The following is a 72,089-nucleotide window of genomic DNA, read 5'->3' as shown; positions in this document are numbered from 1 at the left end:
CACTTGTCATTTTGGAAAGATGCTCTTTTTCCAAAAAGACACCATCTCAATTTTCTAGTCTTGTGATCGAAATAACCCGGCGTCTAACGCCATAGATCAAAATAAGTTCTATGGTAAGCAGAACATAATAAAACGAGAATTAGTTCCATTACAAAACAAAAGCCAAATATTGCGCCTACAAACATGGCAGAAGGACCATCTTCATCGTCCATGGTATCTAATACCTATGAGTAACTTATACACAAGTGTTAATGAAGATACCTGAGGTAGATGGAACATTCTTCTTTTCCTCATCTTCTCGAAAGATCTTGCATTCTCTCTTGTAGTGGCCTTGCCCACCAAAATAGAAGCATTGCAACTTCCCTTTGTTCTTGAACTCCTTCATCTTCACTCTCAAGGGAATCTTGGTTTCTCCATAGGAGTTGGCCTTGCGAAGCACTTGAACCACCACTTTTTAATGAGTGTGACTCCTTCCTGGCAGCTATATACATCCTAAGTGAATCATAGCCTGAGTGGAGTGATGCAAGCAAGATATGACCCGCCATCTCATCCTCAAATGGGATTCCAAGAAGATCCATATGCTTAAAGAGCCCAGTCATTCTAAGCACATGAGGTTTGAGGGGCATACCAGGTCTCAATTTGGTATTGTATGTTGGGTTTTTAGGAATCTGACACTGCGCGGAAACAAAATCTGATAACCGGATCGAATGCATATTAATTACTACATAAATAAAAGCATGCAAATAAACACAAACATAAGAGAAGAGAGAGAAAGAATACTCACCCTAGAAGGGTGCTTAACTTAACTGATAAGCTCAGACTTGAAAGATTCAAGTTCCGCAAGTGCGAGAACCTCCAACGGCTCACACCCTTGCTACCGAACCGTAACCAGTCTCTACCCCGTAGTTTAGACGGGTCTAGACCAAAAAAAACTTAGAGTTTATGAACAAAAGTTTTCTCGCTTTTGGAGATCCCTTAGAGTTCACTAACTCAAGTGAAATTCCCAATACCCAATGATGGGTATATATATGGAAATGTCCCCAAGATTTCCCATCATATTTCAATGTGGGATAGTTGGTAAAATGCCAAAAGAAAGAATTAATTTAATTCTAAATTAAACTAAAATGGAAAGGCAATCAAAAACAAGTGCCATAAGGTGAGCAAGGGGTTAGGTGAGGACCACAAGGACAACCCACCAATCACAATATGGCAAGACAAGTCAATATCCTTAGGCCACAAGGAATGGCCGGCCAAAGCCTTTGTGGCTTCGACTGGATCGGCCTGCACACACTGCAAGCCCACCGCTAGCTAGCTGGGTTGCTATGCGCTCCTGGCTGGCTTGCCGCAAGCCCAACGACTTTGCCTGCAAGCACCAGCAAGCCTCGTTAGCTAGTGGGCCCTGCATGCTGCTAGCACGCTATGCAGGTGCGAGCTTGCGATAACATTAGGCTACCTAGCACGCAGTGCCTTGTATGGCTGCTAGTGGCCTAGTGTTAGTGCCACGCACTCGGCCAGCAATCCTAGATTGTGCGCGCGCGCACCAAACTCGACTTGCTGCCAGTGCTAGCCTTGCGAAATGAACCTCGGCTAGCCATGCTAGCCTACCTAGCTCTCGTATGGCTAGACCATTGCAAGGTTAGAATTTTCGTGCACGTTGACTTGTTGTTTGACTGATTTTTCCGTTTAGTCGATTCCTAAATTCGACTCGACGTTCGGCTTCAACGATTTAAGCTCGGAATCCGACGTCTTAGTTCATAAAACCTCTATCAAATCATTTAATCTTCAGATAGGGTGTGACCCAAAGGAATTCATCGCTTTAGTTCAGTTACACAATTGGGAGTGACCCGAAGGGTTCAGTCAAGATTAAGCTGTAATATTAATTATACAATAATATTACTGATTAGAAGCGGCCTCCAGCTAGGCATTCCGATCATTCACTTCACTGAATAATTAGCCTTCCTAATTATTTCTAAACCCTCTATCGGAATAATACACTTGTTTGAAGGACACCATTCCTTTCAATCTCCCGCTTGTCCTTTCGAACAAGTGTGCTGTTTGTGTATAGCCTGTTTCTTATATCACTTAATGTCTCTTCATGAACTACAAGGTAAGATTTTTCGTCATCCTTATTACGTCCAAAAGTGTTTCTTGATTTCCGAGTTCGATTCTCATTAAGAAGATGGTTTCTATAATCCATTAGAGCACGACCATGTATTTTCATAGTCTCGCTTTTCGAGAGGCCTTGTAAACAACAAAGACAAGTTCCCTATTGTTAATAGGGGGACATTCCTAGTCTTGCATTATTAGCTTCCCTTACTAAGAGGCCCTAGCTGCTCGAGTGTTGCCTTTATAATCTCCTTGTACGATAGACGTTTGACAACATCAAAGCAAACTAGTACTCAAACAAGAGAACTTACAATAGTCATGTTTGAGGAAAGAGGTTCCGATAGCTATAATGTGTAATATACTTATGACGATTGTTAAATCTCTTAAAGTATTCTCATAGGTCGCTCTAGTATAATTCCAAACCAATACCTGTGCAAATGATTTATGACATTATTGTCCTTGTAGAACAAGAAACAGTGCTATAAATCATACTACACACTAATCTCACGCCGTCACTAGTCGTCCAACTTTCAAATGACCTCAATTAGGTATAAATTTCGATATGACATTCAATGTTCAGTTAATAGGTGTTTCTTCATCCAATACTTGTCTTGATACCTTATTTTGAATGTCGTCAAATCGAATGGACTCATTATTTAATTCTAAACCACTCTTAAATAATTTGTGGAATAATTAGTAAAATTTTACTCCACTCTGAAACTTTTAAATGTATCATCTTATGATAAATCGTTTTCCCAAATGTTTTAAGAGTAATACTCTTAACAAAACATTTATAGGAATCACACCCATATCTAAAATGCTTGATTTCTTTCATGCAATTGTGAATGTTTTGATTCACTTATTGCATAGGTTTAGTTACGATTACTTCGCAAATCTTAGCATTTGCACTATCGAACACTTTCATAATAAGTTGATAAAATTCGATTGGGTTATGGATTATATGTGGTTTAGGATTTATTGTCCAAGTGATGGCTCCCACTCATTTTTCATGATTTTAGAACTTCAACTTGACAACCTACAATCATCAAAGTTCAACAACTAACGAACTATCCATTTAACAACTTCCTTATTATTGCCTTTAAGGCATCAATGTTCTCAATATATAATTTAGTAATTTCCTAATGATGCTTTGTTTGGATTTTACTCCAACTGGCTCACAATGATTTAGATACCCTAATCATTTATGATTATGGAAATTTACCTTCAATTTTCGCACAATATACATGGACATAAGTTTATGTTACCTTTTTTAAGCCATGACATGTCTTAACCTCGTGCTTATAATGGCTTCCTAATCAAGGATCTAATCCTTGCTGAGGTTGTGCTTGCAACATCAATACTCAAATTATATTTGTTTCCATGCATCAAGAACTCATCCTTTTACTTAACCAAGTACTTTGGACGTTCTTTATCATAATCTAAAGATCCATTGCTTAGATTCAAGTCGATTGGTATTTTATACTTGTCATGCTCTAAGCATGCAGGTCATGTGACGATTCCATATCATAGCATACATGATGGATCTAAATTGCAAAATTATTGTAATTTGATCCCATTCATTTGGCTTTTAGCTCATCCAGTTTCACTGAGTCTTGCTAAACTATTTACTATATGATATGGTTGAAAGTCTCTACTAGAGTCTTTCTTGTTTGACTTAGTATTTGCCTAGCTTGTACTTAGTTCAAAACATTTTCTTAGTTTTATACATATGGGTTGAAAGCCTTTTCAGGTCCTTCATGTTTAACACAGTAAATTCCTTTACTCGTTCAAACACTTTATTAAGTCTATCCAATAAATCTTAATTTCCACTATATACTAAGTATCGCATTTAGCTTGGTCCATCATTGAAAAATTCTTTCAAATATAAGCACTTAGCATTTGATAGTTATTTTACAATATAGTTCGTAAACTTCTTTTTGGACCTTAAAAAATTGACTTTTGCTCCTACTAAAGTATATCCATGTTTCTCAACAAGCCAAGCCTTATATTAACTTTATGAGAAATCCCATTCCAATTCCTACATGCTTCCCTCAATCCACCAAAGGATTTCTTGAACTTGCTTTCAAATCTTGCATTATTTAGATTTAAAAAATCCTTAGACTATATCCATAGTCTCTTCCGAAATCCCATTTTTAGGAAGGCGGTTTCGATATCTATTTTGCCATATTTCATATGCGCAATTTTGCTAGAATAATCACGAAAAAACTTAAGCATTCCGATTAGTGAAAAGGTTTCATTAAATCAACGTCGTGAATTTAATTGTAACATTTTCAACCAATCTAGCTATGTATGCATATACATTTCCATATTTCTTAGTTTTCTCCTTGAAAACTTATTTGCAATTAATGAGTCCTTTACCCTTCATGCAAATTAATCAAGTTTCAAACATGAATTTCAAACATGGAGTCTGTTTTGGATTTTTATGGCCTAACCAGTATTTGGAATTTGGATTTGTCGTAGCTAATTTATACACTATTCCCTTACCATCCAATAGTAAATAGTATGCTTGTAAGTCTTAGGTTTATTTCTAACTTAATAGAAATTTATAGGATTCAATACAAGCCTTTGGTGAATTCTATACCTATATGGGGTAATTGCCTCAAACACTAAGTCTCAAGGCGCTTTTAAAGCCCTTTGATTATATTGATGTCACTCCCACACTTCTAAAGTTTTTGTGAGTAATGAATTCTCTTATAAGTCACTTGTAAAGTCCTTTGAGTATTCTTGATCAATCATTCTCATGAAGAGCTTCTAAAGTCTTCCGAGATTCTCATTTCTAGTTTGTTGCAAACCTCGATGGTCATCGAGTTCATTTTCCTCCCACTTGCCGTTTTGCAAATGTGTTATTTTCCTGAACGACACCACTTAGAACAACAAATACTGTGTTCTCAATTAGGTTGTGGAAGTAATGCCTGTAGTCTCACATGAATGCTTACAAAGAGACATGTATATTGTGTTTAGGTAAAAGTTTGTTGTGAAAAAAACAGTTAGCTCCCACTCGAGCTACCTTAGCCCTTATTGATCCACTTAGCTCCCACTAAGCTAAGACCCCTAGACATATACTTGAAAAGATGCTAGAAACTATTTCTATCCATAACTTAATATGGTGTCCTTTCCTAGCTTTGACATTTTATTTAGTGTAACATTAGTCATTTGTGCAAATTTTTAAGAACTTTATAGGAAGGGATGTGATCCATCATGGTTCGAGTTATTTCCAAATGGCATCGAGGTCTCCGTGAAGACATACTATATTCTTTGTGGAGCTATTTATGAAATTTTAATTTCATAACTTTGAGATGATCACTTTTGGCTCAAGCAAACATCGCTCGATCTGATCTAGATGTTTTGATATCTTGCCAAGTCGATTATATAGTTCACTGAACTTTTTAGCTACTTAAGATCCAGTTTGTTCACTTTTGATGAATAAAGTAGTATTCTTTTAAATTTTTGTGAAAATGTTTAAGTAATGGAATCCTCTTTAGATTTTAGAGTCAATTGTCCATACCAAACACAATAGCTCTTGTCTTTGTCGATTTCAACAAGTAAGACTTGCTTGTCTTAGAATGATTTTGAATCGATCAACTTTCAAGAGTCTATCTGATAGAGCCTGAAGTATGTTCTTGTTGATGTGACATTGCTAAAGATGTTTGGAACACAAATAATGTCCATGACTTGAACTTTGTGAGTTTTCATGTTAGAGAAATGTTTCTTTAGAATCAAGCATCCCTTACTCATGGCTTAAAAAACCATGTCATTTTTAAATAAAACAAACAACTATTGCTCTTTTACTTTGAATATGAGTCTTTCCGTGTGTAAACGGATCATTTGCTGATTATGGAACACAATAACTATTTATTTGTTCCAGCCTTAGCTTTTAAGTCTTTAAACAAAGCAGATGACCTTACAACTGATGTAGCACTACTTGCTTCATTCCAAGCTTGTAAGTCAATAACTTAGCTAAACTACAATAGTTTGAGGTCATTTTAAAAGTGGAACACTCAAGCAGTATTCGATACTTGTTGGGTTTTACGGTATTCGACACTGCGCGGAAAAGAAACTTGATAATCGGATCGCATGCGTACTAATTACAACATAAATAAAAGCATGCAAAATAAACATAAACATAAAAGAAGAGAGAGAATACTCACCCTTGTAGCGTGCTTTGCTCAACCTCGAGCTCTTACATGAAAGCTTCAAGTTCCGCAAGTGCGAGAACCTCCGACGGCTCACACCTACGCTACCGAACTGCACCTATCCCTAACCCGAAGCTTAATTGGGGGTAGACCAAAAATAACTTAGAGTTATTAGAATGAAGGTTTTCTCTTCTTGGAGATCCCTTAAAGTTCACCAACTCAAAAGCCTTTCCTAAATGCCAATGATTGGTATTTATAGGGAAAGTGCCCTTAAAATCCTAACATCGTTCAAAGTGGGATAGTTGGTAAAAAGGCAAAATAGAATTTAATTTAATTCCAAATTAAAATTAAAAGCCATGAAACAATAACCAAATGACAAGTGTCATCACACAAAGAGGGAGTAGGTGGGAATACCACCTTGGCCTTGGAGAGCAAGGCAAGGCTTGTCCCCACCTACTCGGTCAGCCCACGCAGCTGCCTAGCCTTGGGCAGCAAGGCAAGCCTTGCTGGTTGCCTTACGCAACAAGGCTAGGCATGCTAGCCTATGGCCGCAAGCCCACGCACACACGCAGACCATGTAGCGGCACCCACAAGCGAACAGCAGCAGCAGCCTAGGCCAGCACAACACGCCACGGCCAGTCTAGCTGGGCCTTATGAGGGTTGCGGTGGCTCGGTGCCTTGATGCTTGCGGCCCCTAGCCACTTGCCTCCGATCCGAGGCTTGGCTAGGGATCGTGTTATCCTTGTAATTTTAGCACGATATATTATTTGATTATTTTTCTCGTCTTTGTCGATTCCTAAAATCGACTCAACGCACGACTCTCGGATTCGACGCTCTAAGCTCGTAATCCGATGTTTTTGTTCGTAAAACTCAATTGACTCATTTAATCCTTCGGATTAAGTAATCGCTTTGGTTCGGTTACACAATTGGGTGTGACCCGAAGGGTTCAGTCAAGATTAAGCTATAACATTAATTATGCATTAATATTACTTATCGGAAGTGGCCTCTAGCTAGGCATTCTGAACACTTGACCTCACTGAATAATTAGCTTTCTAATTAATTCTAAACCCTCTATCGGAATAATACACTTGTTCGAAGGACATCATTCCTTTCAATCTCCCACTTGCCCTTCCAAACAAGTTTGCTAATTATGTATATCCTATTTACAGTGTCCCTTAATGTCTCTTCATGAACTATAAGGTAAGATTTTTCGTCATCCTTGTTACATCCAGAAGTGTTTCTTGATTTTCGAGTCTGCTGCGTTGTGTGGTGTTGTGTCGTGTTGTTGTGTTGTTGTGTTGTTGTGCGTTGTGTGTTGCTGTGTGTTCGTGTTGTTGTGCTTTATTTAATTTCCCCAATTGGTGGTGTTATTGTTGTGTTGTTGTTGGTGTTGTGGCTTAAGCATAACTTGTTTTAGCTTTTGTTTGGCTTATATGCATTATATTATTTGTTACTTGTCCCTAATGTTGATTTATATACATTACTTGTCCTAATATATTATTATTATTATTATTATTATTATTATTATTATTATTATTATTATTATTATTATTTTACATGTAGGTGCTTGATGACGATGAGCTACTCCGGGATGAATGAATTACGGACTAATGTTGATTTTATGTATCTATTGCAAGTACTAATTTTATTTCAAATGATTGTTAATTAATTAGTGAACTTTCATTTATTATTAGTTAGTATCGGCACTTCGTTTATTTTGTAATGCAGCGAATATATTATATGCACTTCGTTTATTTTTAATTATAAATATACTAATATAATTTATATTTATTATATATTATACCTTTCAGATTTAAACTAATTAATTATATATAATATATAGCTTAGGTATAATATTTAATTATTTATTCCAAAAAAAATTAAAAAAAATTACCTAATACAACAATTTTCAATAAAAAAAAAAGGGTCTAATACAACGGTATCTGAAGGAAAAAAAAAAGGACTTAATCCAACGGATTGGGCGAGCAATCCGTTGGATTAGGTATTACATACCTAATTCAATGGATTCCTAAATCCGTTGGATTAGGTCCAATTATTCCCAAAAACAAAACAAGGGAACCTAATCCAACGGATTGCTCACTCCGTTGGATTAGGTCAGTTTTTCCGTTGTATTATACCTAATCCAACCCTAACAAATGTGACAGTTGCTAGCCGTTGTATGATACAACGGTTTTTGAGACCTAATACAACAGAAAAAGCCGTTGTATTAGCTCTTAAATGTAGTAGTGAGATGATTTCTAAAATCCATTTGATTACGGCCATGCCTTTTCACAATCTCGCTCTTCGAGAGGCCATGTTAACAACAAAGATATGTTCCCTACTGTTAATAGGGGGACATTCCCCGTCTTGCATTGTTAGCTTCCCTTACTAAGAGGCCCTAGCTACCCAACTGTTGCCTTTGTAATCCCCTTGTATGGCAAACGCTTGACAACATCAAAGTGCACTAGTAATCAAACAAGAGAACTAATTATACTTATGGTCGAGGAAAGAGATCTGATAGCCATAATGAGTAATATACTAATGACGATTATTAAATCTCTTAAAGTATTCCGGTATAGTTCCAAACTGATAACTGTGCAAATGATTTATGCCAATTTTGTCCTTGTAGCACAAGAAACGGTGCTATAAATCATACTACACACTAATCTCACGCAGTCATTAGTCGTCCAACTTTCAAATGACCTCGATTAGGTGTAATTTTGATATGCTATTCAATGTTCACTCAATAGGTGTTTCTTTATCCAAGACATGGTCTTAATACCCTATTTTGAATTTTCTAATCGAGTGGACACATTATTTAATTCTAAACCACAATTAAATAGAAATGTAATAATAATCTACAGAAAAATTAAATTACTCCATTAAGATCTCCACAAGTTAATTATAAAACAAAAATAGGGAAATCAAAGCCAATCTCTAATATGTTTGATTCCCATTGCCTTAACGTGCTTGTTGTGCTTCACTTGAGACAAAGGTTTAGTGAGTGGATCGGCTACATTGTTTTCCATTCCAATCTTGCAAATTTTGATTTCACCCTCGGACTTCCATTCCCTTATCATGTGAAATCGCCTCATGACATGTTTGACTTTTTGATTCTCCCTTGGCTCTCTAGATTGAGCAATAGCGCCACTATTATCATAGTAGAGGTCTATTGGTCCCTTTATTGAGGGGGAAACACCAAGTTCACCAATGAACTTATGAATCCAAACTGCCTCCTTAACTGCTTCCAAAGCTGCCAAGTATTTGGCTTCAGTTGTAGAATTTGCAGTCGTGCTTTGCGTAGCACTCTTCCAATTGAACGCTCCTCCATTAAGACAGAACACGTATCCTGATTGTGACTTGAAGTAGTCTCTGTTAGTCTAGAAGCTTGCGTCAGCATAACCTTCAACAACCAAATCCTTACTCCCACCATAGGCTAGAAATTTATCCTTGTTCCTTTTCAGGTACTTTAGGATGTTCTTGGCCGCAATCCAAAGCACCTTTCCTAGGTCTGATTGGTATCGGCTAGTAGCACTCAAGGAACATAATATATCCGGCGTAGTACATATCATGGCATACATGATCGATTCAATAAGCGAAGCATATGGAATCTGAATCATCCTCTCTCGCTCATCAGGTCACTTCGGACACTGTTTCTTGCTAGGAGTTATGCCCTGTGACATGGGTAGTTAGCCTCTTTTGGCTTCCTCCATATTAAATCGTGCTAGTACCTTATCGATATAAGTACTTTGGCTCAATCCAATCATCCTTTTAGATCTATCCCGATAGATCTTGATGCCTAATAAGTAATGTGCCTCTCCCATGTCCTTCGTTGAGAAACACTTTCCAAGCCAAGCCTTTACTGACTCCACCATTGGAATGTTGTTTCCAAGGAGCAATATATCATCAACATATAAGACAAGGAATGCGATGTCACTTCCACTGACCTTCTTGTAAACACAAAACTCATCTGGATTCTTGATAAAACCAAACTCACTAATGGCTTCATCGAATCGCAGATTCTAACTTCTGCTTGCCTGCTTCAATCCATAAATGGACTTCTTAAGCTTGCATACCTCCTAGCATTGTTTGGATATACAAAACCTTCAAGCTGTGTCATTTACACATTCTCTTCCTAAATCCTATTAAGGAAGGCGGTTTTGACGTCCATTTGCCATATCACATAATCATAATATGCGGAAATTTGCTAGGATAATCTAGACGGACTTAACCATGGCGACTGGCGAAAAGGTTTCTTCATAATCAACGCCGTGAATTTTTCCTGTAACCTTTTGCCACCAATCTAGCTTTTTATACATATACGCTTCCATCTATGTCGGTTTGCAACTTGAAAATCCATTTGCAACCGATAGGTGTGTAACCTTCGGGCAAATTAACTAAGTCCATCTCAGATTTCATGGCTTCTCTCCATTTTGCAGAGTCAAGGCTTGTCATAGCTTGTTTGTATGTCACAAGCTCATCTTCATCCATAAATAGGATGTCTTGATTCTCGGTTAAGACAACACCAAGGTATCTGTCTGGTTGTGATCTTGGCCTTTGCAACCTACATAGGGTGATAGGTTGAGCATTTGCTTTGTCATTTTGACTTTTAACATTTTCAACAATTGCTTCCAAGCACATTGATTGTCAGTTTGACTTTGTTGTTCACCTTCTCGAACTTCATCCAGTTTGATTTTTCTCCCACTTGTCATTTGAAAAGGTACTCCTTTTCCAAAAAGACACCATCTCGAGCAACAAATATTGTGTTCTTAGATTGGTTGTAGAAGTAATACCCCTTGGTTTCTCTTGGATATCCAACAAAGAAACACTTATCAGATTTTCGTGCAAGCTTGTCAGATATGAGTCTTTTGACATATGGTTCGCAACCCCAAATCTTAAGAAAAGATAACCGTGGAGGTTTCTTCGTCCATAATTCATATGGAGTCTTTTCGACAGCTTTTGACGGAGCGCGGTTTAGTGTAAGTGCCACGGTTAGAAGTGCGTGTCTCCAGAGAGAGATAGGAAGATCGCTAAGACCCATCATTGATCGAACCACGTCTAACAGAGTTTGATTTCTCCTCTCGGACACTCCATTCCATTGTGGAGTTCTATAAGATGTGAACTCCGAGAGAATTCCATGTTCTTTCAGATGATCTTTGAATTCGTAGCTTAAATACTCACCACCTTGATCCGATCGGAGTGCTTTGATTTTCTTGCCAAGCTCATTTTCCACTTCACTCTGAAATTCTTTTAATTTCTCAAAAGATTCAGATTTGTGCGACATAAGGTAGATATAGCCATATCTACTAAAGTCGTCCGTGAAATTGATAAAATAACGATAACCATTTCTTGCAGTTCTGCTCATTGGTCTACATATATCCGTGTGTACAAGACCCAATAAGTCACTAGCCCTTTCTCCCAACTTGGAGAATGGTTTCTTTATCATCTTGCCTAGTAAGCATCCTTCGCAGTTTTCAAACAATTCTAAGTCGAATGAATCAAGAATCCCTTCATGAAAAAGTTTCTTGATGCGTTTAATGTTAATATGGCCAAGACAACAATGCCACAAGTAGGTTTGATTCGACTCAATGGTCTTAGTACTTTTGGTGGTATCATTAACATTATAACACTGTTTGTCAAGTGAAAGCACATAAAAACCATTCTCTGAATGTACCGTACCATATAAAACATTATAAAATGAACAACTATTGTTTTTTTTATCCGAATTCCAAATCCCTTGGTGTCCAACGCCGAAATTGAAATAATGTTTTTGGTAATGTTTGGAACATGATAACAATGTTCAAGTTCTAAAACAAGCCCAAAGGGCAAATACAAACTAAGTGTCCCAACGGATACGGCCGTAATCCTTGATCCATTGCCAACCCGGAGTTCCACATCTCCCTTCACTAGCCTTCTACTTTTCCTTAGTCCCTGAGCATTGGAACAAAGGTGTGAGCCACATCCGGTATCTAATGCCCATGAAGCTTTGCTAGTAAAGTTAAGGTCTATAACATATATACCAGATCTAGAAGTACTGGTGTCGTTCTTCTTATCCTCCTTAAATTTGAGGCACTCCCGTTTCCAATGTCCCTTATTCTTGCAGTAGAAACATTCGGAATCAGATTGAGAAAAGGATACCTTCTTTTCCTTGGTAGCTTTTGACTTAGGCAGAAAGGTCTTCTTACCCTTCCCCTTAAAGCCTTTTTCTTGCCCGAGTGCTTGAATGGCTTGCCCTTCGTGACCATAAGCATATCATGCTTCCCCTCATCCTTGAGCATTTTCTCGGCTTGCTTCAACATTCCATGAAGCTCGGTGAGGGTTTTCTCAATGTTGTGCATATTATAGTTCATCTTGAACTGGTCATAGCCATTGTGCAGCGAGTGGAGAATAATGTCAACTGCCATCTCGATTCAATTCCCAGTGTCAATCCTTTCCATGTTCTCAAATAATTTGATCATTTTCAGTACATGTGGGCTGATCGGCTCTCCTTTCTTGACCTTGCTCTCAAGGATCTGCCTATGGGTCTCAAACCGCTTAGTTCAGGCCTGTTCTTAGAACATACTGAAGATTAGAAATGATCTTAAAAGCCTTCTCCTTTCCAATGAAGGTCTTTTGGAGATCCGGAGATATTGGGGCCAACATGATGCATTTGACATCCCAATTGGCAGCGTGCTCTTGCATGAGAACTATACGCAAGTTCCTTTGCAATTCAAGGAAGTTTGTCCCATTCAAATTCTCTTTATCGAGAATAGAACGGAGTGAATTGGTTGTCGTTGCTATTAGTTGCAGACATGTTTCTACAATTGAAAGAATTTGCAACGAAAAACGATTCATAAAATCAATAAGTTTGAAATTTAAGGCATACACGCAAATTTTCAATCTTATTAAGTGTTTTATCCACACGTTTAAAATTTGTCCCAATTAGGCAAGAATAAAATGATTCCAAGATCCCAAAATCAAAAAGTGATTAAGCATGCTTTGGCTTGTCTTAACACTTAATATTTTAAGGTAAGCAATCCAATTGCTAATAGCTCTAAACTACTCTTGGTAAGATAAAACGTCGCATCTAATGCTTTTTGACGTTTATCTCCATTGCCACGACATCTAAGGACTCCTTACGAATATCATTGAGTTTAACCAAAACTAACGTGTATATGATGCCTTGCTTTGGCAAGCGCACCAACATACCTTACTTTCCTAGGAAAGTACTAATGTCTTGCTTTGGCATAGCTCATTACTATTCTCATTAGTTTCATAATTTAACTCAATTTTATTTGAGACTTAGGGTTTCTACGTTGGTTGATTTAAGTGAACTAAACTAATCATTCAACATTTGAAATCCTAAACATCCATCTAACATCGCAATTATTTTTAGAACCAATATTGAGCAATATGAAAGTAAAACAAGTCCAACTTAATTAAATTCAATTTTAGTGCACAAACCAAAATTAATTCAAGAACCATTCTTTAAAACATTTTTGGCTCAACATGATGCTACAAAATTGGGGGTTGTTCTCATAATTAATTTAACCAGCATAAATTAACAATGAGATTTGACAAAAGAAGTTGGAAAAATAAACACAATCATCCAATGAAAAATTTCTCCAACACTAACTTGTGCAAAGTTGAAAAATTCCATTCTTCCAATATGAAGAGTAGTCAAATATTAATCACAAGTTTGAACATTTAAGACTTTAATCAACTTAAAATTGATTAAAACAAAAATTTAGTTCATTATGGAATTTATAAAGTTAAGATCCAACCAAATAAACAATTAAAGATTTAATCTTTAAAATTTTGGGGCTTCAAAAATACATTTTCACCATAAACATTCACACTCCAAGAAATTAATTTGCAAAATGTGAAATTGCAAGTTTATGTGAAAATAAGAGCTAACCAAATTAAGCACCGATTATGACATCATAAACATGCTTAATATGGGTTAATACTGCAGAAGATTAATGGTATAATCAAACACAAATCCAACAACTGCATTCCATAATTAATAAAGGTTTAAAGATTTAAAAAATTTCGTCAAAAATGAAAAACCCTTCGAAAAACCACTTTCTGGGTAGATTTTGGCTTTTGGAATGCCATTTCTAACACAAAGTGGGTAAAGTCGGATTTAGAACGTCGATTCCACCCAAAATTCACTATTTTAAGTCAAAATCGGAGTTCGTAATCCAAAATCAGCATAAATACGATTTTAATTCAATTAAAAACAAGCTCCTAATCTAATTAGGATGCTAAACCAGAAATTTAATCCATTTTAAATTGCCTTAATTAATTTTTAGTTGTAAAAGTTAAATGCAAGAGGCTTATATACCGCTGTTGGGTTTTGCGGTGTCCGACACCGCGCGGAAACAAAACCCGATAACCAGATTGCATGCATAATAATTACAACATTCATAAAAGCATGCAAAATAAACATAAATATAAGAGAAGAGAGAGAATGCTCACCCTTGTAGCGTGCTTCGCTCAACCTCGAGCTCGGACTTGAAAGCTTCAAGTCCGCAAGTGCGAAAACCTCCAACAGCTCACACCCTCGCTACTGAACCGCATCGGTCCCTACCCTGAAGCTTAGTCGGGGTTAGACCAAAAATAACTTAGAAATATTAGATCAATGGTTTTATTTTCTTGGAGATCCCTCAAAATTAACCAACTCAAGTGCCTTTATAAAATGCCAAATGATTGGTATTAATAGGGATTAGTGCCCTTGAAATCCCATCATCTTTCAATGTGAGATAGTTGGTAAAAAGGCAAAATAGAATTTAATTTAATCCAAATTAAATTAAATAGCCATGAAACAATAATCAAATGACAAGTGTCACCACACAAAGAGGGAGTAGGTTGGAGGATCACCTTGGCCTTGTAAAGCAAGGCAAGGTTTGCCCCCACCTACTCGGTCAGCCCGGGCAGCTGCCCGGCCTTGTCAGCAAGGCCACCCTTGTCGGAAGCCTTGCGCCACAAATCTAAGCACGCTGGCCTATGGCCAATAGCCCACAGATGCCACCGCAATCCGACGCACACACCAAAGCCCAGCAGCGGCACCCGCTAGCGAGCAGCAGCAGCGCAAGACCACCAGCAGCCTCGTGTTGGGTTTCGTAGCGTCCAATGCTACGCGGAAGTGAAACCCGCCCAAGACCCGCCCCAATAATTAAAGCAATAAAGCATGCGTAAACATAATTAAACAATAATTAAGAAAAGGGAGAAAGAAGTAATACCCTTGAAGCGTGCTTCACTCGTAAACCGAGCTCTTACTTCGAAGCTAAAAGCCTCACAAGCGTGACGGCCTCCAACGGCTCGTACCCACGACCCGACCCGAACGATCTTCGCCTCGTACCCACTCAAGTTGTTTTCCAAAAGCCCAATAATGGGGTATTTATAGGGAAATGCAACTTACACTCCCATTCATGATCAACGTGGGATAGTTGCATTTTCTACTAATTTATTTAAATCAAAAATAAATTATAAAACAATGCAATCAATAATCAACAAGTGACATGAGGAGAGGAGAAGTTAGATGAGGACCATAACCATGGGGGGACCATTGCCTTGCTCCCCAAGGCATGGCTCTAAGCCTTGGTCCCCACTCCCCTTAAACAGGCATCAAGGACAAGGTAAGTTGGCTGCTATGCCTTGCTGGCCAGCTAGCACAGCCAGCCAGCCCCTGCCAGCACGCCCCAGCACATGCGTGCTGCTAGTGAGCCACGCATGCTGCTCGGTGCATAGTAGTGCGTGGCGCTGGGCTGCTAGTGCTGGACGAGGCCACAGCTCGCTACTGCTGCTTGGTGCTGCCATGCGAAGGTACGCACACAAGCAAGCAAGCACATTGCGATGGTGTTGTGCCATGCGAAGGCACGCACACACGCAAGCACGCATGGTGCTGCGATGGTGCTGCCATGCGAAGGCACGCACACACGCAAGCAAGCATGGTGCTGCGATGGCACTGTGCTTGCTCGAGCTAGCCTAGCAGCCACATGGCTAGGCCAATATGATGCTACAACTTTGCTCGAACTTGTTGCTTTTTGATTTTGTGACGCTCGGTCTCAACGCCCTAGGCTCGATATCTGACGCATGTGTTCGTAGTAATCTAGTTACTCATCAAATCCTTCGGATTGATTCGTCGGTTCGAATCGGCAGTTTGTTTGGGTTCGACCCAAAGGGTTCAGTCAAGGCAAAGCTGTAATATTAATTGTTCACTAATATTATAGATCGGAAGCGGCCTCCACCCAAGCATTCCGATCACTTAATCTCATTGAAGAATTAGCTTCCTGATAATTCTGAGCCCTCTATCAGAATAATACACTTATTGGAAGGACACCATTCCTTTCAATCTCCCACTTGTCCTTCCGGACAAGTGTGCATACAGTGTATAGCCCATTTCCTATGCCGCTTAATGTCTCTTCATGAACTATAAGGTAAGAATCTTCGTCATCCTTACTACGTCTAGAAGTGTTTCTTGATCTCCGAGTTCGACTGTCTATAAGCAAATGATTTCTAAAATCCATCTGAGCACGACCAACCATTTTCACAGTCTCGCTCTTCGAGCGGCCTTATAAACAACAAAGAAATATTCCCTATTGTTAATAGGGGGACATTCCCAGTCTTGTATTGTAAGCCTCTCTTACTAAGAGGACCTAATCTCCGGAGTGTTCCCGTTATAATCCACAGTTACGGAGGACGTTTAACAACATCAAATAGACTAGTACTCAAACAAGAGAACTCACAATACTCATGGTTGAGGAAACATGTTCCGATAGCTATAATGAGAAATGTACTTATGATGTTTTTAAATCTCTTTAAGTACTCTCATAGGTCGATCCAGTGCAGTTCCAAACTAGCACCTGTGCAAATGATTTATGACTACTATGTCCTTGCAGCATAAGAAACGGTCCTGTAAATCATACCACAATTAAATAGCAATGGAGTGGATAGTAATTTTTGCATAAAGTTGATTACTCCATAAATGAATGGTTTCAACATAGTGTTTTACATTAAGACATCTAGTTTAATTTAAACACATGTACAGGGAATTTCAAAGCCAATCTCCAACGTGCTTGATTCACATTGCCTCGACGTGCTTGTTGTGCTTCACTTGAGGCAGAGGTTTAGTCAAAGGATCGGCCACATTGTCATCCGTTCTGATCTTACAAATTCTAATTTCACCTTTGGATTTCTATTCCCTTATCATCTGGAATCCCCTTTGGACATGTTTGACCTTTTGGTGTTCTCTTGACTCTCTGGCCTGAGCAATAGCTCCATTGTTGTCACAATAGAGATCTATTGGACCCTTGATGGAGGGTACAACACCAAGTTCACCAACGAACTTACGAATCCAAACTGCTTCCTTAGCTGCTTCCAAAGCTGCCAAGTATTCGGCTTCAGTTGTAGAATCTGCAGTGGTGCTTTGCTTGGCACTCTTCCAACTAAACGCTCCTCCGTTTAGGCAAAATATGTACCCTGACTGCGACGTGAAGTCGTCTCTGTCAGTCTGGAAGCTAGCGTCGGTGTAAACTTCAATAATCAAATCTTCGTGGCCACTATAGACCAGGAAATTATCCTTATTCCTTTTCAGGTACTTTAGGATATTCTTGGCCACAGTCCAATGCGCCACTCCTGGGTCTGATTGGTATCGGCTCGTAGCACTTAAGGCGTATGATACATTAGGCCTAGTACATATCATGGCATACATGATCGATCCAATTAGGGAAGCATATGGAATCTGATTAATTCTCTCCCGCTCAACAGGTGTCTATGGACACTGTTTCTTGCTGAGAGTTACGCCATGGGACATAGGTAGGTGCCCCCTCATGGCATTCTCCATGCTGAATCGTTCCAGTACTTTATCAATGTAAGTACTCTGGCTCAATCCAATCATCCTCTTAGATCTATCCCTATAGATCTTATTGCCCAATATGTACTGTGCCTCTCCTAAGTCCTTCATTGAATAGCATTTTCCCAGCTAGCCCTTTACGGACTCTAATAATTTTGTGTTGTTTCCAATGAGCAATATGTCATCGACATATAGGACTAGGAATGCGATGTCACTCCCACTGACCTTCTTGTAAACACAAGATTCATCTGGATTCTTGGTAAAACCAAACTTACTGATGGCTTCATCAAATCGCAGATTCCAACTTCTGCTTGCCTACTTCAGTCCATAAATGGAATTCTAAAGCTTGCATACTTTTCCAGCATTGCTTGGATAAACAAAACCTTCCAGCTATGTCATATACACAGTTTCTTCCAAAATTCCATTAAGGAAGGCGGTTTTGACGTCCGTTTGCCATATTTTGTAATCGTAATATGCAGCAATCGCAAGGATGATCCGGACGGACTTAAGCATTGCCACTGGTGAAAAGGTTTCATCATAATCAATCCCGTGGATTTGCCTGTAACCTTTTGCCACTAGCCTAGTTTTGTATATTGATACATTTCCATCTTTGTCTGTTTTCAATTTGAAAATCCATTTGCAATCGATGGGTGTGTAACCTTCGGGTAAATTTACCATGTCCCGGACTTGATTTTCAGACATGGAGTCCATCTCAGATTTCATGGCCTCTTGCCATTTAGTAGAGTCGGTGCTCGTCATAGCTTGTTTGTATGTCGCTGGCTCATCTCCATCCATGACTAGGATTTCCTGATCTTCGGTTAAGACAATACCAAGGTATTTGTCTGGTTGAGATCCTGGCCATTGCGACCTACGAAGGGTAATAGGTTGAGCATTTACATTGTCTGTTTGATTCTAACCAATCTTATCAACTGCTTCTAAAGCATTTTGATTGTCCGTTTTATTAGGTTGACATTGTTGCTCGTCCTCTCGAACATCGTTGAGTTCGATTTTCCTCCCACTTGTCATTTTGGAAAGGTATTCCTTCTCCAAAAAGAAACCATCACGAGCAACAAACACTTTGTTCTCGGATTTATTGTAGAAGTAATACCCCTTGGTTTCTTTTGGGTAGCCCACAAAGAAACACTTATCTAATTTCGGGTGAAGCTTGTTCGAAATTAATCGCTTGACATATGCTTCGCAACCCCAAATCTTAAGAAAAGACAACCTTGGAGGTTTCTTAGTCTATAATTCATATGGAGTCTTTTCGACAGATTTTGACGGAGCACGGTTCAGTGTTAGTGCCGCAGTTAGTAACGCATGTCCCCAGAAAGAGATAGGAAGTTCACTAAGACCCATCATTGATCGAACCATGTTTAAAAAGGTTCAATTTCTCCTTTCGGATACTCTGTTCCACTGAGGAGTTCCAGGAGGAGTCAGCTCTGAAAGAATACCATTTTCTTTCAAGTGGTCGTCGAATTCATGGCTCAAATATTCGTCACCTCGATTCGATCGAAGTGCCTTTATTTTCTTGCTAAGTTGATTCTCAACTTCACTCTGAAATTCTTTGAATATCTCAAAGGATTCTGATGTATTCGACATAAGGTAGACATAACCATATCTACTATAGTCGTCGGTGAAGGTAAAGATATATCGATAACCTTGCCTTGCGGGTGTACTCACTGGTCCACATACGTCCCTATGTATTAGACCCAATAAGTCACTTGCCCTTTCTCCCAACTTGGAGAAAGGCTGCTTTTTCATCTTATCTAATAGACATCCTTCGCAATTTTCAAACGACTCCAAGTCGAGTGAGTCAAGAACACCTTCTTGTAGAAGTTTCTTGATGCGTTTGACGTTAATATGGCCAAGACGACAATGCCACAAGTAGGTTTGATTCGACTCGATGGTCTTAGCCCTTTAGGCGGTATCATTAATGTTATAAACTTGTTTGTCTAGAGAAAGCACATAAAGACCATTTTCTGAATATGCCTTACCATATAAAACGTTATCGAAATAAAATGAACAACTATTGTTCTTGATTCAAAATTCAAAACCCTTGGCGTCCAACGCCGAAATTGAAATAATATTTTCGGTAACTCTAGGAACGTGATAGCAATTGTCAAGTTCTAAAATAAGCCCAGAGGGCAAAGACAAACTGAGAGTTCCAACGGAAACGGCAAACATCTTGGCTCCATTGCCGACCCGAAGCTCGACCTCTCCCTTCTCTAGCCTCCTATTTATCCTTAGTCCGTGAGCATTGGAACAAAGGTGTGAGCCACATCCGGTATCTAATACCCATGATGTTTTGCTAGACAAGTTTAAGTCTATAACAAAACTACCTGATGAAGAAGCTACGGTGTCGTTCTTCTTATCTTCCTTGAATTTGAGGCAGTCCCGTTTCCAATGTCCCTTCTTCTTGCAGTAGAAACATTCGGAGTCGGATTTGGAAGAGGCTACCTTTTTGTCCTTGCTGCTCTAGGCAGTGTTTGACTTAGGCGGAAAATTCCTCTTTTCCCTTTAAAGCTCTTCTTCTTGCCCGAGCGCTTAAATGGCTTGCCCTTTCTCACCATGAGCATATCATGCTTTCCCTCATCTTTGAGGGTTTGCTCGGCCTGCTTCAACATACCATGAAGCTTAGTGAGAGTTTCTCCATGTTGTGCATATTATAGTTCATTTAGAACTGATCATAGCCTTTGTGCAGCGAGTGGAGAATGATGTCAATTGCCATCTCAGTTGAATACCCAGCATCGAGCTATTACATGTTCTCAAACAATCCAATCATTTTAAGAACATGCGGGCTTACCGGCTCTCCTTTCTTGGGCTTGCTCTCAAGGATCTGCCTGTGGGTTTCGAACCTTTCAGTTCGGGCCTGTTCTTGAAACATATTCTGAAGCTCAGAAATGATCTCAAAAGTCGTCTCCTTTTCAAAGAAAGTCTTTTGAAGTTCCGGAGACATAGTGGCCAACATGATGCATTTGACATCCCGATTGGCACTTTGCCATCGATTAAGGCCAGCCTAGGTGACCTCCTCATTGGGAGTGTCGGGCATTTCCTCATCAAGGACGTATTCCTTTTTCCCTTGCATGAGAACAATACACAAATTCCTTTGACAATCAAGGAAATTTGGCCCACTCAACTTCTCCTTGTCGAGAATTGAGCGTAATGAAAACTGGTTGTTTGAGTTACTTGCAAACGTCTTTCTACAAATGAAAGAATTTGAAATGAAAAACGATTCATATAATCAATAAGTTTGAATTTTAAAACGTATATGCAAACATTCAATCTTATTGAGCATTTTATCCACGCATTAATAATTTGTCCCTTTTAGGCGAGAATAAAATGATTCCAAGATCCCAAAAATCAAAAAGTGATTAAGCATGCTTTAGCTTGTCTTAACACTTAATATTTTAGGGTAAGCAAATAGCTCTAAGCTACTCTCGGTTTGATAAAAGTCGCATTTAATGCATCCTTGACGTCTTATCTATTTTGCCACGACATCTAAGGACTCCTTACTGATATCGTTGAGCTTAATCAAGATCAACTCGTATACCTAGTATACCTTACGTTCCTAGGGAAGTAGTGATGCCTCGCTTTGGCGTAGCCCATCACGTATGTGCATTAGTTCGGTAAGTGTTGTTCTTGGAACGACAAATTTTAAGCTCAATATTATAGGGACCTAGGGTTTTTATGTTGGTTGATTTAAGAAAACTTGACTAATCATCACAACATTTTTGAAATCCTAGACATGCATCTAGCATTCAAATATATATATATATAAGCACAATAATATATATAAAACATAAAAATAGATGCATATGGCAACTAGCATGACCCCTTGAATCTTCAAGTCTTCAAGGGTCTTCAAAGTATTTGAAAAGAATGGTGTCATTCCAACAAGTGTATTATTCTGATAGAGGGTTCAGAATTATTACAGAGCTAATTCTTAAGTAAGGTTAAGTGATCGGAATGCCTAGGTGGAGGCCGCTTCCGATCAATAATATTAAGGTATAATTAATATTACAGCTTAATCTTAACTGAACCCTTCGGGTCGAACCCAATCGAACAACCGATCCGAGACGACGAAACAATCCGAAGGATTCGACGAGTCGTCGGAGTTTTACGAACACAGACGTCGGATATCGACCCTAGGGCGTTGAAACCGAGCGTCGCAAAATCACAAGCAACAAGTACGAGTGTAGCCATAGCATCACATTGGCTTAGCCATGTGAGTGTTAAGCTAGGCCCGTCCATCACATGCTAGGTGTGCTTGGTGCTTGCGCATGTGCTAGCAAGCCATGCGCCCTACCATCGCCCATCGCAGCCCCTCGCACAGCACAGCACCATTGCAAGTGCTAGGCACTAGCGTGTGTGCGTGCATGTGTGCCTTCGCACAGCACAGCACCATCGTAGTGCTAGGCACTAGCGTGTGTGCGTGCGGTGTGCCTTCGCACAGCACAGCACCATCGCAGTGCTAGGCACTAGCGCGTGTGCGTGCGTTTGTGCCTTCGCACAGCACAGCACCATCGCAGTGCTGGGGACTTGCGTGTGTGCGTGTGCGTATGCCTAGGCCTATCGCCACGCACCAGCCATCCAGCATATGTGTTGTGCGCATTTAGGCAATGCCCAGCATGCGTGGATCGCTAGCACCACACATGCTGGTTGTGCATGTGTGTGTGTGTTGGCTAGGCAACAGCACCACGCTAGCAGCACCTAGCGCCTAGCAACCTAGCAGCATGCTAGGGCCAGTGCGTGCTAGGCCAGTGCGTGCTGGCTCTGCTTGCTGGCACAGCAAGCTGGCTGGCTGCCTAGTCTTGGTGCTAGGTGCCAGCTGGCAGCCAAGGCAGGCTGCCAGCCCAGCTATCTAAGGTGTGGCGGTTTGAGGGTGTGTGGACCAAAAGCCTCAAGGCTTCCCTTGGGGAGCAAGGCAATGGTCCCCCTAAGGGACGTGGTCCTCACCTAACTCTCTCTACCCTTTTGCCACTTGTTGCATGGTGATTGCTTCTGATTAATTATTTAATTTAGAATTGAATAAATTATCACAATTGCACATGATCCCACTTTGATCATGAAATGGGATTCAAGTTCCCATTCTCTATAAATACCCACTTGGTTGGGATTTTGAGAATACACACTTGAGTGGAGCTATAAAGGCATTTCCACTGTTGAGAATACCTTAAGTTCGTAAAACTCCAAGTTTATATTTTGTTCGAGTCCCGACTAACCTTCGGGACTTAGGACGATCGGGTCGGGTTCGAGGGTACGAGCCGTCGGAGACCTTGCATTTGCGAGGTTCAAGTAAGAGCTCTTTTAGCGAGCGAAGGACGCGTATAGGGTATGATTCTTTATCCCTTCTTCTTTTAATTATGTATTTATTATATTTGCATTCTTTAATTGCTTTAGTTATTGGGACGGGTCTTTGTGGGTTTCCTTCCGCGTAGTGAGGGTCACTACAAAACCTTACAGCATTATCTTGACTCGACCTCATGTAAAACACCGTCTTGAGATGTCTCCGCCAAGCATGCAATTTCTAGTTACTACGACCAAGATTAATTTAAATATTAAGGTACAAAAATACTCAACGGTACGCAGACCGTATTTAGATTAACAAAAATACGTAACGTAACGCAATCCGTATTTTCTATCCTTGTCTGGCCCCACTAGTTGCCATTTTCTCAAAACCCTATTACATAACAAGCTTTCATTCACCCATTCACTATATGTGAATGCCCCATGCATTTTACGACGAAAAACAAGTAACAATGCACAACACGCGAAAACTAGGAACTAACTTAGGTGGTTAATCCGATTAACACTCCTAATTAAAACTAGTCAAAGTTATTTAACATATTATGTATTTTAAGGTACAATTCGTTCCCGAAATTTCCTAAGCTCCCAATAAATTCCGCATCCAACTTAATTAATCTAATTAATTAAGCCGGTTTAACCCATAATTTTTCAAAATATTTTGCGAGTGCCGGAGCTACCGAGGCCTAGCCTTGTTAAAATGAACTAATTCAATAATTAAAACAGCAAAAATTTTTTAAAAGTCATAGCCCAAATTAAGCAAAAACGACGCACCCAAAACCTTGTGGGCTGCGCACTAAGGGTGCTATGCAGCCCTTAGTGTTGTGTCTGCTATGTTGGGTGCTAGCATGCTCACCCAGCGTAGCACGCTACGCTAGCCAGCAGCACACAACGCACACAACGCTACGCTAGCATGCTTGCTGGCGCCTGGCTGCGTATGGCAGGCTGGCTGGGGTTTGCTGCCATGCTGCCTAGCAGCTTGCCCAAGCAACTCCAGCAGCCTAGGCCACGCACTTAGCAACAGCAAGCACGCAACGAGCCTCACCACACAGCACAGCAGCATTACGAGGCTAGGCACCTTGCGCCTACCTAAGGCAGCCACATGTGGGCTGCGTGGGCAGCCCGGCTAGCCTTGGTGGCACTTGGGTGTTCTTGCCTCGATTTACGTGCCATTTCTCTGGATTTTAATCCCGATTTATGAGTGACTTAAAATTAATTCTAAATTCATTTTAGAATTAACTTAAGGCAAAAAAAAAAAAAAAAAAAACCAAGTCTAACTTAATTAAATTCAATTTTAATGGTACATAAGCCTAAATCATCCAAAATTACCTTTAAACAATTTATGTCTTTCTTGGGCTATACCCATAATTAATTTAACCAACATGCAAATTAATAATGAGTTTTGACAAAGTAGGGAGTAGGAAAATAAAACCAATCATCCAATGAAAAATTTTCCAACTTTTAACTTGTGTAAAATGACAAAATTACATCTTCTAATATGAAGATTAATCATGATTTAATCACAAGTACTTGAACTTTAAGGATTTTAATCAACTAAAGAAAGACTAAATCCTACATTAGTTCAACATGGAATTTAGAATCAAAGTTTCAATAATTTAAACACTTAAAGATTGGAATTTTAATATGCTAGGAACTTTAAAATTTCACATTCACAATAAACATTCACACTTTAATGCAATTGATTTGTATGATTGTGAAATAACAAGTTTATGTGAGAAATTGAACATACCAACTTAAGCACACATTATGACTTCATAACCATGCTTATAAGGGATTAAAATTACTGTAGATTAGGGATGCAACAATGCATTTAATCTACCCTTGACATGCTTAAATTAATCAAGGCATAAAGATTAGGGAAGCTGCTAAGGAGGCAGTTTGGATTCGTAAGTTCATCAGTGAACTTGGTGTTGTACCCTCCATCAAGGGTCCAGTAGATCTCTATTGTGACAACAATGGAGCTATTTCTCAGGCCAGAGAGCCAAGAGAGCACCAGAAGGTCAAACATGTCCAAAGGTGATTTCACATGATAAGGGAATGGAAATCCGTAGGTGAAATCAGAATTTGTAAGATCGGGACGGATGACTATGTGGCCGATCCCTTGACTAAACCTCTGCCTCAAGTGAAGCACAACAATCACGTTGAGGCAATGGGAATCAAGCACGTTGGAGATTGGCTTTGAATTCCTTATACATGTGTTTTAATTAAGCTAGATGTCTTAATGAAAAACACTATGTTGAAACCATTCATTTATGGAGTAATCAATTTTATGCAAAATTACTATTCACTCCATTGCTATTTAATTGTGGTTTAGAATTAAATAATGAGTCCATTCGATTTATGAGAATATTCAAAACAGGGTATCAAGACCATGTCTTGTATAAAGAAACACCTGTTAAGTGAACGTTGAATATTTAAATCGAAAATTATCCCTAATCGAGGTCATTTAACTGATTGACGATCAATGACCACCAGAGATTAGTGTGTAGTATGATTTACAGAACCGTTTCTTGTGCTGCAAGGACATAGTAGTCATAAATCATTTGCACATGTGCTAGTTTGGAACTACACCGGATCGACCTATGAGAGTACTTTAAGAGATTCAAAATCGTCATAAGTACATTTCTCAATATAACTATCGGAACCTGTTTCCTCAACCATGAGTATTGTGAAGTTCTCTTGTTTGAGTACTAGTCTCTTTGATGTTGTCAAACGTCTGCCGTAACTGGGGACTATAACGGGAACAATCGGGAGATTAGATCCTCTTATTAAGGGAGGCTTACAGTACAAGACTGGGAATTTCCCCCTACTAACAATAGAGAATATGTCTTTGTTGTTTACAAGGCCGCTCGAAGAGCGAGACTGTGAAAATGCATGGCCGTGCTCAGATGGATTTTAGAAATCATCTGCTTATTGGCAGTCGAACTCGGAGATCGAGAAACACTCCTGAACGTAAGGATGACGAAGATTCATACCTTATATTTCATGAAGAGACATTAAGCGACATAGGAAATGGGCTTTACACTATAAGCACACTTGTCCAGAAAGACAAGTGGGAGATTGAAAGGAATGGTGTCCTTCCAAAAAGTGTAGTATTCTGATAGAGGGTTCAAAATTAACAGGAAGCTAATTCTTCAGTGAGATCAAGTGATCGGAATGCCTAGGTGGAGGCTGCTTCCGATCAGTAATATTAGTGAACAATTAATATTACAACTTTATCTTGACTGAACCCTTCGGATCGAACCCAAACAAACTGTCGATCCGAACCGACGAATCAATCCAAAGGATGTGATGAGTCACTAGAGTATTACGAACACAGACGTCGGATATCGAGCCTAGAGCGTCGAGACAGAGCGTCGCAAAATCAACAAGCAACAAGTTCGAGCAAAGCCGTAGCATCACATTGGCCTAGCCATGTGGTCTCTAGGCTAGCTCGAGCTAGCATGTACCTCGCATTGTTAGGGGAAAGCCTAGCATGCCATGCGTACTAGGCGCTAGTGCCCAGCTGCTATCGCAAGGCTAGGCCTTGCTAGCACTAGCACGCAACATGTCTCGCATTGCTAGGCACTTGTGTGTGGCGGCATAGCACATCGCTACGCACCAGCCAACAAGCACGTTAAGCTGTGTGTGCGTGCATGTGCCTAAGCCCAGTGCTAGCAGCCTAGCAATGCAAAGCACTACGCACCAGCCAGCAAGCACGCTGGGTTATGCCCATGTGCGTGTGCCTTCGCATGGCAGCACCAAGCAGCAGCCAGCTTGGGGCCTCGCCTAGCAGCAGTGAGCTGGGGCCTCGCCTAGCAGCAGCGAGCTGGGGGCCTCGCCCAGCAGCAGCAGCAGCATGCGTGGCTCGCTAGCAGCACGCATGCGATGGGCTAGCTGTGATGGCTGGTTGGCAAGGCAGGCTGCCTAGCCTTGGTGCCAGACGCCAGCTGGCAGCCTTGGCAGCCAAGGCAGGCTACTAGCTTGCCAAGGCCTTGATGCCGGGGCCATCCCTTGGGGAGGGAGGCAATGGTCCCCCCCCCCCCCTTGGTGATGGTCCTCACCTAACCTCTCCTCTCCATGTGCCACTTGTTGATTGTTGATTGCATTATCTTTTAATTTATTTTTGATTTAAATAGATTAGTTAGAAATGCAAATTATCCCACATTGATCATGAATGGGAGTGCAAGTTGCATTTCTCTATAAATACCCCATGATTGAGCATTTGGAAATAAACTTGAGTGGAACTCAAAAAGGCATCTCTTATTATTGAGAAAACCTTTAAGTTCGTAAAACTCTAGTTTTATCTTTGGTCAAGTCTTGACTAACCCTCAAGCAAAGACCGTTCGGGTCGGGTCGTGGGTACGAGCCGTTGGAGGCCGTCACGCTTGTGAGGCTTTAAGCTTAAAAGTAAGAACTTGGTTTAAGAGCGAAGCACGCTTCAAGGATATAACTTCTTTCTCCCTTCTCTTAATTATGTTTATGCATGCTTTATTGCTTTAATTATTAGGGCGGGTCTTGGGGGGTTTCTATTCCGCGTAGAGATGGTCTCTACGAAACCCTACAGGCTTAGCTCAAACTTGTCGCTTGCTTGATTTCTCGTCTCGTCGAATTCTAAATTCGACTCGACTTGCGACGCTCGGTCTCGACGCTCTGAGCTCGATATCCGACGTCTTTGTTCGTAATACTCTAACGACTCATTTAATCCTTTGGATTAATTTGTCATCTCGGATCAATGACTCGATTGGGTGTGACCCGAAGGGTTCAGTCAAGATTAAGGTGTAATATCAATTACACGTTAATATTATTGATCGGAAGTGGCCTCCACCTAGGCATTCCGATCACTTGACCTCACTGAAGAATTAGCTTTCTAATAATTCTGAACCCTCTATCGGAATAATACACTTGTTAGAAGGACACAATTTCTTTCAATTGGGAGAAAAGGCTAGTGACTTATTGGGTCTAATACGTACGGATGTATGTGGACCAATGAGTACACTCTCTAGGCAAGGTTACCGATATTTCATTACCTTCAGCGACGACTATAGTAGATATGGTTATGTCTACCTTATGTCGAACAAATTTGAATCTTTTGAGAAATTCAAAGAGTTTCAGAGTGAAGTTGAAATTCTGTTTGGCAAGAAAATCAAAGCACTTCGATCGGATCGAGGTGGCGAGTATTTGAGCCACGAATTCGACGATCACTAGAAAGAAAATGGTATTATTTCAGAATTAACACCTCCCGGAACTCCACAATGGAACGGACTATCTGAACGGAGGAATCGAACCTTGTTAGACATGGTCCGACCTATGATGGGTCATAGTGAACTTCCTATCTCTTTCTGAGGACACGCACTTCTAACCGTGGCACAAACACTGAACCGTGCTCCGTCAAAAGTTGTCGAAAAGACTCCATATGAATTATAGACGAAGAAACCTCCGAGGTTGTCTTTTCTTAAGTTTTGAGGTTGCGAAGCATATGTCAATAAATTAATTTCTGACAAACGTCACCCAAAATCTGACAAGTTTTTCTTTATGGGATACCCAAAAGAAACCAAGGGGTATTACTATTACAACAAATCCGAGAACAAAGTGTTTGTTTCTCGTGATGGTGTCTTTTGGAGAAGGAATACCTTTCCAAAATGACAAGTGGGAGGAAAATCGAACTCGATGAAGTTCGAGAGGATGAGCAACAAAGTCAACCTAACAAAACTGACAATCAAAGTACTTTAGAAGCAACTAATGACATTGGTCAGACTCAAACCGACAATGCAAATGCTCAACCTATTACCCTGCGTAGGTCGCAATGGCCAAGTTCTCAACCAGACAAATACCTCGGTATTGTCTTAACCGAAGATCAAGACATCCTAGTTATGGATGGAGATGAGCCAGCGACGTACAAACAAGCTATGACGATCCCCGACTCTGCAAAATTTCAAGAGGCCATGAAATCCGAGATGGACTCCATGTCTGAAAATCAAGTCTGGGGCTTGGTTGATTTTCCCGAAGGTTACACACCTATCAGTTGCAAATGGATTTTCAAGTTAAAAACTGACAAAGATGGAAATGTATCTATATACAAAGCTATATTGGTGGCAAAAGGTTACAGGCAAATTCACGGCATTGATTATGATGAAACCTTTTCGCCAATCGCCATGCTTAAGTCCGTCCGGGTTATACTAGCTATTGTTGCATATTATGATTATGAAATATGGAAAAAAGATGTCAAAACCGCCTTCCTTAATGGGATTTTGGAAGAAACTGTGTATATGACACAGCCAGAGCGTTTTGTTGATCCAAGCAATTCTGGGAAGGTATGCAAGTTTAAGAAGTCCATTTATGGACTAAAGCAGGCAAGTAGAAGTTGGAATCTGCGATTTGATGAAGCCATTAGTAAGTTTGGTTTTATCAAGAACCCAGATGAGTCTTGTGTTTACAAGAAGGTCAATGGGATGACATCGCATTCCTCGTCTTATATGTCAATGACATATTGCTCATTGGAAACAACACTAAACTGTTAGAGTCCATAATGGGCTGGCTTGGTAAGTGCTTTTCAATGAAGGACTTTGGAGAGGCACAAAACATATTGGGCATCAAGAGCTATAGGGATAGATCTAAAAGGATGATTGGATTGAGCCAAAGTACTTATATTGATAAGGTACTTGCACGATTCAACATGGAAGGGGCTAAGAGAGGGCACCTACCCATGTCACATGGCATAACTCTCAACAGGAAGCAGTATCCACAGACACTTGATGAGCGAGAGAGGATGAGTCAGATTCCATATGCTTCGCTTATTGGATTGATCATGTATGCCATGATATGTACTAGGCCGGATGTATCGTATGCCTTGAGTGCTACGAGTCGATACCAATCAGACCAAGGAGAGGCGCATTGGACTGCGACCAAGAATATCCTAAAGTACCTAAAAAGTAACAAGGATAAGTTTCGCGTCTATGGTGGTAGTAATGATTTGGTTGTTGAAGGTTATACTGACGCGAGCTTCCAGACTGACAGAGACGACTCCAACTCGCAGTCAGGGTACATATTCTGCCTAAATGGAGGAGTGTTTAGTTGGAAGAGTGCTAAGCAAAGCACCACTGCAGATTCTACGACTGAAGTCAAATGCTTGGCAGCTTCAGAAGCAGCTAAGGGGCAGTTTGGATTCGTAAGTTCATTAGTGAACTTGATGTTGTACCCTCCATCAAAGGAGCTATTGCTCAGGCACGGGAGCCAAGGGAACATCAGAAGGTCAAACATGTCAAGCAGCGATTTCACATGATAAGGGAATGGAAGTCTGAGGGTGAAATCAGAATTTGTAAGATTAGAACGGACGACAATGTAGCCGATCCATTGACTAAACCTTTGCCTCAAGTGAAGCACTTGAGATAATCAAGGTCATTTTAACGATGGACGATTAATGACCACTTGAGATTAGTGTGTAGTATGATTTATAGCACCGTTTCTTGTGCTACGAGGATATGGTTGTCATAAATCATTTGCATAGGTATTGGTTTAGAACTATACCGGATCGACCTATGAGAATACTGTAAGAGATATAAAATCGTCATAAGTATATTTCTCATTATAGCTATCGGAAAGGTATATCTTGTTTGAGTACTAGTCGTTTTGATGTTGTCAAACGTCTGCCGTAAATGGGGATTATAACGGCAACACTCGGGCGACTAGGCCCTCTTAGTAAGGGATGCTAACAATGCAAGACTAGGAATGTCCCCCTACTCCGACACACAAGTTCTTTGCGAGGAACACTTCCAATGTGTTTTACTTAGTAAGTTCTTCATGGTTCTTTTATTCCTTTGAGTGTCTTCCTTAAAAATTCATCTATATAGGGATATTTGTCTTGTTCTGCAGTCATAGTGTTCTAAAACAACTAAAAACCTTTACACTATGTTTGGATAGCTATGGTGGAGGGAAAGGGAGGGAAGGGGAAAGAAAGGAAGGGGACGGAGAAAGTGAGGTCACATTTTCCCTCTAAATCTTTTCAATATGGGAAGGATTTGGTTCATTGAAGAGGGAGGGAAAATCAATCCTTCCATTTCCCTCCCTTTCTCTCCCTCTATGTGATACCCAAACAAGGGACCATGAATCCCTCCCTTTCTTTTCCTTTCCTTTCCTTCCATTTTCCTTTATCCAAACATAGTGTTAGTAACATTACATAAGTTTGTCTTGTGCCAACATCATCAAAACATCAAGGTTAACAGAGGAGGTGGTTTAAGGGTTGGAAAGGAGGGAGTGATTTTGGGCTGGGGGTAAGGGAGGAGGTGGTTTCGGGTTTAGGGAAAGGGACGAGTGTCGGGGACCGGGGAAGGAGAGGGGCATGGTTTCGGTGGTGACTGGGGTGGGGTTCGGTTATGGTGTGGGGAATGGGGTGGCCATCGGTGGTGGAGAAAGGAAGATGGCTGAGTTTTTTTTTTTAATTATTTATTATTTACCAATCAAGTGTTGTCATATGTCCAAGAACCTATTATAACAGGTTGGTTGATCCAGTTGGGTCAAATAAAAGCGAAATACTACCTCTGTTTTACATTTTTTTGCTACTTTGGAGTCAACACGGACTGTTAGGCAAAAAATAGGAAATGGAGATTAAGAAAAGAGATGGACGTTATTAAGAAAGGAGAGAGAAAATGGGGGTAGATTATGTTGAAGCAATTGTACTGTAGCAACCACATAACAACCGCCACACAGGCCACCACCTTACACACCACCACTTCGAAGCACCACCCAATACAAGTCACCAACACCACCCTTACAAGCACCACCCAACCACCACGCACTCACCTCGTAGCCACCACACACCCAAAACCCAAAACTTAAAACCCACCTCGTAGCCACCACACACCTACACAGTACAAACTCGAAACCATCATATCTATCCACCCCATCGCAACCAGACCATCCAACCACTACACAACCACTCTGTAACACCCCACAACCACCACACAACCACTCCGTAACACCCCACACAAATTGAACCCAACCCACTTACCACACCCTCTAAACTAGTTACCCGCCGACTACCTCATCGAAAAACTCACCGACCTACCTCGCCATTCGTTCGTAAATGGAGGTTCAACCATTACCATATAACGCGAACATTCCGCCAATGTCGTCCACGTGTAGATCTCCACCACTAGTTGTTTGTTTTGGTGGGGAGAGAGAGAGAGAGAGAGTCAGATTAAATGATAAAGAAAGAAACTAAGGAATTTGAAGAAGAAGAAATTCAAGAATTGGGTTTGAATTCTAGAAAGATTTGATGAGGGTTGAATGTTGTTTTGTGAATTGAATTGGTAAATTGGGGAAAATGAATTAGATTTGGGGGAAATAATTTGATTAATTAAGTTTGGTTAGTATATTATTAAGTTTTGTTTTAAGTAAGTAATTGAGCTTATGAAAATTTTAGTAAGGGTGATTTAGTAATATCATTTTAAAAACTTTACTGAAAATGGAAAAAAATTCGAAAGTTGCAAAAAATGTGTAGCGGACGTTTTTGGCAAAAGTTGTAAAAAATGTGAAACGGAGGTAGTACCTGCAAAATTCCTCTTAAAAAAATACCTCCTTAAGTTCAGATTATTACAACAATTTTAAAAGTTATTTAGATAGCATTATGACTACCTATCTTGTGATAACAAACAAGATCATTTTTTTTTTCTTGAGTAAAAAATTGATACATTAATGTCCACCATTAGTAAATTCGAGCTCAATTTGAAACCATTAAGGACCAAAATTACCCAACAACCTTAATCGAACAGTTCTTAGCACAAAAAAATTAAAGACATGCAAACTAAGACATTTCTTGATACACAAAAAGAGGCATTCATGTTATTTATGTAAAGCGGTGATTGAACTCAATGTGGATCCCTTAAGGGTTATTAAGTTGATCCGCAAAACCTTATGCTTGAACTCAATTTGGATCCCTTAAGGGTTATTAATTTGATTTGCAAAACCTTAACAAAATAATTCTTAGCGCACAAATCGAATCAATTAATGTTTAAAAGGATAGTTTAGTCTTTTCCTTAATTAGTTAACTTTATGGATCTAAATTGTGCTCAAATTTAGCAAAAATTAATGTAGAGGTATACCAATGGGAAGAACATAAAGTAGGGGTATATCGGCGAGAAGGAAAAAAGTTAACAGTGTATCAATAAGAGAAGTTAATTCTAAAGGTGTACCAATGAGAATTTCCAAGCGTTTAACAACTTACTCCCTCTGTGTTTAAATAAATGAAACATTTTAAGTTTCACGGAGTTTTAGGAAGGTTAGTTGAATTTATTAAAATAATAGGTAGTGGGGCATAATTAGGGTTGTCAAACAGGTCGTGTTAGGGGTTCGTATTCGTGTCGATGTTAAACGGGTTGAAAAACCCTTGACCAAACCTAACCCATTTATTAAACTTGTTGAAAACCCTTGACCCGAACTTAACCCGTTTATTAAACGGGTTCTCCGGTTAACCTTTTACCCACATAGTACTTAATAAACTAATTAATATTCAATTTAAAAATTAAAAAGACATACATCATAAATTCATTAAAAACACTACAATAGTTTAAAGTCAGTTGTTTTAGCAAAAGGTACTACAAGAGTTTAAAGCTATTAGTTGTAGCAACACAACTATACATGAGAATTGTCCCAAATTAACCGCCAACTTTTAATTTACAAAGATTGAAAATTTTAATTTGTTCTCCAAATTAACCCCCAAAAAATTACCAAAATGTATAAGTGCCAAGACAATTTACAAAATTACAAGTTTTGAATAAAGAAATTCATCTTTTTTTTTCAACTACTTAATTAACGGTGCTTTTTCTGTGTGGCTGGCCACACCGTGTGGCCGGGTTTACTTAATCAGGGGTTACTTATATGGGTTACTTATTCATGGGTTAGTTGGGGGTTACTCTGTTGGTCAAGGGTTACTTATTCAAGGATTACTCAATCGGTTAACGCTTTTTCGCCAGGTTACTTATTCCGGGGTTACTTAGTTGGTCATGGGTTACTTATTCAAATTTGCTCAGTTGGTTAACGCGTTTTTTGTGTGAGAGTAACCCCTGACCGACCGAGTAACCCTTGAATAAGTAACCCCTAACCAAACGAGTAATCTCTAAGTAACCCCTACCCAAACGAGTAACCCCAGCCACATAAAAAATTTGTGCTTAATTATTAATAGGTTAAGCGTGTCAGGTTCAGGTTAACGGATTGTCGTCCAATTGATTAACATAATCGGGTCGATTTCAGGTTGCCCTTTTAATTTCTTGTCAACCCAATTATGTAAACGAGTCGAAAATTTGTGACACAAATCCGCTTATTTCGGGTTGAGTTCGTGTAGTGTCAGTTTTGACAGCCATTAGTATGAGGAGAGAGAAGAAAGTAAAGGATTTTTTAGGACCATTAGCTATTAGAATATTATTAAAAAAATATATATAGAGAAAATCTTATTACTCCATCTGTTCCTAAATATGATTCTCATTTGACTTATTTGGATAAAACTTTGAAAACTTTAACCATAAATCCCCATTTACTTATAAAAGATTATATGTTCACATGGGATCTTGTTGAATTCGTCAAATTTTGTATTTTATTAATATCAAGTTTTTATATTTTTTATGTGTATGAAAATAGAGATAAAGACATTTTAAGACACGTCTTGGAGACTATGAAGAGTCAAACGAAAACTATATTTAGGGACAAGGAAAGTAAAAAATAGAGAAAAGTGAATAAAAAAAAAGAAAATATTTTATTTATTTAAACATGACCAAAAAAGAAAAATATTTCATTTAATTAAATACGAAGGGAGTATAATTTAAAGGTTAAGTTTAACAACGGTGCATAGGTCGTACTATGAAGGTTAAAGAATAAAGATAAACAATTTTTTATGTGCAGATGGTAGCTAATTAGAGTTAAATTTTAAAATGTTTAAATTTACTTTTGTTTTCTTAAAAAGTATACCAAACAAGCCCTTAATGAATTTTTCAAATTAAAATGTCTTGGAGGGCTTTGAATTTATCAATCACATATCAACGATCAAGATTTTACTGCATTTGTGAAGGTAATCAACTGTAGCTTAAATGTAGTCGACTATTGCTGACCACAGGGATTTAAGGTAATGTTGTAATAGAGGTGGGAAGCTAAGCCACTGTAGTGTACCAAGAATATAATACTGCAAATTACTTTGCAAAATTTATACACATCTAACGTTAATTTCATTCATTAACATAACTACATTTAACATGTATTCTATTTTTCCGAAAACCTGTAGTGTAAATAATATACAAAAAATAATATACATGAATAATACTTGGGCTATAAGCCCTCCTCTGTTACTGTTAAATGACAGTTGTTTCTCTCACCATCCTTTTGTCAGGTGGACTTGGAAAATAAAGTTGTCACCCCCAACACATCTGGAAACATGAATTGCTTTATTTTTGTAAAGCCCTGTATATCCACATAAAAGTGTGTTAATAGCCAGACGTTATAAACAAGATAACGAGGAGAGGCGTGAAGATGTACGTAGTCTTATACCTAGTCAGTCAAGGTATAGTATGAATGATAAGAGATACGGGATACAACATACAGAAACCGCAAGTACAGAAACAATGGAAATAGCTGAAAAATGGACAACAGGCCATTTTGAGTGACAATGGAAAAAATTAATTTGCAAATGTTTAAAGTTAGAGCATAATTCAAAATTCAACTGATATGCTATTAATTTTTAGCACAAAAATACAACTGGGGTACACAGCAAGTCTCAAATTGGGTTAACTTGCTGTTTGTATCCTGGACTTGTACAATTCAACACTTCACCAGGTACACAGCAGCTAAAGAATAACATATACAAGCTCTTTCAATCCAATGAAAGCTGAAGGTACATGGTGAGGCACATGAAGCCACAGGGACCTTGGTGAATTACCAGACCTAAAAACAATAAAAAATAATAATAGGACTTTGGATTACCAAAACAGCAGGATCACCGAATGAATTTTCCTATCGCTCGAGGACACTAGGTAATACCCGAAAAAAAAACAAAAAAAACATGTATAATAATATTATCAATCAATGAATCCAGGAAATGTATCTTTGCAAGAGTCATGCAGACTAGGTTGAAATTTTAAGACTGTATAGACTAATGAATATACTAGATTGTGGACATAGGATGCTGCTTGATATGGACAGACTCATGTCAAACATTTCATATATGCATGTCTTGTTCACAAAACATCTGGAGAAATAAAAATAACAGATTTTGCACCCGAATTATTTTACCAAACTTACTGTGGCAAAATCCATGGGTCTGTTCTACAACTAAGTGGAATTATGTTGTTAAGCAGGCGGTAAGGACCGACGACATGTTGGACATTCCATTTTTATGTCCATCCACCTTTGTAAACATCCAGAATGGAAGAAATGATCACAAGGGGTCACCTGCAAAACGAAAATCCTTCTTTTGTTATGCACATTCATAAATATGTAAACACCTTGACTCAACTGAACATAAACTTTACCATGCAGTCATTAGAGTGCTCAGAGATATCAATGGCAGTCATGCAAATGACACAATCAGTGGTACGATTTGCATCTTGATTGAACCGTCTATAGTAACTGTACTTCTCCGGTAGGATCTGTCATAACATAGAAAGTGTTCTGGTCAAACTAGTAAGCATGAAGTACAAATAATTATAAAGACAAAAATAATAAATCCCAAATTAGAAACTAATCCCAAGATGTACAAAATCTAAATCATCAAATGTCCATTACCAATCTCCATCCTCACTATGATAATATTTTCAAAGACATGTTCACTCCATGGAGCTGCAGAAAGTAGGAGATGTAGAGCTATATGAAAATTATTTGTGGAAACATGTCACTCCATGTTCACTCCACTGTTTTACAAAAACAAACCACATTTCTATTTCAGGAATTCCCAAAATAGTAAGCTAATTTCTTAATTTAGGGACCTAAACAAATAGTCCAGTTTCTAAAGTTAGAAAAAAAAAAAAATTATATTTCCCAAGTTATCATTATATCCTTGTCTCAAAAATCTGAAGGGGGGTGGTGATGTAAAATTGAACTAGAAAATTGTTTTTGCAATGGTCCTAAAAATGACCTCCAATCAAATATTGCATTCTTTTGGGGTAGACAGCACAGAAACTTTCCCTTTAGAACATGGCAGGTCAATTTGCAATGTACTGGGGAATCAGTTCTAATTTACCGACGTCAAGAAGAAGATTGTAGATTGGCACTTTGCTGAAAGTAATAATCTTTCTATCGCTTGACCTATGGTGGCTTTGGAGGTGACTTATCGTGTTGCCTTATAGAGAGCTGCTAAAATTCCAAAATATGTTATAGGATCTCTGCAATTCAATTCAGAAACACAGGGAAAATTTGGTTCTACAGAAGTCACTAAATTAGTCAAACAGAACAAAATTTCATACATGTGTTTGTAGGGTTGTACCTCTAGAGAGTCTGGTGACAGCTACAAAGCAGAGTCTAGGACTAGCAGGTGACGGCGGATAAAGTATTCATATCAAAGTTTGGTTTTTTGTTTGGCTCTTTGCCTTGAGATAATTGCACTTGCAAGAGTTTTAGATCTGGTGTGACAGCTTGGTTTAAAATAGGTATAGTTAAGATGGATAGGGACAATGCAATTAGATTATGAATTATGGAAAACCATTGCTGAGAAAGGAAGAATGGACTATCTAGACAAAACAATCTTTCTGAGAAGCCAACAAAGCTGATGATCGGTTGGCTAGAAAAAAGAGTTGTGCAACAGAGCATTCACTATCCTCATCGGCAAACACTTTTGTGCTGAGGTTCTACTCCTGAACTAGCAAAGATTATTGAAGAAGGCTTTGCCCCTCATTCACAACAAATACAGCTAAAACAAGAGTCGGATCAAATACATAAAATGGTTCATAATCCACCACAACATATTCTGGGCCTAGTCTATAATTAGATTAATCAAGATAAAGAGAAACATATGCTAGCTCAATTCATCAAAAACAATAATTTTGTAACAAAAGAACAATATATATTAAAACTTTTTGAGCACATAGAAGTCAAATGACTCAATTAGGAAGTATAATATTTATATCTAATAATTTGACACAGAGATTGTAAACTTAGGAATTTCCAGGCCAAAGCTAAATCAGAATTCAGCAGAACCAATTACTATACGTATGAATCCAGCTTAAAAATGGAAATTATCATTGAATTGAATCAGAAATGCAGTCTAAGATATTGCCTGCTTCCTGTTAACAGGTGGTTTTTCTTTCATTATACTCCTTTGCTATTGGGAAAGGGAAGAGTTGAAATCGACAGGTATCCTTTGGGCTATCTTGAACTGCAGAAAGGAATGTCACCTAACATATATGTACAAAAGCACTCACAGAAATCACCACATAAAAAATAGATGTGTATCAAACCTGACGAGGTATAAAACATCGTGAACCAAGGTAGTGTTGAAGTAGAAGGAGCAGAGCCTGAAGCCCCATGAATGAGCACAAGCATATACACCAGTTCTTATCAGGCCCAATTCGCATAAAGTTGTTACGGCAGCCAAATACATACAATGGAATTGCTAATCGAGTAAGGGTCATGCCTATGATGTAATGTGGGTGAAGCGGTTTTCTTGAATCACGAATGACGTTGGTAACAATTTGAGGTATCCAAAAAGAATACATAAGCAGAAGGATAACTCGCAGAAAATTATGGAATTCGTACATAATCAGAATGCCTCCCAACAATATACCATCTGCAAACAATGTATGAAAGTTGAATTAGCCATCAAAAGCTGACCAACATTGACAACATATTGATACAATTCCCCTCCCCCTCTCCCTATCACCAAAAAAAAAAAAAAAAAAAAAAGAGAGAGAGAGAGAGAGTAGAGTAGTAACAACAATAAAATATTACTCCCTCAGTCCCTTTTTGTTTGCTCCATGGACCACTTGTTTGTGAGAGGTTTATGAGTCATATGGGGCAAAAAACAAGGGGCAGAAGGTATAACTATAAAAGGGACTTAGAAGAGTAACATTCTCGGGTGCAAGCCATTACGAATTTCACGCACAGCTATACCCCACAATAACTATTACAAAATAAATACTGGAAATAGAACAGAAAGTTAACACCATACTAGTTACAGGCATGCAAAAAAGGGTATAAAAAAACACATAAGCGCACACACACACAAAAAACCTATGTCTGGATCAAAAGAAACGCAGGATAAACAGATACTTCAGGACAATCTGAAGCCAAATTTAGGCATGCCTGACAGAAATAGAACAGAAAGTTAACACCGTACTAGCTACGGCAGAATTAAGGTAAAGATATAAGACCAACTAAAGGGAAACTGTAAAAGCCCTATATCAGACACTTGGAGAACATCATTTGCCAAAAGTGGAAGCAGATTAAGGGAAAGGATAGAAAGCAACAGCAGCTGCTGGAAAATGGAAAAAGCAAGAGAGCACACGGTATTCACACTTCAAAGATGAACAAGGTTAGGGTCAAAAGCAAAGCAATGCAAAGAATCAACCATCTTAAGCTTATTTCTCAAGAATATGTTTCTTTTAAATAAAATAACAATAAAATTAAAATTAAAATAAAATTAAAAAATTAAAAAATTAAAAAATTAAAAAAAAAAAAAAAGGAAAAACTCAACAATGTACAGTATGAAAAAAGACACTCACAAAATCGGCTGTACAGTAGTGATAATTCACGTCTCATGGCTTCCCAGCCTTCGCCACTGTTTGCCGGTCTACTTGCCTTCCATATTGCCAAGAGGTAACGCATCTCAAATATAGAGAACACAACAAACTTGAAGAAGGCAGCAGTTGCAAAAGCATTAAACAGGGATTCTGAGTGCATAAGAAAAACGGAGTTAAAATCTTAAACACAACGAAGAATATTAACACTCATGATGAATTTTAGGTTGATAGCCACAAAATTGCGAAAGCAAAAGAATAAAATACAAAATATCAGTCACAATCGCTTTACATATATTCAATCTTGTATGAAAAGCATACATTAAATTAAGCATATAAAGACTAACAGCAATCACATGATTCACGATTTATGCCTTCCATCATTGTATACTCTTGAAAAGAGGACAATGTCATAAAGAATGCAATCTAAAACCATGACGGGAAAAATGTTAGCTGCTTTGACAACATCCTGCTGACATGGGACACAGTTCAGTATAATACATTCAGATAATTAAATGAAGTATTTTCACTTTTCATGATTTCTAATGTAGTCAAATAATGATTTGAATTTCTAGCCAACACAAGCATGAACCACCTCCCACTCCTACACAAGAAAATAGTTGGGGCTGCCAAGAAAGTAAAGGAAAACAATGGGGAATCCAATGTATAAAAAATTAAAAAGGCTCAAGGCCCAATGAGGTGATGAAGGTCCTGATGTGCCTAGGCCGCGTCTATTTGAAGTGAGGTGCACCATATAACACATTTAAGGAAATTTGCATGTGTGACTAGGTGCACCTCCTTATATGTGCCTCGCCTAGAGCAAAAAAGGCGCTCTACCCTAATCGCCTAGCTCCTCAATGCTTAGGCACGCCTTTTTATACACTGGGAAATCAGAAGCAAATGACCAACAATCAGCATCTGTAACTAGTAGCCATAGAAGAAAAGTTGTGTCGATTTCACACTCACTTTTTCGCCTTATCAATTTTTTTTTGGGGGGGAGGGGGGGAGAAAAACAAAGTTTGCCCAAACCCCTCACAAATGTGCCCACACTCATTTCAAATGAACCAAAGAGTCAGATCCCAAATTAGGTTCGCCCAAACTAGTTAAAAATTCGTCCAAACCAGCCCTCGATACAAGCACACTTCTCTAAAGCCTTGGAATTTAGGGGTTTTGCCTAACCAAACAAACCATAATTATTTTTTAATTAGCCGAGTGTACAATGTTTTATTGTGAATCAATTGTAAAGTTACTCTAAAATGATCAAAAGTTACCCTAATATTCATAAAAGATACCTAACTTTTTATTGATTAAGTTTCCCTCTTTAAAGGAGAAAAAACAAATCCGAGTGCGTTAAGGTTAGTATCTTATCCTTGTTACGGGGTTTTTTGTGTCCTACGGGAGAGTTACGTCACCAAGTCTGAATTCTCTTTGCCTGTACCTGCAAAACAACGGAAACTCCGGTTGGCAGGAGTTCCGCCACCGACGATCAAGTTAAAACCTGTCGAAGTAATGTAAAAAGTGCAGAAGGTAAAAGTAGATCTTCTCGGAACCCGAGATCAGGTGTTTTCTCTTATGCGAATTGATTGAGTTATAATAAATGAACGTGTCCCCAAAATGGGGTAAATCTCCCTATTTATAGGGTCATTGGGAAATGTGACCTTATCTAGGTCACTCTGACGTAGATTTGGTGGGCTGCGCCGTTTTTTGGCTTTCTAGAGAATTGGGCCCTGAAGGCCGCCTTTTTCCCATATGATTAGGAAGGACACGTGTCCGTGATTGGTCCTGTTTGGACCTTTCCTGGCTGCCACGTGTCAACTTCTTATTGGGCCACGTGGCTTGGGGTTTTTACCCAAATCATTTGCCCCTCACAGGTGTCACGTGGCCCATATGATTAGGAAGGACACGTGTCAGTGATTGGTCCTGTTTGGACCTTTCCTGGCTGCTGCCACGTGTCAACTTCTTACTGGGACACGTGGCTTAGGGTTTTTACCTAAATCATTTGCCCCTCACAGGGGTCACATGGCATGCCACGTGAAACCTGTGACACGTGTCAAGCTTTTATTGGTGAACAGTTTTTAACTGTTCACCTTCTGGGGAAATTACAGGGGCCCCTGGTTTTACCCCTCTATAAAAGGCATTTTACCCCCTTGCCCCTCCCTCATCTTTGAACCATTTACAAAGTCTAGAGAGATTAAGAGCAAGATATTCTAGAGAAAGACTCTAATAACCGCCTAAGATTCTTTGATCCACCGTCCCGGGTGCACCCAACACTCCAAGTGATGAGATCTTGGAGGAATCAGAACAAGGGGATGAGTCCGAACAGGAAGACGGCAAAGAAGTAGGCTCTGCGTTTGGCAGTCTGAGAGAGATGGTGGAGAGTCCGCCTCTTCTGAGTAGCAGTAACTCGCTATCTCCGCTTGAGGATAGTGAGGAGGAAGAGCGTAAAAAATGGAGTGATGAGACAGACACGTTTCAGATCCATGTGTTTGCCATGGAGCAGGGTTTAGAGAACTTTAAAATGAAACGTCCCCTTGGGGGGAACTATGACATCCGGGTGCCGCCTGAAGTGGGCACCATAGCTTGAAAGGATGATAAACGCCAATGAGTACTTTGGCTGGTATGAGGCGGCGTTCTTAGCCGGCCTCTGTTTCCCCCTCCACGATGCAATAAAGGCCATCCTTTGAGGATATGGCCTAGGTTTGTGGCAGTCGACCCCAAACTCCTAACTCCTGGGTCAACATTTTGGGCTACATCGCCGCCTGTAAGATGCAAAACCTCCATCCCGGCTAGGAAGCTTTAGCAAAGATGCACTACGTGAGCCGTAACCCAGGAGGCTAGCAGGCGTGGTACACACTGACCACTTACCCCGAATACCTCATGACCTTAAACAAGCCGTCTAAGTGGACTGGTTGGAGGAACAAGTTATATCTCGTCCCCTCCCCCAAAAAGCGGGAAAATCATGAATAGCGTTGTTACAATAAGAAGCTAGATTTGCTGGCCATAAGTGTGCCATGCCCCGGATCCCGGATGAGGACTATGAGGCAATAATAAAACCGGATTTCTTTGGGCTAACCACCATGCCCATGTCAACCGGTGAACTAATAAGTGTACCCATAAAACTGGGTACCAAAACATGAGTGGCTGAGAGACGTATGTTTTATGTCCGCCTGTGGTCTTAGACAAACGTACGTAAAATAGACATCCGCCATTTTCATGCCGTCTCCATTGTTTCTACGCTTTTTCTTATAATTTTCTTATTTTGTTTGGTGAAGACGGTTTTTCTTCGCAAAAACCGCCTGCAGAATGCTTCCAAAAGACAAGATGCCTGCTCGTTTTGTAACTCTGAGAAGAAGAAGGCTCAGCTGGCCGCCTACCATAGTATTTGTTCATTTTTCCATTCTAACATAGTCGGCTTTAACCGACTATGCCTTTGACACTTGAATTTCTTTGTTCAAGATGGAGACAAGGGACCTCCCAGATCCTTCTCCAAGCGGAAGCCTGAAGACGAGGCAAAAGCTCAACCAAGTCAAGGAAGGTGTCGTCCACTCAATCGTTTCCTGATTCCCCGCTTGGAAAGGGTCGTCTAACCGTTGGTGGGAAGAGTATCAAAAATTATGGTCTTGGGATAAACCTTATAAACAAGCTAGGTGCCTCGGAGGTGCCAAAGGGTGGCGAGCCACCTAAAGATGCAACCGGTTTTGCAGCAGCTGTAGGCGATCTGAGCCTTCAGCCAATATCCCAAGGTACGGATGACCCTTCGACACTGCTTTTGACCTTCCTTGGCCCATACAGGTCAAGTCACACTCTCAACAGCAGTCAGAAGGTTTTTCAAGGCAGCCGGCAGTCTATTGGTGGCGCCTATGCGCCAGATAGATGGCCGGATGTGCAGCAGTTCTCCAAGACTCCAAGGAGGATAAGGAGGCCATTCTTGGGGTGCATACTAGGTAGCTTAACTTAACTATCAGATGTTCTTAATATAATGTCGGTTGTATTTCTAACATGCCGTTTGTGCAAAAGAAAGAGGTAAGGAAGGCCAACATACGAGCGATTGAGTCCGCTGACGTTGCCAGTATCAATGTACAATAAATGATCTTGAGACTAAGGCTAAGTTACTGACGCAGGCAGACTCCATCAGACGTCTGACGGCTGCGCTGGATGAGGCAAACAAGAAAGCCTTGAGGCGACACTCAAGAATGCTCAGTTGGACTTGGAGGGCGCTGACAAGGAGAACACCACTCTTTGGGCTTCCTACTCCAATTACCAGACGGCTCCGGAGAGGCTGAGTAAAGCCGCCTCGTTGAGGAGAATGAACAAGACTGCGAGGACCGGATGAAGATAGCATGGGACCTTGTGCATCCGGGAACCGAAGGGGGTGTCTTTGCCTTAAGATACCAACATGTAGATCTTGTTCTCATAGCAAGGGCGGAGGCGAAGCCGGATCCTGAGCCATTTGAGGAATGGACGAACAAAGAGGCCTTAGATGGTAAGGAATTGGTTTAGGGCGAGGGGGAGGGAGAGAAAGAGCACGAGACAAAGGAAGCACAAGTGAACTCTACTCTACCTCCGCCTGTCGGTGGCCCCACCTCAGCAAGATTAGCTTTTATTTCTTTCTTTCCAGCCTTGAGCCGTCTGCATTTCCGGCCTGCGTGCTGAGTATTTGTGTTTGCATTTATCAACACTTCAATTCTCCCGGACGTAGATCCGGTTTGACAATCTCTCCCGGCCTTTAGGTCGGGTTTTATTTATGAAGTAGCCGGCTGAGTCGGTTTGGTTTTAATTTTGCTTCAATTTTTAATTTCCCAAATCTTTGATTATTGCTATATATATACTTTAATTTTGCCTAACTGGTTAATAGCATGCGGCAACTATGAAACCGGCTGGCCTCTGGGCGGCTGTGTGGTCGGTTTCAAAAAGTTGATTGATTGACTTGGGAACTTTTGATATATTAAAGAGTATGTCAAGTTACTTTGTCAATTAATCACTACCGTGATTGCCCCAAACAAAGTACAGAGCCGTCCAAAATTCAGGCGGTATAAATTTAGATACCCAAGCATTCTCGAACTTGCCTAGTCCATTGAATAAGGAAATCCTTCTTCATCGCCTGGGTCATTTGTTAAGGTTAATTAAATGTACACAGGCGTCCATTTGCCCCATTGGGGGAACGGAAATTTTTAATCTCAGTTGGAATATCGGCGGATACCGCTTGATGTCCTACGGACATGCGGTTTTTAGGCTTCATTTTAGATTATTCAGGTCAAACGGCTATGAGTTAACCCTTGTTGGGTCAATCAATTAGGCCATTTGTGTTAAAATTTATAGAGCAATGTACCACCCAAATGGGAGATGCTCTTTGCAACGAATTCACCCAGATGGGCGTCGCCTGCACAGGCGGTGTTCCCATTGGGAGACATCTAATACAGCAAAAACAATCAAATTGAAAATAAAAAGCGATTTTTCATTGATAAACTTTTCGTTTACAAAAAATTTACAAATCTTAGAAGCAGTACTTCTTTAAGTTGTCTACGTTCCAAGTTCTGGCTAGCTTCCTGCCGTCCAGTGAGTGTTTCCAGGTGGTACGTGCCGCCTCTTATTTCTTCATAGATCCGGTAGGGTCTTTTCCAATTGGGCGCTAACTTGCCTTGCTCGTTGGCCCTACCGGTTGCCTCCATTTTCCGTAACACAAAGTCCCCAACCTTCAGGATCGTTTGTGTACTCTCCTGTTGTAGGCTCTTGTCATTCTCAGACGGTAAATCTCATGACGCAAGGCGGCATTGACCCTGCGTTCTGGGAGTGAGTCTAATGCTAGCCGCATGGCCTCCCAGTTTGACTCTTCATCATACATCATGACTCGAAGAGTTAACCTATAATGCTCAATAGGCAAGACGGCTTCAACACCATATACCATGAGGAATGGAGTTTCGCCGGTTGCCCCTTTTTCTGTTGTTCCGATGGCCCATAGGACATGAGTTAACTATTCTGCCCATAGACCGCCAGCTCTTTCAATTTTCTTCTTTATGCCATCTGAGATTAATTTATTGAAGGCTTCAATCTGGGCGTTTGCTTGGGGTCGGCCGACGGATACAAAACAGTGTGAGATCCCTTGATCTCCCAACCAATTCTCGAGAGTAGGCGTCTCAAATTGAGGGTCATTGTCAAAAACCATAGACATAGGTACCCCAAACCGGGTGATGATGTTCTTCTAAATGAAAGAGATGACATCCTTTATCTTAATGTCTTTGACAGCCTCCGCATCCGCCTCCACCCACTTGGTGAAATAGCCAGTAGCAACTAAGATATATCGCTGTCTGTTTGGCGCAGTTGTATATGGACCCAGAATGTCCATGCCCCATTTGGCGAATGGTACTGGGCTATGAATGGCCGTCAAATCAGTGGCCGAACGGTGGATGAGCTTGCCAATCTTTGACACTTATCACACTTCACCAGAAATATCCCTGTCGCCTATGTGTGAGGCACAGTAGCCCGAATGTAGATCTTCCAGAATCTCTTGCCCCCTTTGTGGGGTGATGCACTTCAAAAGAGGCTCCAAAAGCCTTTTTTGAAAAGTTCTCCATTATGAATCTCAAAGTTGGTTGCACGTTTTTTCATTGCAACCATTTCTAGATATGCCTCTGGTAGAGTGTCGTCTAGCAGATAGGCCCGGATGCCGTCCATCAAGGTTGAACTTCGGTCTAGTACTTCAATGGGTCCTCTTCAATACTTCGTTTTTCCATCACTTCCCTTAAGACTGACCGAGGTGTATCATAGGAGGGGGACGATGCTAATTTTGACAAAGCATCCACCTGATTGTTTTCTGACCGTGGCACTAGACTTAAGTTGAAATCGTCAAGTGTCTCGGCTCGGCCTTTGCCTTGACCGTCTACAAGTACTTGATCATAGCCGGATGGGTGGCCTCATAGTCACCATGGTATTGGCTAACAACCAATTGAGAATCAAAGCAGGCGTCAATTTTTCTTGCCCCTACCGCCTTACACATGTGTATTCCGACTAGCAGGGCTTCATACTCAGCCTCATAATTCGAGGCCTGAAACTTAAACCGTAGTGCATACTCATATTTGTCCCCCTACATATTATCCCTACACCATATACGTTCATAGTAGAGCTCCCGTCTACATAAACCTGATCAAGATTTTTCGGTTCATCTGGCCTTGTCATTTCAACAATGAAGTCGGTGAACGCCTGACCATTCACTGCCTTCCTTGGTTCAAAAGTGATTTCAAGACTTTGCATTTCAATAGCCCATTTGAGCATTCGGCCGGATGACTCTAAAGTTATCATTGGCCGCTTGAGAGGTTAGTCAGTATAGAGTACAACCGGATGTGCCAAGAAGTATGGCCAGCTCTTTGAGTATGACGTCATAATTGATCTTGTCAGGGTCATTGGGAAATGTGCCCTTATCTAGGTCACTCTTACGTAGATTTGGTGGGCTGCGCCGTTTTGCGGCTTTGGTGAGAATTGGGCCCTAAGGCCGCATTTTTCCCATCTGATTAGGAAGGACACGTGTCTGGTGATTGGTCCTGTTTAGACATTTCCAGGGCTGCCACGTGTTAGCTTCTTATTGGGCCACGTGGCTTGGGGTTTTTACCCAAATCAATCCTTACAATACTTATCCCACTGCCTATTTAAATTTAAACTATCAGGTTCAAAGTTACCCTAAATTTTTAAATATTACCCTAAGGGATCATTTGGTTCACACAAGGTAAATGGAATGGAGTGAACAAAGGAAATGAAAGAGAATGGAATGAAAAACCATTCCATGTGTGTTGTTTGTTTTAAAAAAATCAAAGGGAATCACCACCACCACAACACCACCACACAACCCCTCTTTCCTTCACTTTCCCACTTCTCCTTCTCGGAATCCCCCAGAGCCCATCTCACAAAATCTTCCCCTAATCCCTTTCACCTTTCCTTCTCCTCTAAACTAGCCTTTGCCGTCAATTCCAAGCTCATAAACCCTATCCATCATCAATACCCTTCAAACCCCGGAAAACCCGAATTAAGAAATCCAACAAATTCTCGTTTTTCTTCAATTCGAACTTCGCTCAATCGAAACAGGAGCAGCATTGGTCGACGAGAGGTCGAGGAAGGTTTTCGAGGGATGGGGGAGGTGCGACAACCTCCGGCAAGGGGTGGGGGAGATGCGAACATGGGCACAAGTTTCAACGAGGGGTCGGGGAAGATTTTCGAGGGAGATGCGATCTTACTGGAGGTCGACGAGTGGCAGAGAAGGGACGGCAATGGTCGGAGGAAGGGCGGCGAGGTGGCGGGGGTAGGGTAGAAGGGTGATTGCTGGTGTAGACATGGTGGTGTAATGGTGGCTAAGGAAAGGGAATGGAAAAGGCTAGGGGGGTGGGGAATCAATGCAGACTGATTTTGGGTAAACTCAAAAATAAAAAAGGGTAAAGGGAATGATTAAAAGTGACAAACAAACACCAACAAAGGAAATGAGGCCTGCTCACTCCCTTTCCCTTTGATTATTAACCCCAACCAAACGACCCCTAAGTTTGCTTAAAATTTACCTTAAAATTGCTCAATGTACACTACACTAAACTTATTGTACACCTGTTACACACATAAACTTTTGAACGAACATACCCATGGTTCACTAGATTTTAACCCTAAATTCAGTAAAACCTACCCTCTGTTCATACAAACTTTCTATCGAGATAATTAAACGTTACAGGATACTACTTAAACCTCATGACTTCCATTGTAATAAAGTTTTTTGGATCATTATTATTTGTTAGATTAATCTTGCCACATCGTTTGACATGAGCCACAATGATTGAAATTTGAGAGTATTACTAGGATTGGTGACCTCTTGAAAGACCTCATGTTGATTCATGTACCCGACCCCACTTATGGGATTAAGGCGTTCAAGCAGAAAAAGACAAGAAGTTAGAGAAATGAAATTAATTAAGGCTACTTTGAATACCATAAGATTAATGAAACTTCGTTAGTAATCTTTTCCCCCTTTTTTTTCATTTAGAATCTTGACAATGCAAATGGAATTAAATAATTTTAATGATTGTTCTACTCCATATACTTCAAAGAGTAATCATGTGAGATCTACATAGATTTGTCTCGATTTTTAATTTCCAAATATATCTACCAACTATTACTTAAGCAAAACATTGCTGACATCATAACCCTCAAACTATCCTATGTGTCATTCTCACATTAAAAATATTTACTCCAATTCTATGTGTGATGTCAGCAATCATTAATGATTTTTTTAATTTAAATTTTAATCTACACTTTTGACTTCAATGCATAAGTGTCTATGTAAAATTAATTAACCAAGTTTCTCTCCTAAATTATAGTTTCGCATACTTAATTTGTTTGATGTTTAATCGTGGTTTTAATTTTTTTTTTTTTCTTTTCTTAAATGTAAATTATTTTTATATCTAATTCTAATCTTCATATACAATGTAATGCAGCAGAACTTATATAACAAGAAATATTAATTCTAATAAATTTTTATAAAAATTTATTTCAAAAAATCCCAATTTTGCCCAATTTTATTTTTAATAATCCAATTTTACATTATTATCTAATAATGCGAACATTTAGGGGTTTGCTTTCTTTGGGGTTTGACAAATTGATGGTCAGTTTAATGGGCTACCTTGCCATGTGTCACTCTGTAATTGGTCTAATTGTTTTTTTTCCTCTCCTTCCCTTCCTCATGGAAGCCATGGCCACCTCTTCCTTCCCTTCCATGGTAGTCGTGGCTGCTTACCTCCCTACCGCCACCCCCGAAACCGCCCCAAACCCCTTCCCCTCCTGAAACCACCCCCTTCCCCAACCTTTGAACCACCCAAACCCTTTCCCCCACCCCTGAAACGGCGAAACACCCCCCTTTCTTTCCCTCACCCCCCTCAAACCACCCCTCCCTTGTCCCTTCCCCCCGAAACCACCCCACTGCCAATCAATGGAAGGACAGCTCAAAATGACCTTCATTGGAGGTGAAATCTCAAAGCCCCAAAAAAATAAAAATAAAAATAAAGGAAGAGTGGTGGGATGAGGGAAGAGGTGAAATTTTTATATAAACAAAATTTCACCCCTTTGATTTCTTAATCGTAATTCATATAAAATCTAGTCAGTTCCTCTATAGTCTCCATTTTCAATTCGTATTAAACTTGTTAGAATAATTATTAGATAATTTGTTTGACTTCTAGTTGTTTGTTACATACATGATAATCCGTATGTCATGCCTCTACTATCCCCTATTGGTTGATATAAGTTTCACATACCCTGAGCTAATCTAAACTTAGCATAGCTGCACCTGATTTTATATCGGATGAGCTATTTTCAAGGTGAAAACAGCACACTTTCAGAATACCTAACAGACTACTACAGCACCCTATTTGTTTAAGCTTATAGAACAGGTAAATGAATCAAACGAATAAATAAAAAAATCCTTTTACTCTACAGTCCTCCACATTCCAGAAATCACAAGCACCTCATTACGCACTGCTATGATTAAGTGGAAATTAACTTACCTACTAGTATTCCAGCTGTCAGATGTAGAAGACAGAAATAAGCATCCATAATAGCCTGTTGACCAATCATTAATATAGAAACTTTGGCAGCCCCCTGACAAGATCAATTATGACGTCATACTCAAAGAGCTAGCACACATCAACTCACAGTTGCGAAAGTAAAATCAAAAAAATAGTAATAATAATAAATAAAAAATCAATCTTACAGATTGGGTATTGCTATGCTCCATTTGTCTAATCAGTAAAAGAACTTGGAGAAAAGACACCTGACGCATGATATAGTCAAGGGAACCAAACCATACAAGTGAAAACAATAGATGCAGGGCACAGACAGATGACAAGAAAATCAAATTAAACAAGGATACAAAGGTAACCATCAGTGTATAGTTGACAGCTTTGTTGTAATAGACCTCTATATTGACAGAGGTAGCATTCAGCAATAATGGAGAAAAGCAGTCTCCATCTTCGTCTGCTGATGGAGATTCCATTAATCCCTCTATATGATACCGATCATGATCTCCATCTACAAGTAGACACCAAATAATTCGGAAACTCCATAAAGGTTACATCAACAATATCTAAACTGTACACATAGGACTATAATTAACCCCTAGTGGACACCATTAACAACAGAAGACCTAGAGAGAGAAAGAAAGTTAAGATGACATGCAACACAAAATCATAATAATGAGGGCCACTACATATGCATTTGTAGGACAGTAGAAAGCTCATTCGCCTGGTCTCAAAATAAAACAATCAATATGGTGATACAATTATTTAAAGCAGAAGATTTTGTAACAACAAATAGTAGGAAGAGTGGAAGAAACACCCATTTGAATTTTTAGAAAGATGCACATCTTGATTCAAACTAATAGTTTTATAATTCAGATATCATCATACTTTGAGCTTTACACTGTAAAAAAAACGTCAATAAATGAATCAGATAAATCAAATAATACCGCCATTTCATTAAGATGTTAACACTGTCCAGTCTCCACTTTAGTCTATTTCATAAGGAAAATTTGTCAGAAAAATCCTTAAGCAACTTTTTTGTCAGCAAAACCTTCTAAATTTTTTTGACAAGCTAAAACCTGATTCCGGTTTTTTTTTTTTGTTAAAGACCACCAGCCCAGCTTTCCGACGTTGACTGTGTCTTTGTTGCGTTGACTCACCATTTATGGTGTTAGAAGTCAACCAGCCCCAATTTTTGTTTCTTATTCCCACCCCCTTTCTTCTACCCCCCCCCCCCTCTTTTCTCTATTCCTCCCACTCATTTAAACCCGTCACCATTTCATCAAATATCCATCGTCTCTCATTCAAAGGTCATTGATTTCGAGCAAGTAAGTTCGTTTTTTTTTTTTTTTTTTAAATTGAAGCCTTTCCTAATTGAATTCGACCAAAGTGATTGTTAATGTCTTGTGTAATTTATGCATAGTTCATTGAATTGAAAGTTTTCAAAAAATTAGGGTCTCTTCCAGTTTTTTTTTCTTTTTAATTTGCGATAATGACAATTGATTTTGTGAATCATGCAACAATCGTGGTTCCATTTAAGTATTTGAGAAGTGAGTTGCGGTGATCCTGAGAGGACTTCATGGACCCATGGCGCTTTGGTAGAGTAGGCTGCTGATGAGAGAGAGTAATAGGGAAAAGGTGGGGAATAGAAAAAAGGGGGGGGGGGGGGGGGGTTGAGAATAAGAAAATAAAAATGGCATGTGTCCTGCACGTGGGGAGTTAATGCCGGATTTAAGCAAGTAAACATCGAAAAGTTGGGGTTGGTTGTCTTCAACAAAATAAATTTTGAATCGGCATTTACCTTGCCAAAAAAAAAAATTAAAGTTTTTTCTGATAAAAATGTTGCTTTAAAAGGTTTTTATAGACAAAATTTCCATTTTATAGAATTGTTTCTAACACTTTCACTTCATTCCAAATATTTTGGAAATGTTTTTTTTTATTTTTTTTGACAAATATATTCCCAAGCCTACCACAACTTACGCACTTACACACAACCTACCTCAAAATCTTCTTTTCAAGTAATTATCAATCAGATTTCATCTAACTCCCTCCGTCCCCAAAAAATTCAAAAACAGATTGAGAGAGAAAGTGGGTATGAGTACAACCAAAAAAATTTGTACCCAACATTTCTTGCCAAAAATTGGGTATACGCCACGAGTGTGGGGACGTATTGGGGACTGCTAAATTTGCCTATATATTTTTATGGTCGTCCACCTTCACAAACTTGAAATTTCATCGCAAAACAAAATAAAGGAAAACATTACTTGGCAGTGGTGGATCCAGGGGGTACACAGAGGTACAACTGTACCCCCATACCGGAAAAAAATAAATAAATAAATAAAAAATAAAATAAAAACTGTTAACAAAAGAGACCGCCTTGGGTCTCTTAGGTACTGTTAAGTAATTGGCTAAAGCAACAAATCAGCCTTGCCTTTTTTGTGTTTAATTCAAAGAGACCGCCTGTTTAAAAATCTGGTCTCTTAGGTTTTATTTTTAATTTTTCCACGTCAAGTTAGTACTTTTTGATCAAAGAGAGTTGTTTTCACAAATAACTGGTCTCTTAGGTAGTCTTTTTTTTTTTTTACCAACGAACACATTTAGTACTCAATTATAATTTATAGGCCTTGCAGATTGAAATGGTTTATTATCTCAAAATTTAGTTACGAAAAAATTATTGTATGCACTCCATATTTTATTTTGTAATTTTATTTTATTATTTCTTTATTATCAAACTTAATTTTGTACCCCCATTCCCCAAATCCTGGATCCGCCACTGTTACTTGGACATATCTGGGCAAGCAGGCAATATTCGTTTCACATAGCTTCTCCCTCCAAAATAAGAGAGTGTTGCAAGTAGGGTTTGTGAAGAAAAAGTAAGAAAGAGTGTGTTATAAGTAGGATTTTATAAGAAAATGTAAGAAAGAGTGTGTTGTAAGTAGGATTTTATAAGAAAAAGTAAGAAAATGTAGGATGTGAGATTTGTGCAAGAAAAAGTTTTCCTAAACAAAAACAAAGCAAAAGTGTAACCAACAAAAGGAACGGGCAAAAGTAGAACACATAACACCAATGGAAAATTAACAAAAAAACTTAGAGAGAGAGACGATATCACTTAAATCATTATATTATTAAAAAATAGAAAATAAAAATAAAATCCTAGAACCAAAAGTTTTTAAATTAAACAAGAGGAAAAAAAAAACAAAAACTTTTTTGTTTGGTTAATTAATCATAAAAAATATACTTCCTTTGTTTCTAATATTTGCAACACAACCATTGAGCATGCTTTTTTAGGAGATGATTAGAGTAGGTAAATAAGTGGCTTTATCATAATATTTTAACATTGAGAATAGAGAAGGGTTAGGAACTACGTGTATAAATTATTTTGATTGATTTGTCCGTTTACATTACCTAATTACTCAAAGTGCGTGCAATGAAGGTGTGTTGCACTGTTGCATATAAAGGAAAACAGAGGAAGTAGATGATACTAATGAAACATCAGGGCGTCCCCTCCATAGGTCTCTACAGACAGAATGCGAATAGAACTTGAATATAGATGCTCATACGTTTAGAATTCACTATATAGCCTCAACATTTTAGCTACATCTGAATTATCTTACATGAAGTCAAATGATGTTAATAACTTAAGGTTGTTTAGATCCAAAGCTCCTAATTTCATATGATACTACTTAATAGTTTTTGCTTTATTCACGTACAAAAACTATCATGAGTATTACAAGGGTTCCAATACTGAGGAATATATGTACATGTCATCTTAAATATGGTGGTTGAAAAATCTAATTATTTGGCGAAATAGCAATAACAATTAACAATCGCAACTGGTGAACCTATAAGAGAAAGAACACAGCTAAGTGGTTTCCACATTAAACAGTAAAGGACAGAAGAATAAAGAAAGTCAAACAAATATTGAAAAGAAAGATGTCTAAAATAAATCAGATACCATTTTGCAAGGAAGCAACACGTGAAACTTGAGCTGCAATTTCAATATTGCAGTGTTTCTCTATGTCATGAACTTGAGCTGCAAAAAGGACATGAACATACACAATCAAAAAATCAACAAGTGTCAGTATGCATACGGCCATATGCAACATAAGTGATAAATAAGAGAAAGGCTAATTACATTTTTTTCTTCTCCAAATTTTATCACGTGGTGAATCTTGAAATACTTGTGATGAGAAAACTCCAAGCTGCTCAACATTTAAACAAAAAAAAAAAATGTTCAGTTGTGGTAAAAACAACCTTACCCCAATAGACAGCAATCAATAGCAGCAGTGGCAACAACAACAATTGCTACTCAACATGAATAATGTTGTTAACAATTCTAGTCATCCATTACCAAACTCAATAACTCAAACATAGGGTTCTCACTTGGTAAATCTAAAAGCCCTTTAAAAACTAAGGTTTTGTTCACTTCACCTTATTATTGCTGAGCTAAAATTATTTTTACTAAAATTAAACTATTTTTACTGAACTTATATTTAATATTACTTTTACTGATTAAAACTTATTTTTAATGATTCTCGATTATATTTGTTCTTTAAAGTTACTGATTTTTACTGATCAAAACATATTTTTACTAAACTAAACTTACTTTTGCTGAATTTGATTTATTTTTACTAAACTTAAATTATTTTTACAGAATATGATATTGAATGAGGTGAGAGAACTAGGCCTAACTTCATAAACTCCACCAAGGATAAGACAAAAAATGATATAATTTTTTATACACAAGCAAAAAACACACTTGCACACTTTATGGCAAAACAAGTTTTTAAATATTCAAGTTTGCAAAGAATTTTGTTCATCAAATTTAAATCTCAGAAACTCCTGAATCAGGAGTTTATCCCTTCCATCATACAAATACTCCCACAAGATACTATGAGCCTAGATTAGATCCACCTTTCAGCTTTAAGAATATGAAACTCCCGACAAAAGCAAAGGCAAGATCCCTTAAAAGGCCATCTCTGACAATCAACATCTAGCCGCTCATCCCAAATAAAAAAATGAAACAAAAACAATGAGATTGTAAATTTAGAGAAAGGATATGAAGGTACCAAATGATATGGATTAGATAACAGGTAGTCTTCTTCTGGACCAAACTCGCCATCTTTTCCACTGCACAAGAAACTGTTAGAATTTTTTTTAAGGTTACAAGACATATTACCCATGTGATTCTATTCTTTTTACAGTTATACATCCACAATATATATCAGTGGTGGAGCTGAGAGAAAAGCATGTCCAAATTGATCTCTGAAGTGCATTCACATAGAATATACAGATCCAGTTACAGCATAGATAGATACCTGTTTGCCACCATTCTTAGTTGCCTAAATGGCCAGATATATACACCTTCTACCCGAATTTGAGCACCACCTTCTTCATGATCATCATCAAAAGCATCATGAAATATAATAACTCCCTGCAAATAGAGTTAAGGCTTGAAAAATCAGCAAAATGATGACAAGTAGAAGATTGTATAAGCATTCATAAAAAAATCATTATACCATCTCATATCCAGAACTTGAGGATTGATCAGCTCCTACTGTTTTCTATAGCTTATGGTTAAATGCATTTCAGTAAGGGGGAACTAAACATGTAAAGAAAAAAAAAAAGTGCAGCACCAATATACTTCCTCCGTTCACTTTTTGTTGCAACATTTTGACTAAAAGTGCGTGAGCTTTTTATCAAACTGTTGTAGCTAAATGTGCAAGGAGGAGGTAATAATTTTTTCTTCGAACATTAAAAAAAATTGTGAATAAAATTTGTAGAAATAGTAAGGAACAAGACCTCCAACATGATAAAGTAATACAGCCACTATCAAGTACCCAGTTAACATACTAACTAGGGAAGTAAAACCTCTTGACAACAAGGAGTTAATAAGAACATTGTGTTAAACCCCCTCCCCCACCAACCAGCCACCCCTGTTGGCGCCTAACCCAGCCTCCCTTGCCGGCCGACACCCTCCCCCACCCCTTCCGTCGCCCCTTCTCTCCACTAGCCAGTCTTTCTCTCTCTCCACTGCATCACACTCCTACTGCTCATTGGAAACTCCTCGTACCTTCAATGGCATTGCCGTCAGCAACGGTGATGTCGAAAGATAGTAACTTCCGGGAGGACCAATTAGCCAATTTGACCACTGAAGACATCGTTAGGGATTCTCGCATTCTCGATCACGAGATTGGCATCCTTAAGGTTTTCTTTTTTTTTTCCGTCTTTTCTCTGTTTTTAGCTTCATAATGGCGGAATTTCGATTTAGGGTTTGAAGCTTTGTGAATTGGTTTAATTGGATTGATTTTATGAGTTTTTTAGTGTGGTTTTTGGTGGCTGTCGGAGTGAGGAAAGGAGGGCGGTGGGGTGTCGAGGGTAGGGGTGGGGTAGCCCCTGGGCGTCGATAGGAGGGGAGATGGGCTGGGTTGTTGGTTGGGGGAGGAGTGGTGGGTTGTTTTTAAAAATAAAAATAAAAATAATTAAATTATTAAAAAAAAAAAGTAACCGCTGTTAAAGATTTAATTAAAATAGTTATTTTATATGGTAATCAATAATTCTTGATTACCAAAACAAAAGTTTATTTGCAATTCACCAAAATGAAAAATAAAAGTTAAGTTTTTTCTTAATGTACTTTATTTTTTTGGGGTAATGAGGAACTTGATGCGTTTAATTGATCTTTTGTTAAACATAAATAGAAGAACCATTTTGAAGAAAACAATATAATCACTCCATTCTTTTATGTTCTACTCACTTAACGTAAATACGCAACTAAAAAAATATTGTTAGAGGTGAGTGTGTTTATAATAAAGTAAGAGAGAATATAAAAAGATAGGGAAGATGTAAGAATTAGGTGGACAAAATAAGAAAGAGTGTGGAAAAGTGTAATTATTGTGGAGTGTAAGGGGTAAAATAATAAAGGGATAAACCTAAAATAGAGTAAGCAAAGTGTTTAGAGCAAAAAAGAAACGGACCAAAACGGAAATTGAGTAGAAGTGTAGAACAATAGAGAACGAAAGGATTATTTTAACTAGGGCCCAAATTTTTTATCTCAACCATACGCCTCCGAAATGCCTAAATATAACAATCTTGTCATAAAAGTTAATGATAGTAGGTTTGGGAAAAAGAGATAAATACAATGAAAGATTGAGAAAAAAGTCCCCCCCCCCTAGCATAAAGGAGTCATCCGTTGGAATAGGCACTTAAACCCTAAAGCATCAGCAAGCAATCTACTATTTACGCATTACATCAGCAAAGTAAGAAAATTACAAGTTAGCTGGGTTTAAAATCAGCATTAAAACTTTGAGTTTCACTAACTCACACTTAAATCCATAACAAATGGCTGGCGCCTATGAAATCCAGTAGTTTGTTGCCTGTACAAGTCGCCAGAATAAGTAACAGAGAAGGAATAACTGATGAAAGCGAGAACGATTTCTCACTTCACAAGGAAAGAGCCAGAACTTCAAAAATTGTGCACATTTCTTAAGAATAACCCAACACCAATTACACTATAATACTATATAGAGCAAGGGGAAAAAATATCATTATTTTTCCTGTCATCATTCACCTGTTAACTATTCACAAAGTGATTTAGATTTGTATCTCATATGCACATAATCACTAATCGAAGTATGCAGATTTAATTTTTCAATTTCACAGGCTCACATGTTCATTAGATGAAACAAACGTGTTCATCAGGTGTACATTTACAAAAACGTTTACAAAAATGTCAGCTTCATTAGGTAAAACCTTCAATTTATCAACAAATAAGTGCAAGAATACTAAAACTGCATCCAAGTGCTAAAGTATGTGATAAAGCAATTGCTAAAGATCATTGCAATTTGAGGACAGGCTCGAGGATGGCCATGCTATACCATGAAAAATGTACCATCTACTGGTTTAGTTCACCATGATACTGAAAAAATAATTTATATATGAATTCATCAATCTTATCGATGATGAACAATGGTGTCATTAAAGAGAAGTAGTGGAAGTATCAAACTTTCAACCTAAAGCTGATACTTCCACAGTCCATCTTTAATCTTCACCCTTCCCTGTTACGTCTGTCCCAATGTTATTTCATGGATCAATTACTATTTTATTACCTCTTTGCACCCACTACCAAAAGTTAGGGTCTCACACCCCATGGAATTTTCATTGCAGAACGGCTATTAATCATGGATCTTGGATTTGACAGTACACGAAATCTCACAAAATAACACCGCACGGAGATTAGTGTAAAGATTAAATTCGGATGGAGGGAGTAGTTGTTGGTTCAAGACGAATTTGCGTGTAACTAAAGGCACGTTCAACTTGAAGTTACTCTATGACAATATGCTAGGAACCAGCCCGAGCCCAATTTCCGTTTTACATACTCTAGAAGACCCAAGAAGAATCTGTTATAGGCTTGCTGAGCTGGATGTTTGTTATAACCAATTTTGGGGTAGAAGGGTATAATAATAATTTGCTGTAACAGTTTGTTATCAGTTTGTTATTAGTTTGTTATGGTGCTGGCATGCCTTAGCTTGGGATAGGCTGTTAATTGGGGGTATTAATAGGAGGTTTGTTTTTGTAATGAGATATTAGAAAATAATTAATTACAGAAGTCTGTAGTTGGGAGAGCTCCTTCCTCTCGAAAGAAGGTGTATTACTGTTTTTCCTTGTTGAGTAATACAACGTGCTAAGGCTGCCATTGTTAGCTTAGTCTCCAGCCTACATTGTTACACTGATTCCCAGCAAATTTGGTATCAGAGCCGTAACGATCTAGGCAGGGACAGTGATGGCTAGCTTGAACCACGGTCAACGCTTGGATCTCCTGGAACAAGAAATTGCTGGGTTACCTGCGCACGTGGCCCGAGAGATCTCCACCGCGATGGACACTCTCAAAGCTGAAATCGCGAACCAAATTACAGCAGGACAGGAGAGACTCCGATCGGAGCTCCGATCTTCTCAAGAAAACGGAACCCCCGATAATTGGGACAACCCGTTTTCTTCGCATCCACAACCGCAACCGGAGGAAGGATTTCACGGGGGTCATGTGAACTGGAAATTGAGGAAACTGGACTTACCGGTTTTTGATGGAACGAATCCAGATGGTTGGATCCTTCGTGCTGAGCAATTCTTCCACTTCTACCGCCTCTCTGAAGAAGACAAGCTAGAGGCGGCCGTGGTGGCGTTGGACGGCGACGCACTCCTCTGGTATCAATGGGAGAATCGGCGGCAACCCTTGCGGTCGTGGGATGCGCTGAAAAGAATAATCCTACGCCGTTTCAGAACCACCGCAACGGGCTCGTTGCACGAGCAGTGGCTGGCCCACTACCAGTCCGGCACCGTGGTCGACTACCGGAGGCGGTTTATTGAGCTCCTAGCCCCATTGATGATGTTCCTGAAGAAATAGCTAAGAGCCAGTATTTGAATGGTCTCAAGGATGAAATAAGGGTGGAGGTCCGTTTATTAGATCCGGTTTCGTTGGACCATGCTATGGAGTTATCTATGAGGGTTGAGGAGAAGTTGAAAATCAGCCTAAAGCCCAAGTCCTTTGGCAGCCTACCTTCCTGGAGAACCCCAAGCCCATCTGTTAAAAATAACCCAAACCTAAACACCAACTTTCTGTCCAGCCACTCAAATATCCAGAACCCTAACCAAAACTCCACAAACACAAACACTACCCATAAATATCTTCCCCCAGCTCGACCATTCCCTAACAATACCAAACCCACCGGCGAAATAAGGCGGTTGACGGAGAAGGAGCTGCAACAAAAACGGGAACAAGGCCTATGTTTCCGTTGTGACGAGAAATGGAACCTAAACCACCGTTGTAGCCGAAGGGGGTTGAGTGTGATGCTCATGGAAGAAGAGCTGGATGAAGATGACAACGGTGAGCTATCTATGGTTGAGGCGAAAACCGATGTACTCGAGCCACTTTCTCCGGGTCCAGTTATCTCACCTGAGGTATCTTTAAGTTCTGTTATGGGTTTAACTAATCCTAAAACAATGCGTATGGTAGGAGTAGTAAATGAGAACCCCGTGGTTGTGATGATTGACCCCGGGGCTACTCATAATTTTGTGTCTAGTGAAGCAGCTCAAAAATTAGGTCTAAACCCCATAGAAACCAGAAGTTTTGGAGTAACTCTCGGTAATGGAGAAGCGGTGCAGGGAGAAGGGATTTGTAAGGGGGTTTTGCTCGACATTCAGGGAATCTCAATCATTGAAGATTTCCTCATACTCCCTCTGGGTAACTCAGACATGATTTTGGGAATTCAATGGTTAGAGAAGTTAGGCACAATTGCCACGAACTGGAAAAATCAGACACTGAAATTTCAGTGGGAGGGAAGCACCATCACTTTGAAGGGTGATCCACATTTGGGGCGGACTGGCATTTCTTTGAAGGCCATGTTCAAAAATTTACAGAAGGAAGGGTTTGGTTACTTGTTGGAATTGAACCACTCAGAAAAATCAGAGGAGAAGGAGCCGAACATTCCGGAGGTTTTTAGACCTCTAATCCAGGAGTTTCAGCAGGTTTTTCATATGTCTGCTGGTTTACCACCTCAGAGACATATTGAGCATGCCATTGTGTTACGGAGTGGGGCCAATCCGGTTAGTGTCAGGCCATACCGGTATCCTCAAACCCAGAAAGATGAAATTGAGAGGTTGGTGTCGGACATGCTCAGCGCAGGGATAATTCAGACCTCAACAAGCCCGTATTCCAGCCCGGTTCTCTTGGTTAAAAAGAAGGATGGATCCTGGCGTTTTTGTGTTGATTACAGGGCCCTTAACAAAGAAACGGTCCCCGACAAATTTCCGATACCCGTCATTGATGAACTGTTGGATGAACTGGGAGGAGCAGCAGTCTTTTCAAAACTAGACCTCAAATCGGGGTACCATCAGATTCAGGTGAAGCCTGAGGATGTGCATAAAACAGCTTTCCGAACCCACGAAGGACATTACGAATTTCTGGTAATGCCGTTCGGGCTGACCAACGCCCCTGCTACTTTTCAGTCTCTCATGAATGAAGTGTTCCGACCTTTTTTAAGGAAGTTTGTTCTGGTATTCTTCGATGACATTTTGGTTTACAGCCCCTGTGTGGATTCACATAAAAATCATTTACAGCAAGTACTGCAAACTTTGGCTGACCATAGCCTGTACGCCAATTTCAAGAAATGTGAATTTGGCAGAGAAAGAGTAGCGTACTTGGGGCATGTGATCTCGGCTGCAGGAGTGGAAGTTGATTCTTCCAAGATACAGGCTATGCTAGATTGGCCACCGCCCATGAACCTAAAACAACTCAGGGGGTTCTTAGGCCTCACAGGGTACTACCGCAAATTCATCAAAGGGTATGCTAAACATTGCCCTTCCCTTGACTGAGCAGCTGCGAAAGGACACCTTTGGGTGGACCGAGGAAGCCACTTTAGCTTTCAATACTTTAAAAGCTGCCATGGTGAATGCTCCAATCTTAGCTGCACCTAATTTTTCTATGGCCTTTGTGATTGAAACAGATGCTTCGGGGCATGGCTTAGGGGCTGTCCTGCTACAAGCAGAGCACCCTATTGCTTATTACAGCAAGGTTTTGGGGAGCAGAAATAGAGAAAAGCCCATATATGAGAAAGAGCTGATGGCAATTGTGTTTGCTGTTGAGAAATGGAGGCATTATTTGTTGGGCCGACATTTCAGCGTCCGTACAGACCAGCGAAGCCTGAAGTACTTGTTGGAGCAAAGGGAGGTGGGTCAGGCATATCAGAAATGGATAAGCAAATTACTGGGATATACTTTCGATATTCACTATAAACCAGGAGTTACTAACAAAGTAGCAGATGCTCTTTCCCGCCAACACAATCCCGAATTTGAGTGTGGAACCATGGTCTCTTCATGTGGGCTGAGATGGGATTATGTACGGGCTTTCATTGACAAGGATGAAGCTCAACAACGCATAATTTCTCAGATTAAGAATGGGGAGGCAGCCCCCAAGTGGTTTTCTCTGGAAAACGAGATCTTAAAGTACAAAGGCAGGATAGTGATCCCGAAGCGATGTGAGCTCACGACCAAGCTGCTGAGGGAGTACCATGACTCCGCAGTAGGTGGGCACGCTGGTGATCTAAAAACTTATCAACGTCTAGCAGGAGAATGGTTCTGGTTTGGGATGCGCAAAGACGTGACACAGTACGTTCAACACTGCCATATTTGCCAACAGAACAAGCACTCGACATTATCTCCCTTGGGTCTTCTCCAACCTTTGCCAATCCCGGAAAGAGTTTGGGAGGATATATCCATGGATTTTGTAGAAGGGTTACCGAAATCTTCGGGTTGGGACACCATACTTGTGGTAGTAGATCGATTATCCAAGTACGGCCACTTTATTCCACTCAAGCACCCTTTTACTGCTCAAAGTGTGGCATATATCTTCATGGCAGAAATTGTTAAGCTACATGGGTTTCCCAGTTCAATTGTGTCGGACCGAGATAAGGTGTTCCTTAGCGTTTTCTGGAAGGAGTTGTTCAGGTTACAGGGCACTCAACTCATGCGCAGTACAGCTTATCACCCTCAGACAAACGGTCAAACTGAGGTTGTGAACAAAGGAGTGGAATCTTATTTGAGGTGTTTTGTGAATGGCAAACCCCATACATGGGCACGATGGTTACCTTGGGCTGAATATTGGTATAATACATCATTCCACACGGCCACTAATTACACCCCTTTCAAGGCTCTCTATGGACGGGACCCCCCTCAATTGGTGAGATTTGCTTCTGGCAGTACCTCTGTGGCTTCAGTAGAGGCACAGTTACTAGAGCGTGATGCTGTACTCGATGATCTGAAATTTCACCTAACTCAAGCTCAAGTTTATATGCAAGCTTATGAGAACAAGGGAAGGCGTGATGGGGAATTTCAGGAGGGTGACCTGGTATATCTGAAATTACAGCCTTACCGGCAAAGATCCCTGGTACGAAGATCAAATGATAAGCTCTCTCCTCGTTTCTATGGCCCTTACCAAGTGCTCCAGAAGATTGGTAAGGTGGCCTATAAGCTGCAGCTTCCCCCTGGTACGAAGATCCACCCTGTTTTTCATATTTCACAGCTTAAAAAAGCCTTAGGTACTGGTCACCGTCCCACTACCCTTCCTGCACAGCTGACTGCGGACTTAATTTTGGAGGTTGAACCATGGGAAGTGTTGGGTGTGAGGAATTCTCAAGCCTCTATGGAAGTTTTGATTCACTGGACGGGTTTGCAAGCCTTTGAAGCAACTTGGGAATTTTTTGATGAAGTTAATCTCAGGTTTCCTGATTTCCACCTTGAGGACAAGGTGCAAGCTTGGGTGGGAGGTATTGCTAGGAACCAGCCCGAGCCCAATTTCCGTTTTACATACTCTAGAAGACCCAAGAAGAATCTGTTATAGGCTTGCTGAGCTGGATGTTTGTTATAACCAATTTTGGGGTAGAAGGGTATAATAATAATTTGCTGTAACAGTTTGTTATCAGTTTGTTATTAGTTTGTTATGGTGCTGGCATGCCTTAGCTTGGGATAGGCTGTTAATTGGGGGTATTAATAGGAGGTTTGTTTTTGTAATGAGATATTAGAAAATAATTAATTACAGAAGTCTGTAGTTGGGAGAGCTCCTTCCTCTCGAAAGAAGGTGTATTACTGTTTTTCCTTGTTGAGTAATACAACGTGCTAAGGCTGCCATTGTTAGCTTAGTCTCCAGCCTACATTGTTACACTGATTCCCAGCACAATAACAAGGTAACAATTGAAATTTAGAGGGTATCTGAAAATGATAGGGAAGGAACCAAGAAGCAGAAAGTTGCATGAGCAGATGAATTTGGAGTATATTTTTTGTACCAGAACAGGTTTTGCTGGTTTTTTAATGGCTTTGTTGCCTACAGTCAGACTGCATAAAAAGGAATATGTCCTGAGAAAATATCTAATTTAGGGAAGGGTGGAGGAGACCCACCAGGCCACCATAACTTGTTCTATCATTTCTGTGAATGCTACTTCAATTCTTTCAGCCTGGTAATTTTTCGTACCTTTTCAGAGTAAACAATTCCTTTGTATCTCTCCTATCGATTAAAAAGGAAAGCACCTGCCACCTCTTAGCCCATAGAGATGCCAACAAAATCATCCTCACCACAAAATCTCAGGATATGCAGCTACTCCCTTAAAAAATTATGACCATTCCTCTCCAGCCAAATACTCCACAGAATTGCCATCATACCTCCAAAGCAATTTCTTTCTTTCTCCCTTCCAAGTTCCAATTCCCACAAACAAAACTTGTGGTCATTCTATAATAATATAAGAAAAATCCAAATTCTCCATATGCAAAAAAAAAAAAAGAGATTTCTTTCAAAGATTGCTCAAACTAACTAATATAAGAAAACCAACCCTAGCCTCTACTTATACAGTATATCATTCGTGTGGATCCTACCTAGACTCTGAAAGTGAGCGTTCACACAAAATGTCTCACCATTAAAGCCTTTAAAGAAACTTAAGCTTTAAATACGAAGTCCAAAGATGGACCAATATAACAAAAAAATGGCTTAAGGAGCATCAAAGGCAATAGGGATTTCCCTGCACCCTTGGCGTGCCTAAGTGTGCCTAATGCACTTGAATCTGGGATCACTTAATTATCAATGAAAGTAATTATGGAAAATCATTTGCACGTCTCTAGCTAAGCCTCAGTGCAGGCTTCTGACACACCTCATCAAAATTCACCACACCTACACTTGAAAAGGTGCATGGCCTTGACCGTCTAGCGCCTAGGCAAGCCTATTCGTACATTGGCATGAACAGTTATTCAAGCTGTAGCACTTTTTCTTGGAATCTTGAGGTAAATTCAGAAACAATGAAAAGAAAGTAAAAGAAGAAGCTTCTCTGTGGCAGTTGCAAATCGCAACACCTGATTACATATGGCAAGCAAGAAATGATGTTCTTTGGAGCCATAAAGTACCTACATTGAACAAAATATACAACTATACTTGTTAAAACTTAATAATGCCAAGGAAAGTTACAGCTAAAGGAGTGATTTATTTTATCGAAGTAAATATTATTGTAGATAGGACTGATGTCATAGGGCAATGAGTCCTAAGATTCATTGATTGTAGTTTTGGAAACTTGAGTTGTTAATTTGATCACAGCCATATATCTTTTACACTTGCTCATCAAATACTTCCTCAATTCTTTTAATTATTATTCATGTGCAACACCTAGGGGATGCGCGGAATTTTAGGAACCCATGTGATGAGGAAAGAGAGAGAGAAAGAAATGAACCAGCTTTGATGAAAGTAAGAGAGAGGTAAAGGGTAATCATAAGCAAAGAAAGAAACATAGCAACAAATATTAAACTTCTACAAAAGAAACATGTTACAAGATTAAAAGCACAGGGAAGTTAAAAAAAATGGTCAGATTTTTTACCTGAACATAATGTACACCAGTTATTTTTGTTGGGGTACTCATCAACTCAATTACAGAGTTTCCATCTGATCTCTTAAAATCTGGAAATCTGGATGAGAAATTTGCAGACTCCAAAAAATTCCAAGTACCTGAATGCCAAAAGAGCATCAGATATGTCAAACACACCAAAAAAAAAGGGAAGAAGGAAAAAGGATGATGAAAAATCCACTTGTTTAGTCTGCACAAGGGCTAGTCACAAGTCTCATAACTGATAATCTTGTAGAAAGTAATGTCCAATATGCTTTTTTCAGAAAACACTGTACTACTTTCTTGTAATCCCAACATTAAAATAATAAACATACAAATTCTATCTTTACATTTAATTTCCAAGCTCCCTAATCCACCGAGTGTCCCAACCCCCATGTGTATTTCAAACAACATAGCAGTTGGCAATTTATTTCGATAGAAAATCTGATACAAAATGCAGTATGCAGAACGCTGTTTCTAGGGAATTCAGTAGAATATACTGAGGGAAGGAGGCGGGAGGCTAGCGTTAATGATTGTAATTTGAAATGTAAACAATAAATTAAAATTGAAGCATTGAATAGCTGAGATCTGAAAATCCTTAATTGCAAAACAAAGTTCATATCCCAAAATTTAAAATGTATACTAAATCTTAGGAAAGTAAGACTACCAAAGACAATGTGCATATGGAGCTTAATGACAAATATACGTTGCTAAACACTAAATTTGAAATTAAGTCCAATTAGGTAGGGCTTTCGCAACAGAGGAAGCGATCAGAAAGGGAAACATTCCACAAATGGGGATGAAAGAAATGGGTCGCATTTCAAGGATCTGAGCCGCGTTCCAGGTTACGTTGGTATATAAAACAAGTACTGAAAATACGAGTATGCATAAGAAGAAATTGCTTATTAGACAAGGGAATACAATTAAAAACCACTCGACTCGTATTTGAGTGGAATATTACAAACCTCTGTAGGTTCCACTAATGTTCCAGCTAGAAAAGGGTGCCATATTGCTGTCTTCTTTTTTGACAAAGAGCCACTGAAAAAGTCACATCGACAACCAATAGTTAAACACATGATTAGAGACGCACAGCAGAACTTTCTAATTAGGAAGGTAAAGGTGTGACCGTGTGAGGCTGCATAAGCATAAATTGGCTGCGCGTAAACAAACTACAATAACCAATAAAATTTACAAAAGCATTAGCTGCTTTCTAAGATTTTAATTAGAGTAGCGTAGTGAAAATTGAAGGCAGCATAGCCAATACCAGTAACTGATCTCTAAAAACATCTCGGCTGTTCAAATATATCCTGCCCCTTAAAAAGCTACACTACTCAGACATGGGTATATAGATCCAAATATCAGACTCAATTACATAACGAAGATTCTCCATTTTCTTGGCCAAATTGAAATGTCAACAGACCATACCCATGTGTAAGGAAGCGGGAGGCCAAACCTTTTTGTCCAACGACTCCACGAGCCTAATATACAAAAACCAAGCCCTTCTTATTAGAACTTACATTTATTCTAATATTACTATCTTTACAGATATATTTTCTTTTGATGTTTCTTTAATGGACATTAAAATGTACCTCATATACAAAAGGTCACCTTGCGCCTTAGACCTAGGGCCCTAGGCTCCTAGGATCCTTTGCGCCTGGTACAATTTGAAACTAAGAGTTTACTAAACATTTATCCCTCTGGATAAATCCAAATCTCAACTGCATCAAATGTAGCAAAGTATCTTAATAGTCAGTAATTATTGCCAAGGCATGATTTTACTGTGTGTCCTGAACTCTACCCCGTCTTATTTATTGGATAGATTAAATTGTACACACTCAACAAATGGATTATCCCCCTGCTGAAGAGTTACAATAATAGACCACTTATTTATCATAGGAACTCTAATTAAGTGTTTTATCTCCCCAACACAATTTCAAACAAATGGAACATCCCTATATCAGAGATTCCTCAGCTGAAGAGTAACAGAAATAGACCATGTATTTATTATGGGAACTCCAATCAAATGTATTATCTTCCCTAAAATATATTATCTCTATTTCTACTCTCTAAACCCCTTCCAGATTGAAAGTACTTTCTTAGACTTTAAGTCTACCAAAGTTTGTCAATTTTTCTAACATTTGCAAGCCATATAATGCCTCATATAACCAAATAACATGAACTACTAATCCACTTTACCCGACTTATGAAAGTCAAGCTGAGATGTGTGAAGGCACTGCTGCTAAAGTCATTAGAAAGTCTTAGGTGAGACATATTTAATGATGTGAACTGAGATTTGATGGTGCAGTGGGCACTATATGGCAAGCTGAGGCACATGAAGACGAGTGGCGGCATACCACATTAATATCATTTGATTCATGTCTGCAACTAGGTTTTACCTCACAAATTATTATTATTATTTTCTAGAAAGTGCTCTTTACTTCAAACACGCTGCACCTCACTCTAGTGCTTTTCGCCAAGGCTTTAGGACCTGAGAACAACTCCAGTGGTGGCTTTCTGTAATAGTTCGAAAATTATAGCTAGATGGAAGAGCTTGTCTGAACATCAAAGAATATAGAAGTTCTCGGTTTACCTCAAATTAAGAAATATAGCTAGATGGAAGAGCTTGTTTGACATAAGCAGTCATTTATGTTGCATGTTTTGTGACTCGCCATTAGAGAATATGATAGCCAAAAATGGCGTAACTGGAAATGTTGATGTGACAAGTCAAGTTACACATGGTTATACCTAACCATCGAAGATGCCTTAAGTGCGTTAAAGGATTAATTTACCACCAAAAAATTTAATTGTTCATAGTGGGAAATTATATCTAATGCCAAACTTAAAATAAATCATTTTTTTACCAAAAAGTAAAAAAAGGAAAACAGCCATTAGAATGACACACATTTCAATGAAAGATTTGTAACGATGCGATTTTGACATCAATGCACGAATCATGTAATATACGATATTCACCTTAGTACATACTCATCCTACCTTTTTGTTTCTACTCACTAGTCTATTCATTTTTGTTCTACCCACTTTGTTTTATTCTATCTTAGACCTACCCCTTTTCCATCTTACCCCAATCGCCCCCACAATAATAACTCTTTTTCACAGAGTCTCTCTTACTTATTCATCTTTTTCTTACGCCCAACTGCCCACCTTCTAAAATCTCTTTATCACATTATCCTACTTCATTTTAAACTCACTCGCCTTTTCTTCAATATTTTCATAAATTGCGCATATACAATAACATTCTCTTGTATACATTATGCAGATTACTATAGACCATATTCATCATATTATATGCAATAGCGGAATGCAAAGATATGTTTTCCTCGGTTATACTTTAGACACGCTCCCATTCATAACATACAAGTATATTGCAATGGCACCCAACTTGAAGTTTAGTCAGGAAGTAAGACTAAATAATCATTAGTCCATAACATCATAAGCGTTGGTTTAGCACTATAATACATACTAAGTTGCTTATAAAGTTATAAACACAATGAAAACTTAAGCAAAATTTGCTTCACAGAAAAAAAAAAACATAATGATACTATTTGATATGACAATAACTTCCACATAATTTCAAACAAGTATGAAATTAAAAACTGACTTTGTAAGACTAACCTCATCTCCCCAAGACCTCGCTCGCTCTCTCAAGGGTCTCAAACTCGTAGCCGGTCCAAAAAGCGCAAAAACCACGAATAATCCCAATAAAGCTTTGGTGACAAACCCTAATTTCCACTTTCTTCGAAAACCCAACATACCCAATTCGAAATTCGAGCATTCCGCCATGAAATTCGTCCTCAGAATCGGAAAATCGGAACGATTCCGACGCCCCAACTCGGCTGCTGATTACAGGAAATGAAGCAAAAGGAAGAACAACCCATAAAGCAAAATGAATAATATTGCTTAAAAATGGAGTCAACTAACCGAAACCATAGAAAAAGACGTGCGATTTCGAGAGCTCAACTAACGAATTTCAACAATTAGCTATGTATTAATTTTATATATTAATTAAAGGATTATTAAACAAATGATCCGACAAGAAGAGGAAACTTCACCGGTAGGTTGAGGTTGAACTGTAAACTAAAGAAAAAATGATTAAAGTGTGGGATAATTTGGTGATATTATGAAGAATCTTAAAACTAAGGTGATGTTCTGTTTAGCTGGTGGGAGTGGATGTTGCTGGTTTGCGTTGGTTGTTTCTATAGGTGTCCAGAGTATGGGAGAGAGAAGAAAGAATGGAGGTCAACTGAATTATAAAAGTCTTACTTGACGGTATAAGCTTAAATCGTGCATCAAAAGAATCAATAATACTCTCTTTGTTTTTTAATGTACTCCCAAGAAAATAGAATGTATCCGTGCTTATATATTTTTAGTGACGAAAAATAATCTTTGAATAACTTTAATTTAATAGATAGTAATGGGTGATTTTAATAAAAAGTAATTAGCGTTGTTTTTATTATTTTAAAATATATAGCATAGAAGTTGAAGTTATGATTTTTTTTATTTTATTTAAAAAAAAAAGGTTAAAAGTGTAAAGGATGGCTCCTGCTGAGCTATCATCACGCTCCCGGCGGGGCTCACCAGCCCGTTAGAGTCGGCTTACAGGCTGACCAGTATGGCTCCACCTAAAAGGAGATCGTACATCTATAAATAGAGGACCAAGTACAACGGAAAGGAGGTTAGACACATAAAGTTTATTACACACTCTCTCTATCTAAGTACAATTTCTCTCTCTAAACACTTACTAACTTATGCTTTGGAGGGGGGTTCCTCGAGCCACCCCCAAGGCAGTAACGTTTGTCACTTGTGCAGGTTACCCAGTTAGACCTAGCCCGATCCAGTCCGAACCACCAGTACCACACCTCACCTGGAATAATTGGCGTTAGAAGGAGAGGCCAAGATTGTGCGTACCTGAGTTCACTGACTGACCAGGGACTAGCTGGATAACCGCCATGGCCGAAGAAGAAGCAGTACAAACACCCACTTCCAAAATGGCTGGAAACAACCAAACACCACAAAAAACATCATTGGGCACTGTAGGTCCTAAAGGATCTGCCGAAAAACAAAATCAACTATAATCTAGAAAACTAATCTCGTCGGACCTTCACCTGTCACGACAAAAGCGGTGGTGAAACAGAGGGATCTGGTAGGATCCAATTCATCTTTCAAGTTCGGAATGCCAATAACAAGCCCGAATAACAAACCAATCATCTAGACACACCTAACCCAAAAACCTTAGCCTGTCAATGTGTCATCTATACTTCAAAACCTTTCCATATGCAGTATGGAACAACTCGCCGCGATGACAGCAGTACTTACTAATTTTGGTAAAGGAGCTGGATCAACATCAGCCGCTGCAGCCACTGAACCGCTAGCCAAAAAGCATACGTCACCGGTTCTCACCCCGAAACAAAAAGAACTAGTCCATCTAAGGAAGGAGGTTATGGAGCTGAAGGCTCGTGATCTGAATCAAGAGTAGGGGGATGAAGAGGCCGCTGAAAGGGGAAGTCTAGTGGCACGAGTCACTCGCAACAGATGTCCGATCTCAGAGCGAGGGCCAAGCTTGGACAGGATGAAATGTGCGCAGCTCCAGGTGATTCCAGATGATTCCCCATTTTGGAGGGAGATTCTCGAAGAACCAGTGGAGAAGATCAAAATGCCGACCTACAAGTACAACAGCACAACCACCCCAAAAAACCATGTCCCAGTATTCGAGAATCACATGGTACTTTACACCATGACGGATTCAGTCTGGTACAAGGCTTTCCCTCCTACGCTGGAAAGACTAGCAGCAGAATGGTGCGGAGCCATCCCAAAAGGCTCTGTATATTCCTACAGCTAGCTGAAAAGAATGTTTATAGAGCACTTCGTCACCCTAGTTACCAAAATGACCACTGAGTTGATGTCACTGGTGCAGGGTGTAATAACCCGTATTTTTGAGACATAATTTCTAATTAATTAATTAATTAATATTTTCTAAAAAGGGTATTTTAGTAAATTATTTTCTATTTGAATTTTGGATCCAAAAT

At 39.3% G+C, this 72,089-nt stretch overlaps 1 protein-coding gene across 2 annotated transcripts; it reads right to left on the bottom strand.

Moving 5' to 3' along the window:
* Positions 1 to 35,551: 35,551 nt before the first annotated feature.
* Positions 35,552 to 70,342, bottom strand: LOC110739507 (transmembrane E3 ubiquitin-protein ligase 1-like). 2 transcript variants are annotated; one of them, XM_021919955.1, is made up of 15 exons: positions 69,679 to 70,342; positions 67,011 to 67,083; positions 66,040 to 66,167; positions 55,960 to 56,075; positions 55,711 to 55,783; positions 54,777 to 54,843; positions 54,597 to 54,674; positions 50,995 to 51,152; positions 50,836 to 50,895; positions 50,630 to 50,723; positions 40,095 to 40,262; positions 38,832 to 39,160; positions 36,912 to 37,028; positions 36,682 to 36,831; positions 35,552 to 35,844 (listed from the first exon to the last, which is right to left on the bottom strand). In XM_021919955.1, exons 1-14 carry the CDS (start codon positions 69,844 to 69,846, stop codon positions 36,730 to 36,732), a joined length of 1,731 nt encoding a protein of 576 aa, XP_021775647.1. In that variant the 5' UTR covers positions 69,847 to 70,342; the 3' UTR covers positions 35,552 to 35,844; positions 36,682 to 36,729. The 2 variants fall into 2 exon arrangements, with proteins under 2 accessions (XP_021775647.1, XP_021775648.1); XM_021919956.1 differs by having other exon boundaries at positions 55,711 to 55,771.
* Positions 70,343 to 72,089: the final 1,747 nt, after the last annotated feature.

Source organism: Chenopodium quinoa, unplaced genomic scaffold (assembly GCF_001683475.1).
Source record: "Chenopodium quinoa cultivar QQ74 unplaced genomic scaffold, ASM168347v1, whole genome shotgun sequence".
NCBI classification, from domain to species: domain Eukaryota; kingdom Viridiplantae; phylum Streptophyta; class Magnoliopsida; order Caryophyllales; family Amaranthaceae; genus Chenopodium; species Chenopodium quinoa.
This window is presented reverse-complemented; position numbering and strand designations above follow the sequence as displayed.

Bases quoted from the DNA above. Each gene is read 5' to 3' on its own strand.
- LOC110739507 (XM_021919955.1), bottom strand. From the start codon at position 69,846: ATGGCGGAATGCTCGAATTTCGAATTGGGTATGTTGGGTTTTCGAAGA. The intron at 56,076-66,039 runs GTAAAAAATCTG...CTCTATTTGCAG, and splicing joins CTGGTGTACATTATGTTCAG to GGAGTTATTATATTTCATGA. The intron at 54,675-54,776 runs GTAATTAGCCTT...TCCTTTTTGCAG, and splicing joins AATTTGGAGAAGAAAAAAAT to CTCAAGTTCATGACATAGAG.